Here is a 71,043-nt window from a genome sequence, read left to right as displayed (position 1 = left end):
ATCGGACGTTCCGGTTCTAATCGGGTATTTTTTTATATTCCTTTCGATTATTTAATAGAATAATTTTTTTCATCTCATTAATCGTTTTGTTTTATTCTTGATTCATGTACACAAAATTTGCAACGACATCCTACCGAGGTGATTATTGTCCTTTGTCGCAATTTGTTGAATAACCATGAAAAGAATTTACAAATATATTTCTTGGTTGTATTTGGTTTTGTCGCTACATATCAATTCTTAGGTATTGCATGCATGGAAAGTGGCATGACATCCAGATACAAATTAATATATTTTATTCATTTTATTTTTAATTATTATTTCGTTTTATTATATCGGATTGTTATACCTCTAATAATCTTAATACAGATTTAATTTTTAATCTTAGACGAACAGATCCAATTTACATCTACCGTATTGCTTCACCAATAACTCGTATACTTTGTGATGCTTATCGTAGGCTATAACTAATGTTTATGCGTTTCTATGTTTCATTATTATTATTATTATTATTATTATTATTATTATTATTATTATTATTATTATTATTATTATTATTACTATTATTATTATTATTATTATTATTATTATTATTATTATTATTATTATTATTATTATTATTACGATGATGTCGTTACCTTTGCAAAATAATTGTACCGTTAGTTGGAAATTTGTAATAAGGTAACATGTATATTCTTGCTATTTGTTCCTAATATATACATATCTGACTTTGACAATTTGCCAGATTTGGTGCATAAGTTGTGGGATTAAAAATTTGCTACTACCATTCAACGTTTTTTTTTTCTCTGTTTGATATAATAGTAATATCAATCTAATATCAGTGAAAATATCATTATGGTAAGATTTCGTCCATAAAAGTACACATGAGCATTAATCATGATATTATTATGATATTATTACCATATAACTTTTGGTCTTTTAACGTGAAATATTAAATATGGTATAAATAAAGAATATATTTATATTGATCGATTGTGTTTTCACTATAAATTTCATTATTGCACTAATAATTTCTTTTGAGATTTTTTGTAAATACAAATGAATTTGGAGTTTAATCCAAGATTTTTGAATATTAGGTTATCAAAAGTAAAATCAAATGATTAGTTTCGATTATTGGATTGCAAAAAATTAAAACCAAAAGATTAGTTCTTTGTGATTATTGGGTTTGTAAAATTAAAGGATTAATTCTTTTTTATTTCTATTTGTTAAACATTGTTGTGATATATTTGTTTCGGATATTAGTGTTACTAATCTCGGGGTTAACAAAATATAAATGAAATAAATTATTGGATTTATTTCATCGTTAGAATTTTGGGTTGATTCTAACTTCGTAAGAAAAAATAGTTGAATTTATTCCTTAAGAATCTTAAATGATTCTAACTGTGTAAGAAAAATAAATAGTTGAATTAAAAAAATCAACAACTATTCAAAAAGTTTTTTATCCTCTAGTTTTTTTCGGTGATAGACGAAGACAATGAATAGTTTGTGATCTCGGTAGTTGTGCTACTGTATGTTGATCATCTCGTTATTGTATCATGGGAGACAGACGATCAAAGATCTCAAGCACCAAGGAGTGACCGAAAATCTGTCTTAAGGGAACTGCGTAGTTGCAGACCTCAACTCGTTTCAAATTGGTTGTTCCGGTTCTAATCATGTATTTATTTGTATTTTATATTCCTTTCGATTATTTAATAGAATAATTTTTTCATCTCATTAATCGTTTTGTTTCATTATTGATTCATGTACACAAACTTTACGATGAGATCCTACCGAAATGTTGATTGTCCTTTGCCGCAATTTGTTAAATCACCATGGACTAATTGATACCCAGAAACATCCAAATGTCATTTTTTTATGATACCCATTTTGAACATTATTCAAATACCTATATACTTTGTTTCAAATCTTTCAGAAGCAGGCCCATGGCCATATATTTTGTTTCAAATCAAAAGCCCGTTATGAAGGAATAAACAAAGCCATTCAATTTTTACTTCTAGAAGGAACAAAAATACGTAGCCGCATATTTATTGAACTTAATAATTACATTGATGGTCGAGAAGTCAAATATTGGGTTGATTGTAGACTACCGCAAAAACACCTTCCACATGTGAATACATTGTTGTTGCAAAGTCAATCACAATAAATTGCAGTGTTAGCCTCTGGTTCACATTTGATATCACACGATGAGTCATTTTCACTATATTTTCTTATTTTTTGTATTATTTTACGATTTATAGTTAAAATTTGTGATTATCGTTCCTCATAATATCGAATGTTTGTATACCTTTTTGTTCATCACGTTCAGAATGATATAGGTCTTCACGTGCTTTCGTATCTTTTTGGACTTTGGGAAATGAAATTTTCCTGAAACCAATAAGCAACACAAATAGGCAGTTGAGATATGAGATGTATATATATTATAAATATCAAAGTCAATTTAATATTTAAGTTGAATTACAAGTTTTGTAGATCACTTAATAAATCTGAATCACGTGAAAACATGCATTATTAAACGTCGGAGATAAAAAAATAAATAAAGGAAAGTGGAATACTTGATACTTCTCCCAACACCAACTTGAGTGTAAATCTCACTTTCATTAATGGTAGACTCCTAAATATTCAATGGTTTGCTTATTTGTTTATTTACATTTGAGAGGCTCCTTTAGGACTTTTCTGGGCAAGTAATAACTATCACTTTTCCACTTTCCAAGCAATCCTTTAAGACGAAATCCATGGAATCATCAATCAATTAAAGGCTTTTTGACCTAAAAATCAAACCTAATATACCCTAAATATTTTCCTAACACCATTTCGTATGAGGTGGCATAAAGGTACACCCCGGATAACGCGCTTTAGCGGGGTTTCAACTGACTGGGTTGACACGTGGGTAAGGCTCATTTCAAGAAATGTGCTTTAGCAAGGTTTCTGCTGACGGGGATGCCACTCGGGAAATACGCGTTTCAAGGGGCGCTTTCAATGAGTTCGGTGACACGTGGGTAAGGCGCGTTTCCGGGAGCTCGCCTTTCATTAAAATACATTTAATTCCCACTCGTTTTCCCCACCTAACACCCTCTTCCTCCCCTATATAAACCCCTTTAACCCCCTCATTCTTCACACCAAAACATCTCTTCCTCTATAATATAACTCAAATTCTTCCTTTATTTGAGTTTAAAATTTCTTATTAGTGGTAAGAAATTTATTTTTAAATTACTATATTTTTTAAAATAGTTGTTATATTTTTTTATAAATAATTTTTAAAAATAATATTTTATTTTTTATTAAAATAATATTTACATAATTATTATTTATTTAAATTTATTAATTAATTATTATTTGTGCTAATTATATTTGTTTGTCTACAATTATAATGGAAAGCGTAATGCTGCTGCGATTAGATGCAAATCATATCTCCAGACATTTTAGTGATATTGCAATATTTTTTTTAAAATTTATGTTAATGTTTATTACTATTTTTAATTTAAATTTATCATGAATTTATATTAATTTTAAATTTTTGGAATGCTTATTAATTAGGAAAATGATCGTATTTTGGAGACATTTATTAAAAACACGAAGATACTGACACCAACACGTAATTTGTCTTCTACCGGGTTCGGGTATATTGCAAAAGTTATTGGCGGTTGCAAACTCGAACACATCCTAATTTCCGCATTAGTTGAGAGGTGGAGACCGGAGACACACACATTTCATCTTCCATGTGGAGAGTGTACAATTACATTGGAGGATGTCTCAATGTATTTGGGGCTTCTCGTTGACGGAAATAATATGTGTGGTATGACCGATGGTAATTGACATTCAATATGCATGGAGTCACTTGGAGCTGCTCCGCCAGCTTTCAATGGAGGTATAATAGCTTTATCATGACTAAAAGCCAATTTTGAAGTTTTGAATGAAAATGCTTCTGAGGATGAAGCAAAGGCATGTGCTCGTGCTTATATACAACGAATCATTGGAGGAATATTGATGCCTGACAAATCTCGTAATCAGGTTAATTATATGTGGTTGCGTCATCTTATTGATTTTAATGAAGCAGAAAGATATAGTTGGAGCGGTGCAGTTTTGACATTTCTCTTTAGAGAAATGTGTCGTGCAACGAATTATAAAAAACTGCTATTGGTGGATGTCTCATGCTTCTCCAATCATGGGAGTGGTTCCGCATGCTTTTCTTATGCCCGATCGTTAATGAGCCATATGTATTCCTCTTATTATTGAGATAATTTATGAACTAAATTTTGATTTAAATATTTTTAATTAAATAGGGTGATATTTAGTTTATATTATATTTCATAGGTGGTCGATGAAAAGAAAGAATCATAGAGATATTCCTACTGAACTAGAGGAAATCCATTTAATTATTGATAAAAAAAAAGTTGGGTCTGAGGTATGTTTTTAAATCTGTTTAAATATGAATAATTTAATTTAAAATGGTTGATATAATTAGAATATTATATTTATGTTTCAGTTTCAGTTGATACCTTATGCGAGCGATTAAGTAAATGCTTGCATTCCACCCCACCTGAGTGGGTCATTAGTTGTTTGGATGTCAGTTGTACCTCGTATATGTTATGCCATTGTTGATCGTGTGCTCTGTCAGTTTTCTTATACGCAATATATTGATTGAGCACCTATAAATTTAGACAACATGCATACCATAGACAGACGAGGAAAGAAAGAGGTCAACTAGGTGGTGAAACACAGAGATTGGATTACGATTTGGGATAACCGGTATGAACACTTGCCCCTCGACAGTTTTACGCTGAAACTGGTCATATGGTTACTGATAACTATATGGAGTGGTTTAATGAAAACGAAAAGTCATTTCTACTTTCGGCGGAAGCACGAAGGGTTAGCATTCATAGGCGCCGAGATAAACGTCCATCGTCACATTATCATCGTCTCCCGACTCGTGGACGGAGAGAAGCCGCTACCGGTTCAGCATCAGTTGCACCACCAGAACCATCACAACATACATATCCACCGATGATGCCACAGAGGTACATGCCCAGCCCACCAGTTCAGATGCCATCTCTGCAAGGGTATATTCCAAGCCCACCAGTTCATATGTCATCTCCGCAGGGTTACATTCCTAGCCTGCAGGGGTACATACCCATCTCGCAAGGTTACATGCCCAACCCGCAGAGTTTTATGACACCATATGGACGTGTATATACGGCTATGTTTAATGATCCAACATATGGTTCATATGCATCTTATTTGGCTGGTGGAACTTCTCCACAAACACCTCAAACTCCATCTGGATCACAGACATCGATGCCAATATTTTCACAGTTTTCTTAATTCTCTATGAGCGGTGGGATTGTTAGTAACACTCCTCCATGGTCATTATTTTATACAGGCCCTTCATCATCATCTATGCTAAATGAAAAAAATGTCGATGATGATGATGATAGTGAAGATGAGGAGAATGAAGAGCAAGTTATATGAAGAAATCCTCAGCGAAATAGACAACCACCGCCATGTGGAACTCATTCGAGAAGACGATATCGTTGATCCAGTTGTATTTAAATGTTATTTAAATAGTTGTATTTCACAATTTTATGTAATTTTGCAATGTTATTTAAATGTTTAATGGTTGTTACAACAATATTTTAAAATTTAAATCCAAATTCAACATTAAATGTTTGGTAAATTTTTTTTAAAATGCAAATCCAAATTCAACTTAATATTCCAATTAAAATTTAAAATTGTATTCGAAATTCAAAGTTATATTGTAATTATAGTTCACCAAGAAAGTGACATTATAATTGAAACTTAAATTACATTGTCTTGTAAAAATTATTTAAAAAATATTTCCACAATAATTAATGAGCATCATTATAAAACATATACATTACAAACCACGTATTATAATCCCATTAACATAGGCTCAAAATGGAAAATAATTCGTAAAAACATTTCGATGCTCATTCAATACAATTTAAATGTGACAACATAAATGTTGACTTTATCACTTCAACCTAACCATTCTAGCTCCTGTTTATCCAATTTATCCAAACTTCACATAACACTTTAATTTAAGTTAGGAACTTAAATTTATCCATATAGCATGATTTTATCCTTAACTTGCTCAACTTCAAAAAATAACTCAATTTCACATTCTAACATCAAATTCAACACTCTAACATAAATTTCAAGCATAATAGGGCAATTATAACCTATTCTCTGGAGAAAAAAAGGAAGGCGCCCCTCTGAAACGCGCTTTCACCACATTGATGCGTCTCCTCAAACATGATAGGTACTGACATGAATAGTGCTCCACCGGAGGACATCATACATAATAGGGCAATTATAACCTATTCTATGGAGAAAAAAGGAAGACACGTCCCCTGAAATGCGCTTTCACCACATTGTTACGTCCTCTCAATCATGATAGGTACTGATATGAATAGTACCCCGCCGGGGGACATCACACATAATAGGGCAATTATAACATATTCTCTGGAAAAAAAGGGAAGGTGCCCCCTGAAACGCGCTTTCATTACATTGTTGCATCCCTTTAAACATGATAGGTAATGACATGAATAGTTCCCTACCGGGAGACATCACACATAATAGGACAATTACAACCTATTCTCTTACAAAAAAGGGAAGACGCGCCCCCTGAAACGTGCTTTCACCACTTTATTGATTCCCCTTAAACATGATAGGTACTAACATGAATAGTGCCCCGCCGGGAGACATCACACATAATAGGGCAATTATAACATATTCTCTTGAAAAAGAGGGAAGGTGCTCCCCTTGAAACGCGCTTTCACCACATTGTTGCATCCCCTCAAACATGATAGGTACTGACATGAATAGTGCCCCGCCGGGGGACATCACATATAATAGGGCAATTATAATCTCTTCTCTGACACAAAAAGGGAAGGCGCCCCCCCTAAAACGCGCTTTCACCACTTTGATACGTCCCCTCAAACATGATAGGCACTGACATGAATAGTGCCCCGTCGGGGGACATCACACATAATAGGGCAATTATAACATGTTCTCTGACAAAAAAAAGGGAAGGCGTCCATGTGAAACGCGCTTTCACGTGAATAGTACCCGGTTATAGACATTATTATATGCAGTGTATTATAAACTTTCAAAACACACATCAGCTCCCAAGCTTTCAAAATCTCATACTCTAAATTTCTCAAAACTCTCAGACCTATATTCTCTGAAAATTAGTCGTCTTTCTACTGTTTCATCCCCTTTTTCATCCCCTTTTTCATTTATTTTGGATTAAAACCTTCATGTTTCATCCCCTTTTTCATTCTTAACTCTAGTACACATACTTAAACCAATCTATACTCATTTATTTCATCTTAAACCTCAAAGTCCTATCCTTCATATGTAATTCAATAATTACATCAATTTTGCAACATGTTTCAAATCCAATTATATTACTTCGTATGTCTTAATTGGATTGATAACAAGTCAAATTCCATATCAAAATTCATTTATCAACTCTTTTCTAGAAATTCATTTAGAAACACCTTCTCTTTAATCTTTCATAACTTCTTTATCTTTCAATCTTAAGATAACTTAAGCTTTCCCTAAGCTTAGTTATCATCTAATGATCAAAACTCAATCTTAAATTTAACCAGAAATTAACTAAGTAGAAGACTCACTTTTGAGCTTGGAGATACGGGAGAAGAGGAAGAAGATAATAAGAGAGTTTCTGGAGAAATATCTCCCTACATGCTTATCTCTTAATAAAGAGATAAGATAATTATCTTTTAGATAAAAAGACCATTTTACACTTTAATTCATTTAATAATTACTAACAACTTTTAGGATTTATTTCCAGATAAATCATTGAACTAATCTATTCTTCTACTTAAATCATCAAATTCTGAAACTTTACAATTAAGTCACTAACCCATAGTTTGGAATGTTACACAGATGGTGCTGAAACGAGATTATTCGTTGAACCTGACTCACCACAGTTTAACGTACACTCTGATGATGATGAGGATGTCGTTCCCATAAATACAACACCAGGCAAACTTCCTGCACATATGTATGGGCTTATTATGATGCAATGTACCTGAATTTTTGGATCTCCCTAATGTTTGCAACTATGGAGTTCAACCATCAGTCAATGACGGTGATTTTATATATTGGAATGGAGTTCGCATCGAAAGAGGAAGCAATGATGGCAATAAAGATTTACAATATTCGTAACTCAGTTCACTCCCGAGTTTATCGATCTACCACGGAGAAATATGCATGCTACTGTGTCCAACGTGACAACGGATGTAATTGGATGGTCCGTGTATCAAAGAGAAAGAGGAAGAACAACTTATGGGAACTAACCAGATACAACAGTCCTTATACGTGTTGTGCAAGAGGTATAAACTAGAACCATCCCAACTTGGACTCTAACATTATTTGCCAAGCAATCATGCCCATTGTGAAACAAAGCTCTCATATAGTTGTTGATGTGTTGATTTCTGCTATACATTCACAATATGAGTACACCGTCTCCTATAAAAAAGCTTGGAAGACAAAATAGAATGTCATTGTCAAACTTCATGGCGAATGGGATTCCTCTTACAACGAGCTGCCCAGTTGATTTCATATTATGCAAAGACTTAATTCCGGGACAATTGTTGAGTTCAAAACTCAATATCATTACGTGAATGATCGAGTAGTTCGCGATCGCTGTCAATTCTACCGTGTTTTTTGGACTTACCCTCAGTGTATTAATACAATGAAGTACTGCAAACTAGTTGTTCAAATTGATGGTACTTTTTTGTATGAGAAATACAAGCAAGTTTTATTATTGGTTATGGTCCAAGATAGTAACCACAATATTCTTCTTGTTGCGTTTGCCCTCGTTCAAGGAGAAGACACTGAGTCTTGGGCTTGTTTTCTTAAAAATTTACGTTTACATGTTGTCATAAGGAAACACGTATGCATTATTTCAGACCGACGAGCCGAGATAAAAGCAGTAATGGACTCTTTGGGTCCAACGTGGAAACCTCCATATGTTCAACATCGTTATTGTGTCCGTCATATTGCTGCAAACTATTATGGAAAATACAAGAAGAATGATGAACGTCAGTTAGTCGTGCGCATGGTTATGTTACTTTTTTCCATTTTTCAATCATTTTCGTATTACTTGTTTATATTTCATATTAACTTTTACATATTCCTAATGGATTAGGTTATGAACTCTTACCTCAAAGGTTTGAGTCTATGCTACAAGAATTGTTTGGCAAAAATAAGAAGGGGTGCGATTACATTATGGACATCAACAAAGAAATGTGGACAAATGCTTATGACGGGGGGTATCGCTATGGTCATATGACAACCAACTTGGCTGAACCAATCAATTCAACCTTAAAGGGGGCACATCATTTATCGGTCACGGCGTTGGTCAAAACGACTTATTTTCGTTTGGGTCAACTATTTGCAAAGCTCGGTGGACAAGCTCTTACTTGGATGCAGAATGGCCATATTTATCACCTAATACTAGTAGCTGATTTACAGAAAAAGTGGCTGCTTCAAATGGGATATTGGTTACAAATTTTTCTCACACCCGTGAATTATTTCGTGTAACTGAAATGCCACGTCCTCTTCAAGGGATTGAAGCTAACTCTTTCAGAGTTAATATGCAATAGAGGTGGTGTGATTGTGGTTTCTTTAAAGTACTTAAATATCCATGCTCTCATGTCATAACAGCTTGCTCACATTCGCATTTGGACTACAAAAATCATGTTGATCCCGTATACTAACTTTCACAAGTATTCAAGGTATATGAATTTGAGTTTCTGCTCATAAGTAACGAAAGAGACCCAGATGAGATTCAAACTTGGCTTACAATTGTACCAGATTCGTTACTATTGAGGGACTCAGGTCATCCAAAATCCACTAGAATAAATTGTGATATGGATATTCGGGAGAGGTCAACAGAACAAAAAAATGTGAGCATTGTAGAAACATCGGGCACAATATAAAAAAATGTCCAGCTCTGTTATCATTACTTAACCGTTAACCCTTATGTAATTGCATTTTCTATTTCAATGAATGTTTTTGTTTTTAATAATTAAATGTAATTGCATTTTCTATAATTTCTCAATGTATGTGTATTTTCTACCTAAATTTTCCACTTACCTCTTACTTCAAGTAATTAACATTTTCAATTTAATCAAACCTTACCCTAAAGCACTTTAACCTACATAACCTTAATGAATCTTTGACCTACAAAATCCTTCACCACTTTCACCTTAATGAAACATATAACACTTTAACCTAAATTCACTACACCTTTAATACACATTTAAAGAATTTAAGCATTTCACGATGTTCTTTAATGATGATCGGAGGGGTATGGGCCCCGTCAAGTGGTAGCCATCATCGATGGCTGTGTTTTCTTGAGAGTCTCGATCATAGAGAGATGGACTTTAGGCACAAGGAGAAAAAAAGAGAGACGGATGTATATTATGTTATTTAGGGTTAGGTTTTACCAAAATAAGAAAATATGGTATAAATAGCAAGAATTTATGGGTAAATTACACTTAAGCCATTGAATCTTTATATCTTATTTATGTTTTGGTCCCTATATATCTCCTTTTAGAAAAATGGTAAAATCATCCACATACCCTCATACCCTCAAAATCATCCTCATACACGTAATATGTTTCGTTAAGGTGAAAGTGGTGAAGGATTTTGTAGGACAAAGATTCGAATGTGTTACATTTAAAGAAAACACAGACATCGACGCTGGCTACCGCTTGACGGGGGCCACTCCCCTTCGACAATTCTTAAATCATAACCAGAACACTTTACATAATAAATTACTAATCTATAATAACTCTAAACCATAAACATTAAATATTTATTAAAAAAAACAAAGGCGTGTTTCCTGAAACTCTCTTTCAAAGACGTGTTCCCTGAAATGCTCTTTCAAATATATGTTCCCTGAAATGCTCTTTCCAGCGTGGCGCCACATCAGCTTGAAAGCGCTTCCCCGGAAACGCGCCTTATGTCCATATAAGCAAACCCTGCTAAAGCGTGTTACTGGGGGGGGTGCCTTTGTGCCACCTCAGACGAAAGGGTGTTAGTTAGGGAAATATTGGTCAAAGGGTGTTATTTAGGGTATATTAGGTTCATAGGGTGATTTTTAGGTGATTTTTAGGTCAAATCACCTCAATTAAAATGACCCTATGCAATTGTTTTGGGGATTTCGACAGATAACATTAAAGGATGGTTAAAAACATGAACAAATGCATGATTTTATATTACGGGGTACAATTGAATGTATAACATTTTAGGAGGTGAACTTAAACTTATAAAATTATATGAGACGAAAACATATTTTTTAATAAAATATATAAAATATATGGTAAATTTAAAATTTTAAGGGCGACCGCCCCCGTCTAGGTCCAACCTTGAATAAAAAAGTGTTAGTCATAATATTTAAAATTAATGGTGTTATCCATTATTTTTAATTTTATCAATTTAACTATTGAATTTTATATATTATATTAATGTTATGTTTTCTAGTAAGTTTGTGAGTTTAATGTTATATTAAGTGTCCTGAAATAAATTGATAACATTATGTGTAACAATTAAAAAATAACAAGATAAAAAATTGGATTGAGATCAAAATGAACAAAATATAAGAATATTAAAAATATTTTTTTAATTATGGATATAATCGATAAATATAATGTAAATTGAAAGTTAAATGTATTTTATTGAACATAAAAAATTAAAAAAAAACAAGTTGGATTTAAAAAAGAAGAGAAATCAGATTTGTTTGTCTTCAAGGCCGTGAGAGCTGTCTCCTTATGATCTGTTTTCTCATTGGCATTGCCCTTTTCTTGTAAGGCAAGGCCTTTATCAGTGTCAATTTGGCATCTATCAGCTTGTGCCAACGACTTCACCAAATTGCGTCTCCTTCCCTTTTTATTTTGACCTTCCATTTTCAATCAATTTGGTTAAATAATTTTTTCAGTCCTTTAAACTTTTAGAAAATATAAATTTAGCACTTCATTTTCTATCTTATTTATTTATTTTTTAAATTGAGATAACTGACAAAAGAGTAACAACCCTATTAATTTGACGTCGACTTTTTTATTATCAAATTTATAAGTTGAATATATATATTATAAAATTTAATATTTAATTTTTCTAAACATTTATTTTTTGAATTAAATAATAAACGAACGTAAAAAAAATAAAATAATTAATGTTAGCTTTATAATTATGTTATGTTTTCTTTCGGTCGGTTCAACTCGATAAATGAGATGAAAATTAAAGTATACAAAATAAAAATTAATTTTTTTACATTCAAGGGTAGAAAATACCATCAAACTAGTTAAGTTAATTCCATTTGTGAACTCAATATATGTTTAAAAAGAATAATCTGTTTTATAATTCAATTTTTTTTTTAAAATAATTATCTTGATTTAAATTAGTGAAATATTGTATGTTATAAATTTTGTACTATCACATACAAAATAAATTGGAAAAAATATATAAAAACTGAATAAAATGCCCACTTTAAGGAAACTTGAGGTGATATTGTGAGGTCAGATTTAGACATGTACAATCATTTTATTGTTGATTAAAATTATGATCGTGTCGAATAAGATTTATGATAATAATAATAAAATATATTAATCTAATAACAAAAAAATAAGAAAAGATTATACTATTTAAAAATATGACTATATATATCATGCTAAAATGATTACGTAAGAAATTATATCAGAATAATTTATTAATTTTTTTGATTTTACGTCGAATGTCCTTATGAGTTGATTAGATATGATGTAGCGACCATAAATGATAAGTCATAATTGAACGATAAAGAATATTATTTTTCTAATTAGACGATGAAGAATATCATATTTCGTGTATCAAAATAAATAAATTACCAATAAATTAAAAAATATTAATCCTATATCTAAGTAAACTGAAGAGGTTTCTTTGATAAATGCATGCTTGGGGTCCATAAACATATATAATTAAACTATTACTTGAATTTTTTTTAAATCAAAGTTGATCCGAATCTTATAAAATATTTAACAATTATTTTAAAAAATATGAAAGATATTTCACAAAATTAAAAATAAAAATAATATATTCATTATTAATCAGTGATTCGAGTTGAACCAACTTTTTATTTTTTTAAGATCGTTACAAAATAGGAGAAATAGATTACATTCACACGATTTGAATCCTAATCATTTGAGATGCTGACAATTTCCTTGTATTGTTGGCAGCTCAACCAACTTAAGTTCAAAAATATTTTATGTAATTAGACTTGGTAATTAATGACTGTCCCTTTTTCCATATGTATGTAGAGATGGCAACTCAACCCGAATCTGACGGGTTCCGACCCGACTCGACCTGATCGGGTCAGATTTTTTTAAAAAAATTTCGGGTTCAGGTCGGGTCGGGTCGGGTTTTTTTTAAATGCACTGTTCTGGTCGGGTCGGGTTTATGGTAAAAAAAATCCGACCCGACCCAAAAAATATATATAATTTTATCTTATATATTTAGGGATAATTACAATAATATCCCTCCATATATAATTTTTTTCAATTAAGTCACTGTTTTCATTGAATTAAATTTTTTTATTATTATTTCGGGTCGGGTCGGGTCGGGTTTCTAAGTCATGTATTCGGGTCGGGTCGGGTGAAACATTAATTTTGTCGGGTCGGGTCGGGTCACGGGTGGAGAACCCTTTCTTCTCGGGTCGGGTCGGGTGGCCCAAAAACCCGACCCGACCCGACCCATTGCCATCCCTATATGTATGGGGTAAGGAGAAATAAGATAGTAGGCTACCCCCAACACTAGGTTGAGAGCAGCTTCCGTAAAAGACCTCCGAATTATGAAATGTCCTCCGTGAGACTCGATCCCACGACCTCAAGATTAAAAACCTTGTGCTCTACCAACTGAGCTGGATGGTCATTTCTAGACTTGGTAATTAATATATTCAATATATACTCACGTATTTTCCTGTCATAATCATATTTAAATTATTTTATAATCATAAAAATGAATTATTTATGATTGAATCTAGATAATATTATTATTATAATTAATTTTTAATTAAGATTGAAAAATATATTTTGTTGCAAATTTAATTAATTAGCCAGCATATATATATTTATATACAATTTTTTTATCGTACCATGCTCGGATAATAATTTTAACTATTTTTTGTATTATATAAATTTTTTGTGGCATTTATGGCCCGGCATTTAGACCAAAACACAATATAAAACCAAAAAAAATACAAGAAGAAAAGGAAACGTGAGTTGGACGCAAATGGAAAGGCGAACGACAGCCCGAAGAAGTAGCCGAAGCTGTACACGCAAAAGCGCTCCCACACGTTTGCCAAATCATAAGCTGCCACGTCTCATCCATTTCTTTCATTTATTTGTGGGCCCCACCGTTGCACCAATATTATTGGCCCAATGTTGAATAATATGCCGTCGCTAGCGTGACGGAGACCCCGTCTCAGTTTCCGCGGATGAAAGTAAATAAATAATAGTATATGTTTAAAATAGTTGTCGTAGATATAAAAGTAAATATTTATTAATATTATTTCTATTTTTAAATTAATTTCTCAACTTTATAGTATTTTTTTCGTGGATTTAGTTAAACCGTAGATTATTGTTTGTGATTCGGAAAGCCGATATTATTAGTGGAGTCATATTTACTAAATTGAAATTATAATAATAAAATAAGGAGATGTCCGATGAAATCTAGTCAAATATAAGGTTAAGAAAAGACGCTATCGAAAATATTAATATTTTTTAACATTTTTGGTAGAGCGTTACCTAAAATGTTATTTTTTCTATCGAAAATATTAATATCGGACACTACCTAAAATGATATTTTTTTATCAGAAATGTTAATATAAAAAATATTCATTTTAAGTAACGAAATTAATATTTTTGATAGAAAAAATAACATTTTAGGTAGCGTTTTACCTGAAATGTTAAAATAATATTAACATTTCTAATAACACATTTCCTTAATCTTATATTAGACTACCGTATATCATAACTACCCAATAAAATAAAGATACTTTAATCTTTGAAAGTATAATTATTCAAAATGGGTTTGTTTTAAACACGGCAAGAATTTTTTCTAACTCCTTATTTAAACATACATCATTATCTAATTAACTTTTATTAAATTTAAAATCATAAATGACATAATTAATTTTTAAAAATTAGTTAATTATTTTAATAAAACAAAAAATATTAATTATTTTATTAATTTAAGACATATTACAAGTTAGTATTGATTTGAAAGACTCTCAATCTATTTAACAATAAATACACAAGTACACTTAACATACAATGTGCTCAAATATGAAAATTTTAAAAACAACCATCCATTTAATCATTAAATTAATTTGGTTTTTATAACAAAATACTAAAATTGTAATTTAATCCTTTATCAATACAATAATAAAATACTTTAACTCCTAATAGGAAAAAAAATCTGACTTTGCCCATTTTTCCAAAATATACTTTTTTTAATAAGATAAGTATAATTAATTACGATAAATGTTATGCACTTTAATTGATTATTAGTTTGGATACACTAACTATATATATTAATCTTCAGAAAAGTTCAACTGCATACAGGTTACCCAAACCCCATGAAGTCTTAAATGAAACTCTCCCACCAAAAAGTAAAAGCAATGGTACTTTTCTATTAAAAACAAAACACTGGTAATTTTTGTTTGCAGTTGTTAATGGTGTTGCTGTTCCTCTTTGTTTAATTTTCGTTTTTTTCTCTTTTCTATATTTTGTTGTCTTTTTGAAGATGATGATATCATAGGGAGTTGAATTTGATCCAAGGAAGAGAAATATAGAAAGGGAGAGAGATGGGTTCTTGTTTGTCAAGACCTGAAGGAAAGTTAAGGTCGTCTAAGAAGAACAGCAAGAAGAAGAAGAATCGTAAAAGGAAGAAAAGCTTCGAGAAAAGGGTGCCTAATGGGCTACCCGACCCGTCTTTCGATGACTTTTGTAGCTCAGATGCTCTTCCTGATCATCACTCTTCCTTCTCAAACCCGACTTTTCAAGGTCTTTTTATTCGTTCTCTTCCTATTATCGAAACTGGGTTTTTATGTTTTTGTGATTTTTTAAGCCTTTTGTTTGTAATGCGTTCATGGATTTTCATTTTCTGGTTGATTTGCTTGGTGGGTTTAGGAGGTTGAGACGCTTTTGGTTGTTGCATGGAAGGTCTTGGGTGTTTTAAGAGCCATTTTGTAGACTTAAGTGACAAGGATTGTTGTGAAATGTTGATGGTAGATGCCTGCTCCTTAGATCATCAATTGGCATTGTATATCTCCAAAACATATAATCTGAGCATATTCCAACACTGATTTTTGATTTTAATATAGATTCTTGTACTTCGTGTTCCTTAATTATCAGAGGGAAGGTAGATTAATGAGGGGGAATTCCAAGTAGAATATATCAATAAAGTTGCAGAATTCACTTAATTTTTCTTGACAATAGATGTAGTTTGATCCATTAAAGATCTCAATTTGTTGCTCTAGTCTCTATTAAGCTTTAGCAAATCGGGGTTTAAACAAGTAGCGGATGTGTGTGAGCTGGTTGGAGTTTGATTGAGTTGGACTTAGTTGCTGCAGTTCTCTCATTGGTTGTTTCAAGACTACAATTGATGTTGCTAAGATTTTTATTTCAATTTGATCGTATAAACAGTAAGATGGTTTTGAACAATTTTTTTCATATGGTCAAAGTTTGTGTGGGAGATTTGGCAAAGTTATTCTGTCAGAGGCTTGATGCATAATCTTCTATAAATCTACTTGATCTCTTTAAAACTTTTCTCCTAGTTCTTGTTTCTATGCATTAAATTTTGAAATTAGCGTTTGTTAAGCCGTTGATTTGTGATGCTACCTTGGCAGGGAGTGAGGAGCTGTGGTTTGATCCAGTTGCAGTATTTGAATCCGACTGTGACGAGGACTTTCAAAGTGTTCAGGAGGGTATGATGTTTTGAAATGTTATTTGGACCTCTCATTTAGACTAAATTTTGTTTTATTTGAAGATTATCAGAAACCATTGACTACCTAATACCTATGCATCTACATGTGCAGATGTGTTATCTTTAAATGGTCTTGAAGGTGCATCTGTATCCAGTATTTCATCTTTAATGGATTCTAATTGCAGAGACCATTCTTCTTTAGTTCATATGAATAAACCGGGGGACGGATCAGATGGAAATTCTGCATGCAATGCTGTGTGTGAGGCCACAATAAATACCAATGCTCAGGTCTTCAAATCGGAGGATGGTGATCCCCTAATGAAATCCGATGGGCATTCAAATGAAGCAAAGGAACCCGTATTCGTTGACGATATTGCCTCTGTGGATGAAGGTCCTGGGAAGGGGGAAGGATTGTTGGATAATTGTGGCATTCTTCCAAGCAATTGTTTACCTTGTCTTGCATCCACTGTTCCACCAGTTGAAAAGAGAAGATCACTCATCTCTAGCCCGCCTAGTGCGAGAAAAAAGCCCGCCTTAAAACTTCCATTTAAGTGGAAAGATGAGCATCCCAGCACCACATTATGTGAGTATCTATGTTATCCGTTGAACTTTCTCACCTTTAGTTAGTGTTCATCATGAATGCCTTGTTACGAGACTGCAGAATGCATGTGAAGTTGTTTTCATTGCAGTGATATTAGAATAATTTTCTTTTGAATCATCTACAACTCAAATATGTACAGGAACACAATCGGTGGTTTCTTTTATGGCTGTTTAGTTATTGATCCATGTTAAAATTTCAAATATCTTAGAAAGCAGTAATGTAGCACAGATCGACGTTTTTCTGTTAGCATTTTTCTGAATTTATCGAATTTCTGTTTCAATTCAGTTTCTTCAAAGATGCTTCTTCAGAGACCGAAAGCAGGTTCTCAGGTACCTTTTTGCCCCATAGAAAAGAAAATGTTTGATTGTTGGTCACATATCGATCCTGGTACTTTCAAGGTTCGAGGAGAAAATTATTTTAGGTATGACTAAAAAACTTGGTCCCTAGTTCATTCCTTCAAGGCATACTTGGAATTTATTTATTTTTTATACAAAATCATTGAAGAAAAAACATGATGAAACATTTAGAATTTTTTAATCTGTTACTACCATGACAGTTTCTCACATTATTTTTTTATTTCAGGGATAAGAAGAAGGATTTTGCACCTAACCATGCTGCATATTATCCTTTCGGAGTTGATGTATTCCTATCCCCACGAAAAATAGATCACATAGCTAGATTTGTTGAACTCCCAATTATTATCCATTCCGAGAAACTACCTTCTATCCTTGTCGTAAATGTTCAGGTATACAGTTGCTCATTTTGAATGAATGTATTTTTGTTATATTGTCCTTGGGATGGAATCATGGATGTAACGGTCCTCTTGGTTATGTTACTCAGACGTAGGTGTGAGTGGCGGACATGAGTATGTGTTTGACTTGGTTATCTTCAATTTTTTCAAAATCTCTGTAGTTCTTAATGCTTACATTTTGTGGCAATGCAGATTCCCTTGTATCCTGCTGCACTTTTTCAGAGTGAAACCGATGGTGAAGGGATGAGTTTTGTTCTTTATTTTAAGCTTTCTGACAGTTATTCGAAGGAGCTTCCACTTCACTTTCAAGAAAACTTAAGGGTACTACCTATACTTGCAAAAAAGAATTTTAAATATTCTTGGATTGAGAAACTTGTACCTAAAATATTGAAAATTACAAATTAAGTCACTCAACTAGGAAACTTCACGGGAAGGCTTCTGAAACTATGTTATGATTCAGAAGCCGTCAAAAATGGCATTTGCATGACTGAAATATGATGTGTCTATAACCTACCTAGTTCGTGGCCATGTCTTGTGTCTAGGGCCAACACTACCTGCACATGGTGTGCACTCTAGGCATCGGCTGAGGCTATGCTATGCACCTCAGGCATCAAGTCTAAATTTAAATGTCTATATCTTCCTTTCTAGCAGGCAAGAGAAAACATTAGGTACATTTGCTACTAGAACACTTATTCATAATCCAATTTCAGTTCAGTTTTTATTGGATTTGGTTCAGTTTGGTTTCCGGTTATTTGATTTGGTTCAGTTTTTTGGTCTCCACTCAACATTTTGTTTTATTGTCTACACTCCTTTATGTTTTTACATTTAGGCAAGTTCTTCATAGATTCCTTCCCTGCTTCATAATTTGATCTACACTCAAGTTTACAGTATTGAGTCTGCATTTCTTTTTTGAAAACAGAGGTTGATTGATGACGAAGTTGAAAAGGTTAAAGGATTCCCTGTAGATACAATTGTGCCATTTCGAGAAAGGTTGAAAATACTAGGCCGTGTTGCAAATGTCGAAGATCTTCACATGGGTGCTGCAGAGAGGAAACTTATGCAGGCATACAATGAAAAGCCTTTTCTTTCACGTCCTCAGCATGAGTTCTACTTGGTATGCATGCTTGTATGTTAAGGGTTGACATAGATAGTGTAGATTTTTAGATAACTAATATTTGAATGATGTGCTCCTTCTGGAGCATGTTTGGGTAGCCTTAGAATCGTATGGAGACATTGTCTCGTTATGGTTCTTTCTTAGGCTCACTAGTTACTCGATTGAATTTCCGCAGGGAGAAAACTATCTCGAGATCGATATAGATATGCACAGATTCAGTTACATCTCTAGGAAAGGCTTTGATGCATTCCTAGATAGGCTAAAGCTTTGCATCTTAGACGTTGGCCTAACGATTCAGGCAAGTTCCAATATCTCGCTTGCAACTTCAAGATCTCCCTCCCCACTTTCCCTGAACAAGTTTTTTTTTTTAAAAAAAACTTTTTTTTCATTTTATAATGACGTTTACCCAATGTTTGCCTTTGAAAACAGGGAAACCGAACTGAAGAGTTGCCTGAACAGATCTTATGTTGTTTACGCTTGAGTGGAATCGACTATATGAACTACCACCAACTGGGTTTGATGCAAGAGCCTTGTCCTGTAAGTTCTGAAATGCTCTAATGCTCTTATATAGTCAGGATTTAATAAAACGCTAATCCTGCATAAATTTCTGCTCTTTCTTTATCGGTACTAGAATTTCTGAGCTTGAAGACGGCAATTGGACTTCTTCATCCGCTCATCTTCCTATTCGGACATTAAGAGCTTTGGTTGAAACTCGTCCGCTCCGATGGCATTTTTTGTCATGATATTTACAAATATAATCATGAATTTATTTTTGGAAAAGAAAATAGACCTTCGAGATCGGTATACTTCTATACTGCTGTCATTTTTAATGCTTAGGATCTATTCATGGGGTCTTATACACTGATAGAATCCTTTTTTTTTTGAAATGAATATTGAAAATATTAGAGCTACTTCTATTCAACTATTGCTTTACAATTCTCTTATCTTGTTAAGTAAGCATCAAACTTTGAAATTCTGTATTTTCTCGGGTTCGAGTAGATACGTCTGTAGGGTTTGTGTATGTCGTTAATGATTAAGAAAGACTCTGAATAAATATTAATCCTATAATCATCTCGAATTATTAAAAAAAATACATATTGAACCTAAATTCGTATTTAATAATAAACACCAATATATATATACAAATTTTGATTTGGTTCGACTGTATACATGGAGTTTTAATTTTTTTTTTTAATTTTCACCGATTATTAAAATTGTTACGCATGTAGCATCATACTACATTTAAAGATCATATACACAAATAATTCTCTATCTAAAATAAAAAAAATTAAGACGTGTATAATTAAAATAAAATAAAAGTTGTATATGTACATTAAAATTAAAATTTATATATCACATTATATATTAAATCAAGATTAATTTATAGTTTTAATATTTATCCCGTGCATCAATAATAAACTTTGGCAAGATGTAATTGCTATATGATAATAAAAAGTTCGAATTGTTGATCAACCCTCTTTGATACAAAGCAAGTGAAATCACCCATGAATGGGTGTCTAATTACCAAACATAACCTCACAGCAATGCCTATTCATCAGCCTTTATTTATTTATTTATACTCTCATAATTCCCCCAATTGAAAAATAATGGCTACTTAATTAAGAAGCCTGTGTTTCTCGATGAGCTTGTGGAGTTCAGTCTTTTTCGCTCCCACCGACCTGCATGTCTCCTTGCCTTTCCTAACAAGAACGAATGTTGGCACTGCGTCTACTTTGAATTTCCGAGCCACATCTTGTATTTAAAACGCATGATTTTATGTCATGAATAAATTTACAAAATTTTAGGAGGAAAAATAGATTATCAATAGAACAATACAAAAAAATCTAAAATATATGATAATTTTAAAATTTCAAAATAGATAACATATCAACCCGCCTCGCTCCGTCCGTCCATGATCATATGTGTACACATAAAACAAAATAAAAGGAAGAGAGAGAGAGAAAGGAAGAGAAAGTGTTACGGGTAAAGTGTCGATATCAGTTTTGAGGAACTCAACATCATCATACATATTGGCATATTCTTCAATCGCCGGTTCCATCAAATTTGCGGGGTCCGCACCAGGTCGCCGAGTCTCTTTTTACTGTTTTTTAGTTTTTCTGGTTCTGATAGTTTCTTTTCTTGTCCTGTTCTATTATTTTGTCAAGGGATTACGGGGATCTTGAATGCGAGTTGGAAGATTTGAATCTGTGAGAGGAGGAGGTTTTAGTTTTGGCGCGGTCAGAACATCCCTCACAGATTTCTTTTGATAACTGTTTTGTTTGACGTTTTCTTATGAACAAAACCATGAAGGTAGAAAGAGGTAATACCGACAACAGCTGTTTGGTAACAAAGTGCATGTTAAAAAGCAAGAAGAATATTGGTAGAAGTCTATGGCTTTCAATGATTTCCAATGTGAAGGTCATTGATTCACTAAACTACAAATTGAGAAAATAGGGTTGTCCTGGATGGCACCATATAAACATGAGCCCACTTTCAAAACATGCTTTCCATGCAAACCCAAAAGACAAACCAAAAGGTACGTTTTCACCACCCACTTCGAGAAACTGACCTCATAAACACGGCCTAAAGCACTCATGAGGCAACACCAACATCGTCCGAGGCATGACCACCCTGAACTGCTGAGCTCTGATTGTTGTAAGGGTGGCCACCGCCTCTGCCACCTCTTCCCCGGTTGTTAAAATAGTTCCTAGAATGGTAGTTGTTTTCAGGCTGATCATAATATTGGCTTCGACCATTTTGGTAGGCTCCACCACCCCTTCCACCGCCTCGACCTCCACGACCATTGGAGTAACCCCTACGACCACCACCAGTACCACGACTCCCTCTTTGGTTGTGATAGGATCTTCGAGGAACATACTGCTGCTCCCTGGGTTCTACATCTCTCTGATTGGGGTCCATATCCGACAGAAATTGGCCACCTTCTTGTTGAAGAGCAGAGTCCTCGGGATGATTTTCCAACTCCGGTTCATCCTGAAGAGCACATGCCTCCTATATTAAATCAAATAAATGGAATCCTAAAGGAACATATATGTTACAGCTAACTGAAAGCACCTTTTGAAGTTCCTCTGCAGAACTAAATTGACTGTCGCCAGTCTCAGTTTCTTGATAATTAGATGTATCTGCTTCCTACATCAAATACAAAAATAATTTGAAACATTTTATCCCCATTTGGAATCATTAAACTAATAAGTGAAGGGCAGCTCTAACTGAAATTTAAACATGTATGTTAATGCTAAACAATTAACCTGTATCAATCAGAAATGGAAGGCCTTAAAAAAGAAGCCATCCCAAACAATTAACATCAAGTCCTATGTCCGGCTGAGGGAAATGAAAACTACGAAACATCAAATCCAGGACACGCAAATCCCACCTATAGAGTCATTCCTACTTCAACATGTAAAAAAAACTGTAACAACCGCCATGTCATGCAAAGGCAGAGGAATCCGGCTACCATAAGAGATTTATTCTAGAGACCAATATGCTATTTATAGGTCTGAATCATAAGAATCATTTAAAACCCCATACTGATTAATCCAGAATAGCAGAATACTCAATTACATCAAATTTGTAGTATCTCACAGCTTTCCTTGACAAACCGAAGGTAAAAACTCAAGGCAACCCTCTGTTTCTTTTTGAATTTCCTCTAACAACTTGACTTCTTTAGGCGGATCTAGTTTCAGCTGTGTTCCATTAGTCTATCTTTAATCCAATCCATGAACCTATCCTAAACAAACCAACCTCATAATCGAGATTTTTAAGTTTCACCTTGTGATATCAAATAATCAAAATGAATAAATGCCATTCTTTCTGCAAAAACAACCTAACAAAATAAATAGCCATGTGCTGTTTCAGAGTCGACTTCTGCATTTACAACTCATGTATGAGTATTCTTTTCTAAACAAATCTAAAACATTGCCCTTCCGCAAATCTTTGTATCAAACGTGTAGAATCAAATGTCACCGAGACCCACAAAAGGTACAACATGCTGCTTGAAACTGTTCTAAGGGTGAACACCAAGCAAGCGAACCAACAGAAGTTTTATGTATTAGAAGAGAGTAATATATGAATGAATTCAACAAATATATTGGCAATTCCAATAATCAACAGCAAGGAATGAAATGTTATGAATGAGTAAAGACAACTAAATGTTATGAATGAACAAGGATTCTTAATGTGACAAATGATCACATCATTCAGATTGAACAAATTTTTTAGAACCCAACTTTTAGATGACTTGATCGAAGTCGCAGCTACCAATAACTTAACTTAGTAATGCAAAACCCTAATGCTTGCACTGATCTGTTTTGAAGGGATATTTTTAAAAGGATAGATATGTAAAGATGAGTAGGGCAATTTTGGTAAATGCGTGCTCCAGTGCATCCCCACTTTTAAAATTACTTTTTCTTGATAATATTCATCATTCTACAAATCCCTAAATATAACCAAAAAAGTAGCCCAGAAGGTCCAAAAGCCCTAAATGTTCAGAATGCAAAACATATAGGATGCAAAATAACAAAATGAAGGAATTCAGGGCAACCTTCATCGGCCCCCAAATAGGACATATACACACACATGAAAAAGTCAAAGGAAAACTAGAAAGACAAAATTGATTCTCAAGGGTGTTTGCATGCACCCAAGTCCCAAAAAACAATCTTAAAATCCTCATGAGTAGATAATTCTTCTTAATTCTTCTTAATTCTTATCATCTTATTTGTTGATTTTAAGCTTTTATCTGTACTTTTGGATTGGCTCAAACTCTACATTGGAACTAAGAAGTATAATATTAGAACTCAATACATATTTAGGCACTTTTTCCTACTAATAAGAAATTATTTCCAGAGATTGTCAGCATAGTTATTAAGTTGCTCGAGCTTAGGCATCATGTCCAATAGTGTGTGTGTACACATGACATGAGTTTAAGACTTAATAGAGTTTGACAATGTTGACATCCACAAGATCTCGCAACCAAGGATTAATGTTTCTCTTTACTTGCCAAGTGCAAATGATATAGTTTCAGACAATAGAAAAATACCAATGATAGTCGTCAATTCATAATGATAGATAGCTAACAAAATAACATACTGATCATGTCTGGTAAAATATATAGAGTATTTCAGCTTTTTGTGCATACATAAATAACAATTAGCAATGTCAACAGCCAAGTGGTCCGTTGGTAGAGTGCCTGGACTCGTAGTTCCAGAGGCAGGGTCAGATTCTGTGGTTCTTTAGTCATTTATATAAAGAATAATACCTTTTGCTGATACTGCTCAATTGAATCTTCCACCTCAACAGGCACAGAGGTGGGGACACTCTGCAGTGGAACCTGAAAAGTGGTATAAGTCCCGGCAGCTGCAGCCACTTCAACCGGTGCCTTCATCTCGGGGGTGGTTGTAAAATACTCCAAAGCCATAATCTTCTTAAGTCTCTCTCTCAACCCAGCATCTGCAACGCATAGAAATACCAAGTTAGAAAAACCCAGAAATTTAACAAAAATAAACCACACAATTAGAGTGACTTATTACAGGAAATTTCGGCATTGGGGTCGATGGGCTGGTCAGAGTTCGTCAGCCAAAGCTTAGCATGTTGGACGCAACGGTGCAAAGCGTTTTTGTGAGACAAACTGGAATCAGCAGGACGCGAAATCAATAGTTCACTCAGAGACGAAATCGAATCCAAATCTTTCTCACTAAGCAGGTCGATGGCGTCGTCGGTGACGTAATCGTAGGTCAGGCAACAACCCCTCTCGTGAGTCCGAGTCAACATCGTCGAAGTGAAATCATTCCGAGTCTTAACATCGAACAACGAACCAAAATAGAGCAGATTGAGGAGATCCTCAATGGCATGATCGGGCTCATCGGGCGGCTGCTCTTGGGTTTGTGAGGTAGTTTCTTGAGGCGAAATGGTTTGACGCTGTAACGCGAGTGAGATTTCTTCGGAGACAGCGGAGGAGAGAGGATGTCGAAGCTTCTCGAGTTCGTCGATGAGGGCTGAGACGGCGGGTTTTGAACGGATGACTTCTTCTTGCTCTTTGTTTAAGGTTTTTCCCTGGGAGACGGATTCTTCCATTTGGAGGATGCGGTTGTATTTCTTACGTAAGGCACGGATGCGTTTGTTGATGAGGTTAAGGACGGGACCGTCGGAAGGACTGGTGATCGTCGTGTCAGAGGAAATAGTTGTCGGTGCGGCCGTCGCCATTTAAGGGTTGTTTACGGTTGTGGTAATGGCTGGTCGAGTTTGGAAGAGCACCACTGGGAAGTGGTGGCGGCAGCGGTGGTGGTAGTGGGCGGCGGGAAGAGAAGATTTTTTGGGAAAGTGAATGGTCTTGGAGTGGGCTTTTTTGGGGATAAAACACTGCTTCAAGTTGTAGTTACAAATTAATGATAATATATATAATATAAGATAAATGATTTTTTAATAAAAAGGGTCCTTTTTAAGGGATATAAGAAAAATATATATAATATAAGATAATTGATTTTTTATATAAAAAATGTGTTTTTTAAGGGATATAAGAAAAAATAAACATGAGAAAAAGGTGAAATTTTATAAAATTTAAATAAAAATGAGAAAGCAATAAAAAAGTTTTAAAAATAATTATAATTTCCTAAGTAACTATCGATGATCATTTGACATTATATATTTATACCTATAAAATTTTAAAATATAATAATATTTTTTATTATAGAGATTATTTGATCACTTTTAATATAATTTTTGAAAAATTAAAAATTTAAATATAAAAACAAACACAAATTTATAATTTAGGTACTTAAAAAAATATAATCTACCCTTTAACTTTTAGTGGGGCGGTAAAGAAGATAAATATTTATCAAACATATGTTTGACTTTAAATACCTGAATTATAATTATTTTATATAATGATAATAAATTATCATTTAAAAATAATAATAATAATAATAATAATAATAAATAATATTTTCATAACGAAGATGATATAAAATCACACCGACTCGATTATTTACTTTTATATATAGTATAGATTTATACATTTTCACTTCATATGAAGAAAACCCAAAACAGTAGAAGGTATTCCAGGCAAATTTCACCACTTATTAGTAGGGATGGGCATAGGATCGAATCTGACGGTTCCAATCCGACCTGATCAGGTCGGATTTTTTTTAATTCATATTCGGTCGGGTCGAATTTTTTTAAGGTGGTGTTCGGGTCGGGTCAGATTCAGGTTTAAGGTGAAAATACTCGATCCGATCCGACCTTAAAAAAAAATATAATTTTACCTTATATATTTAGGAATAATTACAATAATATTTTTATATATATATATATATATTTTTTAATTAAATTATTTTTTTATTGAATAAAAGTAATATTTTATTATTATTTTGGGTTAAGTTCAGATTTTATTCTAAAAAGTTGGGTCGGGTCAAGTGGAGGGTATATATCATACGAGTCGAGTCGAATTTCAGGTGGATAAATCACTATTTTTAGGTCGAATTAGGTGAACCAAAAATGCGTCCCAACCCGACATATGTACATCGTAGTTATTAGTTATTACTACACGATTCTAACACTGCCCTTGTAATGATACCTTTGAGCTCCAAACATGAAGAAGACAAAGTCGAGCAAAGAAATCCCAGCTATCAAAAAGTAAAATTTATCCAATTTACTCGTGTTTATATCATCCGTCAACCAGCTGGTTCCATCTCTTCCCGTAACATCCTCAACAATGGCGATCGCCCAATTGCTCGCGTAACTCGTCAATGAAAACGTCAAGTAAATCAGTGAGTTCCCGATGCTTCTCATATTCTCAGGGAACTGTCTGTTGTAAAACTCGATGAGTCCCACGATACTGAAGATCTCCGAGAAGCCGATAAGGATAAGCTGCGGTGTTAACCAGATGACCGACACCGGAGAAACTCCTTCGGCGCCACCGTGGGAAAGGGCCGAGCTTCTTCGTTTCGTTTCGTTTCATTTCGATGAGTCCCGAAACCAGCATCGTTAGGACCAAGAAAAGGTTTCCAATTCCCATCCGTTGAAGGACCGTGATCCCGCCTTCGAGTTTATTGATTTTCTCGATGGGAACCAGGACTCGGTCGTAGAACGGCAACCATATGGCGATGGCGATGAGTGTAACGATGCCGATCGAACCGGCGGGGATTTTAAAGAGGGAACCGAATCGGAGGTCCATTTTTAGGGCTTGGGCGACTGTGAATGTGCCTTGTTGATTCATGGCGAGGAAGCCAAGGATGCTGGTTAGCTATATTGGGATGATGTTCAAAAGGCATTTAACATCTTCGACTTGTTGGATAGTGCAGAGCCGCCATGGATTCACACAAGAACCATCTGGGTTCAGTTCATCATCATCCATCACTAGAGCCGATTTGTTTAAGAAACTGATGAATATCCACAATAAATAGCTTCATTTTAGTTTCATTTCCTAAACAATCTATATATAAATATACACAAAGTAAGAAATAAATGCATTACCTGTACTGTGTAGTGAGATGAAGTTCTTTAACCCTAAGCAAGCTTCTCGTCAATGGAGAATCATAGAATCGGCCGCTACCGTCGACCGGAAGATAAAGCTGACGTTTTCTATAAGCAGCGACGAAAACTTGTGCGACACCGGTGAAAATACTTCCTTCCGGCCTTATGTACACGTAAAATTTTGTTCCGATGAAGAACAAAACGATTGAGAAGATCATGCAAAGCGTTGGAATCCCAAACCCTAACGCCCAGCTAACATCATCTTGGATATAGACGACAATAGTTTGAGTGATCATCAAGACGATTGTTTGAGTGGTGTAGTATAAATTGTAGAAACTGTTGTTTCCTTTCCGGCCTTCTTCCGTCGTTAAATCGAATTGATCGAAGCTGAAGGGGATACAGCAGGGTTTGATTCCACCAGTGCCGATGGACAACCAGCATAAGCTGGCGATCAAAATGCCGAGTTGCGCGTTATTGTAGGGCATGCATTGGCCGTGTTTTAGTTCTTCGTCTGTACACGGCGGAGGCCGCAGCCACGGTAACAAAGCTGTTAACGTCATGATCATCATTCCCTGCCAATTGGTGGTTGAAAATTGAAATCACTGTTAAGAACGGTGTTAAAATTACGGTGAATATATAAAATATTAAGAGATATATGTACCAATAGAGATGCAAAGGATCCAAGAACGATGGTCCAAAATTTGCCGATGAATGCATCGGAGACGTACTTGCCGATAACCGGCGCAAAGTTGAAAGAAAAATTAACATATCACACGCGCCGATAACCGGCGCCGATAACATGATTAAAATCTTAGATGTTGTTTAAGGGATCAACATCTAGCATCTCACTCTAACAAAAAATTGAAAGAAAATTATAAAAAATTACTCTAGTAAGATAAGGTTAGATCTCTTATATAATAATGAAAGTTGAAAATTTATTATTGTTGAATGGAGCATGGAGCCACATGTAATTAACATATCATATATTCTTTAAGATATTTAAAAAAATTAATTTTTTAATTTAAAAAATATTGGCAAAATACACAAATGATTTTGACTATAGAATATTGTTTTATTGATTTTATTATATTATAATCACTAGATTAACATCTAACTCAGACGATCATTAATTTTTAATAAAAATGACGAGATTGAAATATATAAATAATCATTTAATTATTTTATAAATTTTAGTAATCAAGGGATTCAACGAAATAATACCTTATAGTTGAAGACAATTTTATAACTTTTAATAGTTGAAATACTCGACAAAGCAGCGTAATCATTAACCATTTTATAATTTACCCAAAAATAATTTGATATATTCCTCTATATTATTTAAGGCATGTTAAGGTATTTAACATGAATAATAACATATCGAATCATTTATTAGTCTTACACCTGGGCTTGTTTATACTGCATAACGAACACATCAGTTATACCAAATCATAAGACAGTTACATGATAACGAGATTCTTTTGGAGAAATGTTTATTTACTAGTTTCTGAAAAATAAAACCAAGATTTTCAGGCAAATTTCATCAATTATGCCGTTATTCGAACACTGCCCTTGTATTGATATCTTCGAGCACAAAACACGAAGACGACGAAGTTAAACAAAGAAATCCCAGCTATCAAGAAATAAAATTTATCTACTCTGCTTGTGTTTAGATCGTCTGTCAATCAGCTGCTTCCATCCCTTCCCGTAACATCTTCAACGACGGTGATAATCCAGCTGCTCGCGTACTCGACAATGAAAACGTCAAATAAATCAGTACGTTCCCTACGCTTCTCATATTCTCAGGGAACTCTTTGTTGTAAAATTCGATGAGTCCAACTATACTGAATGTCTCCAAGAAGCCAATAAGTATAAGCTGCGGAATCAGCCACATGACCGACATCGGAGAGACTCCGTCAGCCCCGCCATGGGAGATGACCGAGTTTCTTCTCTCAGTTTCGATGAATCCCGAAACCAACATCGTTAGGATCGCGAAAAGGTTTCCTATTACGATTCGTTGGAGAACCGTGATCCCGCCTTCGAGTTTGGTGAGTTTCTCGAGGGCGGGAACCACGACTCGGTCGTAAAGCGGCAGCCATGCGGAGATGACGATGCGTGTGATGACGCAAATTGAACTGGCGGGGATTTTGAAGAAGGAACCGAACCGGAGGTCTATTTTAAGGGCTTGGGATATTGTGAATGTTCCTTGTTGATTCATGGAGAGGAAGCTGAGGATGCTGGTTGTTGCGGAAAATGGCTATCAGATAGAGCAAAATCGCAACTGATAATTTGAGAAAATAAAAATGAAGATAAAAGAGACACAAAATTTACGTGGAAAACCCCTAAATAATATAGGGTAAAAAATCACGGGCAACAATAGAAGAATTTCACTATGAGAAAATAGGAATTACAACTTCTCTCGATCTACCAAGGAGAAAACAATGATAATTCTATCTTGATAAAAAGGAGAAAACAGCTCTCAAGAAACTCTCTAAATTCTCTAGTATTGGAAGAAAGCTAAAATGCTTTGGGATGATTTTGAAGCTAAATGAGCTAGGGTATTTATAGTTAAAGCTTAAGAACTAATTTGTAAATACCCTAAATTATAATGACTAAAGTTTATAATTTTACCCTTTCATTTTTTCAACAATCACACCTACTTTTGACCATTTAATTCGGTGGAATTAATGCTAACTTTCGGTGATTTGTTTTCACTTATTTTCAACAATCTCCCACTTGAAGATTTGATTAGAACAATCATATCTTCACACCATTCTTTCTACCTTGTACCATCATGTTGCTTACGTCTCTGACAGGCCACAGGAGGATCGACACCATGTAAATTTATCAGCATTGATTGCCTTCGTCATGAAATCTGCTATGTTGTCTTTGGTATGGATCTTCTGTATATCTACCGTCCCTTTTTCCACTTTTTTCACGAATGAAATGATACTGAACTCGTATGTGCTTTGTCCTTGAATGAAATACTAGATTCCTTGCTAGATGCAAGGCGCTTTGACTGTCACAAAACAGAGAGACATACTATTGATTGTGCCCAAGCTCTTCCAATAGCATCTTCAACCAAATTGCTTATTTACTTGATTGTGTAGCTGCTACATATTCTGCTTCTGTTGTTGACGTAGCCACAACTGACTGTAATTTTGAAACCCAGCTTACAGCTCCACCAACAATTTTGAACACATATCATGTAGTAGATTTGCTTTTATCCAAATCCCCTGCATAGTCAGAATCTATATACCCATTGATTAATAAGTTTGATCCTCCGTAACATAATGCAATATTTGAGGTCCCTTTGATGTATCTCAGGATCCTCTTTACTGTATTCCAATGCTCTTTGCCTGGATTCACCATGTACCGACTAACCACTCCCACTGCTTGTGCAATGTTTGGTCTTGTGCATATCATAGCGAACATTAAACTTCCCACTACTGATGCATACGGTACTCGAGACATCTCCATCATTTCTTCTTCACTGCTAGGACTCATACTGGAGGATAATTTGAAGTTAATAGGAAGAGGGGTAGAAATTGGCTTACAATCTTGCATGTTGAATCTTGACAAGATCTTCTTCAAGTAATTCTTTTGTGAAAGCCAAATCTTCCTATTACTTCTGTCTCGGTGAATTTGCATCCCTAGAATCTTGTTTGCTGATCCCAAGTCCTTCATTTCAAATTCCCTAGCCAGTTGTACTTTCAATTCTTCAATATGATCTTTGTTGGGTCCTGCAACCAACATGTCATCCACATACAACAGCAATATAACAAAATCGTTATCATCAGACCTCTTGAAATAAGCACAATGGTCTGTATTAAGTTTGTTGTATTCAAGACACATAATGAAGGAATCAAATCTAATCAAGTTTCACCCGCGCTTTGAAGTTTTTGAAAGTTGAAAACACATCTGACTTCTTCTTAATAGGGTACACCAGCATCTCCTAGAGTAGTCATCAATAAATGAGACAAAGTATTTTGCTCCGCCTAGGGATGTAACCGGTGCTTGCCATACGTCAGAGTGAACCAATTCTAGAACACTTTTCCCTCTAGAATTTGACGTGTTGAATTTCAACCGGTGCTGCTTACTTGTTATGCAATGCTCACACAAGGTAAGTGATACCTTTGTTAAGCCTGGAAGTAGCTTTTGCTCCACAAGGACTTTCATTCCTTGTTCTGACATGTGTCCAAGTTTCTGATGCCATAACATTGTCGAATCTGAACTACATGAGGCAACAGAGGCTTCTGCTTCTAGCAAAGTCTCTCCCTTCAGCATGTACAAGTTTGCTGCTATCTTTTCGCCTTTCAGCACCACAAGCGCTCCATGGAACACCTTCATGATTCCTTTCTGTGTTTCAATCTTGCTTGCATTATTATCCAATAATCCGTAGGATAATAAATTTTTCTTCAGGCCTTTCACGTGCCGCACATCTCGAACAACTTTAATTGTTCCATCATACATCTTCAATTTGATGGTTCCCATGCCAACGATCTCTAATGCATGATCATTGCAACTATACACAGATCCTCCTGAGACAGGTTCATAATGATGGAACCATTCTCTTCTTGAGGTCATGTGATATGTTGCTCCCGAATCAATGAGCCATATATCTGTATATCTCTTTCTACCTTCCACGGTGGTTGACGCTTCACAGCATAGAGCATCTCCATCATCTGAAGTGTTTGCGGTATTGCCTTGTGGATTGGAGTTTTTATTTAGAATCCAACAATCATTCTTCAAGTGACCCTTCTTTCCACAGTTGTAGCACTTTAAATTCTTATTTCTCCTCGACTTCGATCTACCATGTTTGTGACTGCTGCTTTGGCCACGTTCTGTTGATCTCCCTCTCATCGTTGTCAATGATTCTGCTTGTTGCAGATTTACTTGTTTGTCTTCCTTGTTCTTGCACCGATTTTCTTCTTGGAGAACAGCAGCTGCAACGTCATCGAAGACTAGACTGGTGACATTACTGTTTGTCAAGTTGATGATGAGTTGATCATACGAATCAGGTAGACTTTGAAGTAGAAGTTCAGCACGTTCTTGTTCTCCTATTGTACATCTTAAGGATGTAAGTTGAGAAAATAACGTGTTCAGTGTGTTTAAGTGCTCCGTCACTGAAGTAGATTCTGGCATCCGGAGAGTGTACAATTTCCTCTTAAGGAAAATTTTATTGTGCAGCGATGTGGCCTCGTACAGTTTGGTGAGATGATCTCATATATCCTTAGCTGTCTTCTTCTCCTTGATGCTTGACAATACTTCATCTGCTAATGCTAGATGAAAGTTTGCCATATCATTCCTGTCCATTTCGATCCATTTGTTGTCATCTGTGAAATCCACCGGCCTTTCACTGATAACTGCTAGACAACCGTCTTTTCTCAGGATGACATTCATCTTCAATTTCTACAATGAGAAATTTCTCCCATTGAATTTTTCAATATCAAATTTCGTTGGCATAGCTTCTTTTACGGATAGCTCCCACTATTTCACTATCGTGAATAGTTCTCTGGAACCTTCAAAGAATGGGTAATAACTTCTTACTTTCTTATGTTGGAGGATCCACCTTTTGGTGGCAACCACAAAGACAATAAGCAGATATTACACACTCTAATCTGGCTCTAATACCAACTGTTGCGGAAGACGGCTATCGGATAGAGCAAAATCGCAATTGATAATTTGAGAAAATAAAAATGAAGATAAAAGATACACAAAATTTACGTGGAAAACCCCTAAATAATATAGGGTAAAAAAACCATGGGCAACGGTAGAAGAATTTCACTATGAGAAAATAGGAATTACAACTTCTCTCGATCTACCAAGGAGAAAATAATGATAATTCTCTCTTGATAAAAATGAGAAAACAACTCTCAAGAAACTCTCTAAATTCTCTAGTATTGGAAGAAAGCTAGAATGCTTTGGGATGATTTTGAAGCTAAATGAGCTAGGGTATTTATAGTTGAAGTTTAAGGACTAATTTATAAATACCCTAAATTACAATGACTAAAGTTTGTAATTTTACCCTTTCATTTTTTCAACAATCACACCTACTTTTGACCATTTAATTCGGTGGAATTAATGCTAACTTTCGGTGATTTGTTTTCACCTATTTTCAATAATCTCCCACTTGAAGATTTGATTAGAACAATCATATCTTCACACCATTCTTTCTACCTTGTACCGTCATGTTGATTACGTCTATGACAGGCCACAGGAGGATCGACACCATGTAAATTTATCAGCATTGATTGCCTTCGTCATGAAATCTGCTATGTTATCTTTGGTATGGATCTTCTGCACTGGTTATGAATATTGGCAAGATGTTTATAAGGCATTTGACATCTTCGACTTGTTGGATTGTGCAGAGCCGCCATGGATTCACACATGAATCATATGAGTTTACTTCATCACCAATCACTAGAGCCGCTTTGTTTAAGCAACTGAGATTAACGCATTTTAGTAGAGTTATATGACTAAAAATAGATGATGGAGATTAATGGTAGAAAACACATTACCTGTACTGTGTAGTGAGATGGGGTTCTCTAGCTCTAAGCAAGCTTCTCCTCAACGGAGGGCCGTCGTAAAATTGACAATCGTCTCCTTCAATCGGAAGATGAAGTCTGCGTTTTCTGTTCGCAGCGACGAGCACTTGCACGATGCCAGTGAAAACACTTCCTTGGGATTTATATATACAAAATGTCTCGCTCTGATGAAGAACAAAACAATGGCGATGTTCGAGCAAAGTGTTGGGATTCCAAGCCCTAATGCCCAGCTAATATCATTTTGGATATAAACCACAGTAGTTTGAACAATCATCAAGACAACTGTTTGAGTGGTGTAGCATAAATTGTAGAAACTCTTGTTTTATTTTTTCCCTTCTTCAGTTGTCAAATCAAATTGATCGACGGCAAAGGGAACACAACAAGGTTTGATTCTGCCGTTTCCGATGGATAACCAAAATATTTCGATAATCAAAATGCCGAGTTGGGCGTTTTGTAGGGTATGCATTGGTCGTGTAGTAGTTCTTCATTAGCGCCCGACAGAGGGTGCAGTAGTGGAAGTAAAGCCGTTAACGTCATGATTACCATTCCCTATCGATTAGTGGTTGAAATCACATGTTATTGATTATGTTCATATAGTATTTTTGAAATTTTGTTAAACATGCATGACGTTACGAGGACATGTACCAGGATAATTGACAAGGATCAAAGAACAATGGTCCAAAATTTGCCGATGAATGCATTGGAAACATATGCACCGATGACCGTGGCCAAATTCGATGCACCGGACCAGCCATTAAGAACGGTAGCTGCCCAAACCTGGTCCATGTGATACTCCATTTGCATGTACACCATAAAATTTGCCATCAATCTGTATGATGCCAGTCTCGCACATGTTTTATTTGCTATATAAGTAATAAAATAACATAAAATTTTACGTTCGTGTCTCTACATATATACATGAACCGAAACATTAAAATAACAATTATAACGTCACCTAATACGAAAGAAACAACTCTCCATCCTGCAGGCCTTCTTTGATTTGAGGGAGTACCCATTAAACCTGATGAAGAGCCATTTTCGTCATAACATAGAGGAAAAGAGTTGCAAGTCTCTGAACTTTTTCTGCCATTTCTACTCGCCATTTTTGTTCAATGAGAAACTTAGACTGTAGTAACCAAATGAACTCAGTGCGAGTATGTGTATATATATATATGTTTGTATGTATGAGGTTTGAAAAGATAGAAGTATAATGAGGTATTGAATAAGATACTGATTCAGGAGGGACAAGATCTTTAATTTGATTTGATTTTGAGTTTGTATTTTTTGGTATTCATGACCCTATATTTAGTGAATTGTAAAAGAAATCAATTTAAATTGTAGATTGGTCAATGTATCATTTTTTATCCATATCAGTGTTTTTAGATTGTGATTTTGGATTTAACAATAATGTTTTTATTATGTATTTTTTATAATCATTGGTATCAGATTTATTGATCGACTAATCCGGATCGAATATTACAAAGATAAAAGTAAAATCTAATATTAACATAGTATCCTATAGTCGGATGACTATTTGTGTTCTTTACCCTAAAATTTAACTTGTCATTTTTGTAGCATGTAATATATTTGGATGATACAACTCTAATTTGTTGGTTTTTTTTGCTAGAATGAAACGTTAATATTTTTTTTATTAATCTAGGTTAAAAATAAGACAATATATGTTCAAAGATTACTCTCAATCTTTCTCAATCTTTCGACAATGAACGTTCACACCCCTAACATCTATGGTTCTCGAACTTGAGTCCTCAAGGAATAACAACAATTCCTTTACCACGGAGGCCATTCGATTAGTGCATTGTATAAAATTTATATATTGATAATCAAAAGGGTAAAGTACATAAATGGTCCCTTGGTTATAAATATTGTTTTATTAAGTATCTCAACTGTTAAAGAGTTACAAAATGGTCATCCAACTATAGAGTGTTGCTTCGTTGAGTCTCGACTATTGAAAGTTACTAAATGGTCATTGACTATTTATTATGTTCAAAACTTGTCATTTTCCATTAAAAAATGGACGGTATTTTGAACGAAATGTTAACCTGTTGACTGTGATATACTAAAATCTGATCTTAGAAGCTCAATGGCTATCATATCTCAGTCATCATGTTGTCGTACAACTTAAACAACCACCAATTTTTAACGGAAAAAGACGAGTTTAGAATATAATGAATAGTCGGGTAATCATTTTGTAACTTTCAACAGTCAGAGACTTAACAAAACAACATTCTAGAGGATCATTTTGTAACTTTGAATAATCAAATAACTTAATAAAGCAATGCCTTATAGTCAGGAACCATTTGTATACTTTACCCTAAACTTTATTATTTGATATCTTTCGATAAGGATATAAGGATATAATCATTCAGAAATCTTTTAAATATATATATAACTTTAAACAAATATATATTTTTGTTAATGTTAAACACATAATATTCATGTCGGAAACTGATACAATCAGACAACACGTCTGGAGGTACCTAAGAATTAAAGCATATTGAAAATAGGATACAGTTTTATGGTTGAAGTTCCAGATACTCCCAGCACTTAATTGTGGTGTGCGTAAGCCCTCGGCCAGATTGAAACATGCTGAAACCTGGAATTCCAAAATTTGGATTCAGTTTTACAACTAACAAAATCATTCATGTGATCATTTGATCAATGTTTTCCGTCAATGATCAACGGTTCTGTTAATTCCAACTGTTATAAATTAGATAGATTATATCATTCATCGTTCAACTATTTTTTTCTCTTCTATTTTGTTCATTAAACTCTAAAAGTTTTCGATTTCAGAAATCCTAAAGACTTCAAGGACTAAGGTTGTAATTAACTCATTTTACCCCTCATTTTTCTAACTTCTTTCCTCTCCTTCTCACCGCCGCAGAGCAAAGTCTTATGATCTAGGAAAAAAGAGTTGTCTTTTGAACACCAACTGTTTTGTGTTCCCCAACAATGGCGTCACAGGATTGGCTTCAACAGGGGAAATGGTGGAGGATGCAATAGCCGTTGATACTGTTGACTTTTTAAACGTAGGAAAAACGACGACCGTCGATCACTTTTTCTTTTCTTGTGCACCAGCCTTTTACTTACACGACTTGGCCAGTGGCGCTAACGGGATGGTAGGGTTAGGGAAGGCTTCGGTTTCTCTTCCCTCACAGTTAAGTTCCCCGATCGAACACCCACAAAGGTTCAGTCTTTGCTTATCATCCTCGAACGACGTCGTGTTAACTGGCAACGGAGACGCCGTTTTGGGGACCAAAACGACGTCACTCATTTACACGCCCCTAGTCATCAAACAGAACGACTACTTTATCCATGTTAAATCCATCAAGATCGGAGGAAGGAGATTGAATTTCCATGGAAAAGGGAAATATTTAGAGGCAAAGCAAAGCACAACCGTGGAGAAGAGCATGAAGAGAGAATTATATTGTATTATATATACTAAATGATTTTTTTTTCTGTTTATTAACACATCATTGTGTATTGATCATAAATTTTACTTCGAAAGCATGGGAAATTGAAAATAGAAAATTTCTACATCAACTTAGACATTAATCTTTTAATTTTTCCCAGATCATGAGACTTTGCTCTGTTGAACTTCTTGCTCGGCGGTGAGATTCGAGAAGGAGAGGAAAGAAGTTAGAGAAATGGGGGTACAATGAGTTAACTACAGCCTTAATCCCTGAAGTATCCAAGATTTCCGAAATTAAAAACTTTTAGAGTTTAGTGACCAAAATAGAAGAGAAGAAAATAGTTGAGTGATGAATGGTGTAATTTACCCAATTTATAACAGTTGGAATTAATGAATTGTTGGTCAAAGGCCTACATTGGGTTCTTTTTTCGAGTTGGAAGGCTACGTTGATCCAAAAAATAGGATGAGGGCCACATTAATTTTTTTTGAAAAGTTTAAAGACCTCGAGTGTCTTTTTCCAAAAAAATAATAATTTAGAAATGGTAAATCCATATACAGGTCAATACCTCTAGGGAGAACGATACTCTTTTTATCTATTGAGGCCACTTGAACGTAAGACAATAAAAATTAATCTTGCATCAATATTTAAGAAATTAAAAAAATCCTAAAATTACTTACTCATAGAAAAAGTTGAGTGATTAAAATGTAAATAAAAAGGTAATTTCAATGTGAAATTTAATTGCATGGTGATTTGATTGTTATAATTGATTATCTAAGTGACTTAATTATGAATATTAAAAATATGATGACCTAAAAATTAAATTTATAATAATAGAGTGGCATATCAGGCAATTTAAACTCAAAAAAAGTTGCAACGTTTTTGTTGATGACAAAAAACGAAGTTCCAACAGCAGTTTCTTGTTGCTTAATGGATGCAACTGAAGCCTACATTCTTGGGTTAGGTTTATTTTATTTGGTCCGATTCTTGATAAGGATCTGCTTATCGGCTTCTGTGGCCCAATATCGGTTTTTTATTTAGCCCATTAGGGCATCTCGATTTATATTTTGAAATTTACGATATTTTCTACAGTGTTCATTGAACTCTTTACGTTGATGTGATGAGTTCCAATAAAAAATATTTTTTATTCAAACTCATCACCTCGAGGTGCAAGTTCCAATAGAATAGAATTTTTTATTAAAATATATCACATCGGAGTAAGAAGTTAGAATAAAATTTTTTTTTTTACTGAAACTCATCACCTCAACGTGACGAGTTCCATGTCACTGTAGAAAATATCATATATCCCAAAGTAAATTTTTACTTGCCCTATTAGGCTAAATAAAAAACTCATATACTAGGCCAATTTTATCATGCTTATATATTATGGCTGAACAAAATGTTCAAGTTTAGATAACCCTTCCGAGTCACTACTAGGGATGATATTTGACCCATATTTAATAGATTCTAATTTTATAAGATTAAATTTTCTTTGAAAAATAGGTTGAGGTAGATCTATTAGATTTTTTTGAAAAATTATGTCGGATTAGATCGTATTCAGGTTTAGCATGAAAAATATACAACTTGACTTATGATAATAATATGATTATCTCTTTAACATATATAGATAATTATAATAATACATCATATTTATATATTTTTATTTGAATGTTTATTTTTTCCAATAAATAATATTTTTTATTGAATCGAATAAAATGAGTGTGAATATTTTACATCAAAAATTATATTAAAAATTAAATCACGTAATCTTTTTTAAATTTCAATCAAATCAAATGACAAATAAAAAGAAAATATTTAAATGAGCTCGGGTACACAAAAACTTAAACTTATGACCATCTAACCCATTATAATGTTTAATAATAATATTACACCAATTTTCAATCTTATTTATGACATCACTATTTGAAAATACTCTATAATAATAATAATATATAGGCTGTTTATTTTTATAGCAGTTAAATAAAACAACCATGCATGCTTCTGTTAAATAATAATTTTAATCATAAAAGCGGCAACTCATTTGGATAATAATTTAATGCGTGGGTTTCGTAATACAGACAACCTAATAATACTGTTTCAACATCGTAAGCATGTATTAAAATTTTAATATATTTGTCGTCATGCTGTTCTGTCTCTTATATCTGGAAACTCCAAAATTATTATATTTAATTAAGCAGCCTAATCTCAACACCCACCTTGAAGCTAACACGACATGCTTTAGTCTAAAATTTATGTTCACTTGTTTTAATATAATAGTTTGCAGCTTATATTATAGTTAAATTAATTATATAATATTACATATCTATAAAAGGACAAAAACTATAGGGTTAGCGATAACTTCATGCTGATGATATTGAAATCGAAATATTTATTTGCAATTATGCCAAGTGTAGTGTTGTGTAAGCTTTGCTTATAGATATAAAATATCATTCTTATTTTTATTTAGGGTAAAGTACATAAATGGTCCCTTGACTATAGGGAGATGTATTGTTGAGTCTTTGACTATTAAAATAGCCATCTTACTATTCATTATGTTTCAAATTCGTCATTTTTTGTTAAAAATTTGACGGCAGTCTGAGATGTACGTTAACATGCTGACCGATATATAATAAAATATGATCTCATAACCTCAAATGAATATCATATCTCAGTCATTATGTTAACGTTAAAAATCAGATGACCTTAATTTTTTAACAAAAAATGACGAGTTTGGAATATAATGAATAGTCGAACGATCATTTTGTAACTTTAAATAGTTGAGATACTCAACAAAGTAACTCCTTATAGTTCATGAACTATTTTGTAACTTTTAATAATCAAATGACTCAATAAAGTAGTATCCTATAGTAGGGGACCATTTGTGTACTTTACCCTTTTTTATTTATTGTCTACTTAATTAATTATTATGTTCAGAGGTCGTTTTCATATGGATTAATTTTCTTAATATGTTTAATCTCAACTACATGACTAGATAATGTAATCGAGCATTAAATTAATTAGCAAATAATTAATAATCATTTGGACAAATTTGGATTTTTTTAATATAGAAAAACAAGTTTCAGATTTTTTTGAACACCTGAATATGACCATCGCTAAAATGATATTAAGGTTTAAAATATAATATTTAATTGATACTTACAATGTAGTAATTATTATTATTTAAATAAATAAAAATATTACGTTATAGAAAAATAACATGGCACAAATATAAAAAAAAGTGTCAAAATTTATAGGAAATAAATTATCAATATCTAAAAGTTTATATAATCTAATAATTTGAACGTATAAAATGTTAAGAAAATCACAACAAGAATATGTAAACTTTTATATTCATTTAATAAATGAATGAATGAATGAACATAAATAAATATGTGTTCGATTCGTTTATATTTATGGACAAACTTGTTTATCGGTATGTTTATAGGCATGTTTACATAGTTCTCTTTTTATTTTTTATGTTTTAAATATTGGTGAAGATATGGACTAAATTGAGCATAAGGTAATATTTGGAGTTCAAATTGTGAAGCCTAAGATACTTAAGGACTAGTGTCATAATTATACCATTTTTTGGCAAGTAAATGAAAAGATAAAAGTAGAGGGTTGGTTGCCTAACGTTAAACGAATGTTAAACAAATATGTTAATAAATATTAAATGAACTTGTTCACGGATGTTAAATGAATATGTATGTGAATGCTAAACAAATAAACATAAACACTTTCAAAAATAAATAAACGGATATGAAATAGGGATGGCAACGGGTTGGGTTTTTGGTCAACCCGCCCAGAAAATATGTATCTTCCACCGGAACTCAACCCAAAAAATATATATCTAACTCGACTCCGACCCGACTTAATTAAAAATAATACATGTTAAAGGAAATTACATTATTATCCTTGGATCGAGTTGGGTTGGAGTTTTTTCACCTTCCACTAAAATCCGACCCGGCCTCACCACTTAAAAAACCCGATCTGACCCGAATCCAAATTTTTTTAAAAGTCCAACCCTATAAGATCAGATCGGGTCAAAACCAAGGGGAGGACAAGGGGAACCTTGGCCCCCGCCAATTATATTTTTAATTATTAATTAATATAGAAAAATATGTACTTTTAAAAAATAAATAAAGAAAAATTTATCAGCCCTAAATTAAAAAAATTGTATTTATAGAAAATAAAAATTATTTTAGCCCCGCTATAATAAATTCATAGTTTTGCCCCTGGTCAAAACACATCAAATCCGCTATAAAATATTGAAAATTGATTGAAAATATTAATAAAAATAAAAAAAAATATTATTTTATACATCGATCTTTTTACCATTCATTTTACATAATTTATCTATTTTAATTTCAAATCAAAAAAATTAAAATTATAAACCTAAGTTCTAAAATCACAAACTTAAAATCTTAGATCTTACAACTACATATAACACATAATATAAAATAGATATAGTTGTGTAAATTAAATTTATATGATTTAAAATATTCTATTACATACCAATTTATAATGTCAATAGTCGATATGCATTGGTACAAATCCGGTATTACATAAAAAGGCCAAACACAAAAGATTCATCCACTTGAAAGTTAAACTAGTATAGTTTGAAAGAAAAACTAGTCATTTTGACACTCGTTTTTTTTATATTCCAAACTTGTTATTTTTTGTTAAGAGATTAACCGTCATTTGAGTTAGATGCAGAGTTATATCTAGGCCTGGATAGGAAGGGCACCTGCCGGAGGTCCATAATTTTTATAATGTATTATACTTGGAAAAAAATTTATATAAGTTGTAGGGGCCAATTGTTTTTAATACTTATTATTATGGTTTCAATCTTTTCTTAATATTTATTATTATGGTCTTATTTTTTTAATATTTATTATTAAGGGTTTACTTTTATAATTAATTTTTTTCTATTATTTGTATAAATGTCCAATTCTTGCGAATATTTTTTCTAACATTTGCTCTTAAAGGCCCAAATTTTCCATACTTATTATCAGGGGTCCAATTTTTTCAATATTTGTTATTAGGGACATGCTTTTAAATTTCATTATAATATTTATTTGTTGTTATGAATCCAATTCTTTCAGGGGTCCAATTTTTTCAATATTTGTTATTAGGGACATGCTTTTAAATTTCATTATAATATTTATTTGTTGTTATGAATCCAATTCTTTCAATACTTTTTATTAGAGGATTTTTTTCTAATATTTGTTATCATAAGTTTACTCTTAAAATTTACTTTTTGTCAATATTTATTATTAGGTCTCATTTTTTTCAATACGTGTTATTATGAAGCTATCCTTAAAAAAATTCAACACTTGTTATTATGAACAATTACTTAAATAGCGATTTGTAACCGCAACACTGACTGTTATGCAATGGTAACAACATCGTCCAAAATTACGACATCCACAATTGTTATGTCCACAATAATATATGTTATTGAAAACCCACAACCACAATACTTTCAATGACTGCAATATCATCCGTTATGTCCGCAATAGCGATAAACGTAATACGACCGAAGACACAAATGCAAGATGTAATTTAAATCTCTGATTAAGGGCCTAAATTTTTGGTTCGTTTAAGGCTACCAAAATTTGAGAAACGGGCCTAGTTAGACATTAGCTTGTTAACTGAGACATAATAAAATTTGATTTGTATTTTTTGGATCGACTCTTCGTTTACATTATCTCGTCGAGCTAATGCTTGAAATATTGTGTTGTCGAGCTAGTGCTTGAAAGCAATGACGATGCTACTAAATATCACTAAACTAATGACGATGCTATTAAATATCACTAAACTAATGACGATGCTACTAAATATCACTAAACTAATGACGATGCTACTAAATATCACTAAACTATGTTTTTATCATTTCTCAATTAACATGTTAATGTCCAATTCATATGACCGACCGTTAATTTTTTGACCAAAAATATGAGTTTTAAACATGAATAGTCTCGTAAACATTTATGTTGATCGACTCAATAAAATAACATCCTATTATCTAAGGATCATTTATATATTTTTATATTTATCAGAATTTCACCACCCATCCCAGAATATCCTTAGCCACCGCCCTCGCCACTGCCACAAATGACTAAGAAAGAGTAAAAAAACTCCTTTATCTCACTGTAACGCACTGATCTGAGGTTCGGTGCATTCCATTGTCGCTTTCAAGGGAAAATAATTCCACGAAAGAAATGAAGGTTAAGTTTGTGGACGTTTGAGTCGTGCCAATGTGCTGCTTACCTCACCGGCACCACCGGACCTCTAGATTTCAAACTCGGTGTGAGTCCAAGCTATTATGGATCACTTGAAAATATTAACCCAAAAAAGATGCAACTTCATTTTCAAAGCTTTTAGAATGCCATATTGTAAATATATAAATGAACGAGTCGGTGTGTTAACTTTAACCAAGTAGTGGCGACTGGCGAGTTAAAATGGAGCATTGGCCGGCTGGAAAATGAGGGTTTTGGTTCACGTTTTTCATCGACAGATGATGATAATGGTCGGCAGGAAGGGTAAGTGGATTTGCCTAAGACTAACAAAAAGAAGAAAATGAGATTAAGAGGGTGATACATAATGCATATTGTGCATTGACTAATAGTTGGTATTCCTTAATTTAGTCAAATCTCATACAAATCTAGATTTCACCATTTTCATATTGCCTTTTTATTTTCATTGTTTTATCTTCAAGTAATTCTCTCATGAGATGATGCTTGATATTGATATGTGTCATGTTCATTTGCGAGTATTAGTTTTTCCCCCGAAATAATTCATAATGATTGTAAGTTATTATATGTTTATAAATTTCTTTAGTTTTTGACAACATACACATTTTGAAAACACAGCTGGTCGAACACATGATCTATAGGAAAACAACACTCTTCTTAATTACTAAGATCGTTTGATGAGTTTGATACGAAATTTTCTTTATAGTTATATCAAGAAGTGCTTTAACAACGAATGTCACACGTCAATATGTATTGTTAATGCTATTGATATCTATTAATGATATTAATTACGTTAAAACTAAAAAATGAACATTAAATTATTTTAAACAATTTTTTTTTTTAGTTTTTGGACTTTCAAAAGATGCAAAATGCACAATAAAATTTAGATTTTATGTAAGACCCTAATCTAATTCGATATGAAGATTGATGGATTATGGTGTCATACGAGATCATCGAAGTGGTTAACCTAGAATTTTTATATAAAAAAAACAACCGTAAACATTATAAAATATCCATTCAAAGTGATATAAAATTAAACATAGTAAATTTGAGTTTTACAATACTGGGGAGCTCCCAAATCATAAAAAAATACAATGAGTTTAAATCAAAATAAAGTTAAAATTGAATATAAAAAGGGTTTATAATAATACATGCTTTCTAATACAAATTAAGACATACTCTATAGCCTCTGTTGAGCTAGAATATATGATGATGATATTCAGAACGTTAATCTTACGAGCTCAATGCTTCACAAATAATTGTACTATACTACACACATTCACTAAATGAGCGTGCTAGTGGCATGTAACACCCCAAATTATGTGTTAGTAGTTTTGGGTTTACTTGAGAGGGAAATGGACCATGTGAAATTATAAATTAAGTTATTGGGCTTAATAGGGTTGGCTTTAGGGCCCAATTAGCTATAAAAAGGGGGGATTTTTTAATATGAGATAAAATAGAAAGACCAAAAGTGTAATTATACCATTAAGGAATTTAGAAGCTTCTTTTAGGGTTTTATATCAAGCTTTCATGTATGGTTCTCTCATTTTCTCTTATCTCCCTTATTTCTTATCTCTTTCTCCGTTTTCTTACTCGATAGCAAGTGCTTAGCTCAAGGTGGGTGATTGAGGTTTCTTCCTTACAATCTTAAGCTTTAAATATGTTCCTAATCTTCATCATTTCCATTTTATGCTAAGAATGTTTGTCTTCATTTTGGTTTGAGGAAAAATGGTGGAAAAATAAACAAAAGTAAAAAAAGAGTGTGCTTGATAAAAAAAATGAGCATCATTTTGGGTTTCTTAATTCAAGGTAGTGTATTTCTAATCCTTTGGAGTATTAAAGTTTCATAAATTCTTGGTGTTTGCTAAGATTGGGATGATTGAGTATTTTAGGGTTCATCTTTGATTTCTCAACCAAATCACGTTTTAGGTGTTAATAGCATGTTTTAATGATGCCTAATAACCCTAAATAACTTACTAAAGCTTTTAAATAAGTTTAGAAACCAACCCATATCGTTTAGGGTGATTTTTGAGTGATTCTCGAGCTTAAGCAAGTCATTCCCAGAAAAAAGATCGATCCATCGACCAAAGGGATCGATCCCAAAGTTTATGTCCATCAAAAGACCGATATCTTTTCAAAAGGATCGATCCCTCGGGAGAAAGAATCGATCTCTCGAAAGAAAGGATCGATCCCTTCTTCATTTTGCTCGATGAACAAGGATGGATTTGCATTCATTAAAGGTTCTAAGTGTTGCCGAATGTTCTTTTGACCCGTTTAAGGTTCGTAAGATCTAAGAACAATCTGTAATAGTAAAACTTAGTCCGTGAGCGACATAAATGACCCAACATACCTAAAAAAAAACTCGTAGGAGTAGGTTACATCGGGTGTAACCATATTAAGTGTAATACACCAAAGTATATTCAATCAAGGACGCATACAGATAGTTGGGATTGAGGATCAATACATAAGATACTCAATGAGCGATGTGATAAATATGTCAGATTCAATATCGACGAAGAGCGTGGTGCTTTGAGAACGTCAGTGAACCAAAAATGGATAAGTCGTTCCACTACTTCAAAGGGTATTGGGAGAACTACGATAAGAACATTAGGAGTGTTGTTACTCAGTAACGAGCCTGGGACAAGTATCGAGCTAAATAATGAATCAGTCAGTGTACTGCAAGCACCATAATCACCGGGAAATTTTGAAGCGCTTAAAGACCTCTCCAGAGGTAGAAATGAGTAAAATATCCTATAAGTATTAATACCCCTACCAAAACATCCTATGCGAGAGGACGAGCAAGATAGTCTCGGGTGAAGGGGATATGACCTCACCTAACTTCAATGAGTTTAGTAGCGAGTGATCGAGCTATTTCGTATGCTGCAATGTGACATCAATTGACGTGTATTAAGGTATAGCTCTAGATGAGAGCCTTATAATAATAATAAGATAATAATATTAATTGTGTTATAGCCATAAAGACTTATGAGGTAAGATTCCATAAGACTTATACATTTATGTGTCGCAAGGGAAAAGGTGAGGACACACGAGTTAATTTAGCAGTAGGATTGTCGTCTTATGTGCATAGAATATCCGGATATATCAAAGTCAGTGTATGATACACTTTGGTTGCTAGTCAAATGTGGTATTGTTACTATGTAACCCAGACACGTTTCGAGTACTTAAGAGGAGTGGTCTAGCCAGGCAAGGTCTCGATGCTATGTGACCCGAACCTAGCCTAAAGTATTGGGAGATATCGATGCTATGTGATTTAGATCTCGCCTAAGATACTTTGGATATACTGATATTTTATGACCCAAGTCTACCTAAGGTACCTCTATTAAGCAAAAAGAGGTGTGAGTTCCGTGATGCTATGTGACCCTGAGCTACACCATGATACTTATTTATTGTTGAGTGATAGTACTAGCGTCTCTGTGATATCGGGTACCGTACTTGTGTTTGGCATGGTGATACATTATAGGATGATAATGAGGTTAAAGACTTAGTACTTGTATACTCATGGCGGGGCCCTTAACAAAGACTAAGGGAAGCATGAGACGTAGATTCGAGAGATAGAATTGGAGGACCTTATGTAGGTAGCTCTGATTGGTATCATGCTTGTACCAACTGCTTAGTACTATGTCTCTAGCATGCTTCAGTTTATGGAATTCTTATGTTGCTCTAGATTAGCGATTATACTGCTGAGCTTTGTAAGCTCAGCCTTCGGATGTTTTCCATTGGCAGGTCCGTAGCTTGAGTAGTTCGTGGAGCACCGTCGTCGTAGGACTTCCAGCATCTCCGAAAGAATACTATATTGTAGCTTTAGTGGACATATGTATTCATAGAACCTTACTTATGTATTTGAGTTGTAAGCTTCAATATATATTATTTTGATTTAAATCATGCATCTCGGAGCTCCGATTTTGTAAAATATTTTATACAATTGTTTATGTTTTATTATGATAGCATTCAGTACATATGAAAAGAAAATGAACATGTTTTAAAGATCAAGGATTGCCTCGGCAGCCCAACGTGACACTTTAGGCCCAATCGGGTTTAGAGTGTTACATGGCATATGTACAAAGACATAGATGTTGATATGATATGCTGAGGTAGGCATCATGGTGTGGCTGAGCGTTCTATATCTCAAAGATCACACATCCATCTAGCCTTCCTATATACTCTTAGGTATCTGAGGTGAGATTTGAAACTGCACCTGAAACGTACAACCGACCAACTTACTCTTTTGAGTCTTGGGGTATTTACGCTCAGTTGGTAACTAAAGTGCCTTGGCACTGACTGAGATATCTGAATTGTACAATTGTATCCTGCTAAAGTAACTTGGGTGTCCTGATTGTGTCCAGAGCATCAAACAATGCTAGCTTTTTTTTAATCCTAACTGATATTGTTTCTAGTTGTTCTGAGTTTATTACTCTTCTTGCTTTTAGCTTTATTTCATGGCATTCTTGTATAATTGGGTCCCTCAAAACTATCCCTTAAAACCTTTAGGTTTGTTACCCAAAACTTTTTATGGGTACCGATACTAATTCCCTCGGTATTTACCTTTAGGTATCGATATTATTGACTTATTAAAGGCTGATAACAAAGGGCTAATACTGATACTTTAGTTTAAGTATTGATACTCTCGGTCTGTCGTATTGATACTAATATGAGTATCGATACCAAATTTGGCTTTGATATTTTGAAAAATACCATAGTATCGATACTCCTATTGGAAGTATCGATATTCTACCCCCAAGTATCAATATTCTCATGAGTATCGATGCCAAAAAGGCTTACTGGCATCTACTAAGTGTGCTTGGTATTGATACTACCCTGGGTATCGAAACCGAGTCAGTAGTACCGATACTCTATAGGTTAGTATCGATATTTCCCTCTCAAAACTCTCTTATTTTCAAGTTGATTAATGAACAATATATGTATTGTTCTTCCAATAACAATACTCAAACCCAAAAATGCCATGTTTGGGTATGAAAATAACTTCTCAATTCACCAAAAAACCCTACAGAGGTTCCCAAACGTTATTAAAGTGTTATGACTGGTAATAGGGGTCATAAAAGATCCATAAGCATGTTGGAAAACACCAAATATTGAAATCTACCATGAACATGCTTCATAACTCATGCAAGCTAACAGACACACCTAGTGTCCTATATGTGATATAGTTGAGTTAGAAGTGAGTTACCTTGAGTTTCTAAGTTATTGGAAACACTCAAAGTTCAACCAAGCACTAGCTTATTTTCCCCCTTAGCCTTGGAGCCCTCTCAAACTTCTCTCACTAGACAAAAATCAGTCACAAGTGTTACTACCGTTTTGGGGAGTTTAGAGCATTTCTTGAGGCTTGAATCTCTAAAAAACGGAATGATTTCACTTAGATTTCTAGAACCCCTACCAAACTCATATTTGATATCCATAACCAAAACTTGCAATAGAGGGTTTAAAATGAAGCTTGGAGATAGTAAATTAAATTTCTTACCTTAAGTTTGGTGGTTAAGGCCTAAAATCCTATAAAGTTTGCATATTTTCTTTGGAAAGTTAGGGAGATAATAGAGTTTGAAATGGGGAAGAAGAAGATAAAAGTGTGGGAAAAAATGAGATCTGAGGAGGGTGTAAGACATGAGATAATTTCCGTAAAATAGCTCTCTTAGTCCTCCAAGTTTCAGTCACCAATTAAAAACATCCTTTTTTAATTCATGTTGGGCTTAAACTAAGCCCAAGTCCACTCAAACTTAGGTCATGGTTTCTTACAAGCTAATGGGTTTCTTTACACTCTTTATCAGGTTAATCCGAAATTACTAACCCGAGATTAGGGGCGTTACATTTTATTAAAAAGAGAGGATGACGTGACATGCTAAATTAATAAAAAAAAAATATTATATTTGACCTGAAATTTTATTTTAATATTTGTCAATAATTATAAGCGGTAAATTCTAAAAATTTAAAAAAATCAATTTTTTTAATATATGAAAAATTGCAATTTATTTTTATAATTACAAAAATATTTATATTTTTGTAAACATTTTTAAATTTATTTTTTGTGGACAAATTTTTAAATTTATTAATTATTTTATAATTATTATTTTATTTAATTATGGCTATATTTCTGAAATAAAAATGTATAATTTATAATTTTGAAGGCTCAACAATTCTAATTATCAAACAACGAAAGCGTTTTTTTAAGTGATGTGTAACTATTTATATTTTTGAGTCAACATTCGAAATTTGACTCAAACCTTATAAATCATTTAAATTTGCATGTTTGGAATCGTTGGGCCAAATGTGAGCTCGATTTAAGTACGCCCTATATCTAGAAATGGGATTTTGATTTGAGAAAGGACCTATAAAGTGTAGATTTCTCATTAGAGAAAACTAAGCAATCTTCTTCCACTGAAAATCCATAAGAAATGTCATCTAAAGAAAAATATTTCATGAGATTGGTACAGATAAACATACAAGTCATATATGAACATGTAGGCATTTAGAATCCTTAGTTAATCATTGAGGCTCAATATACTTGCACAATTTAAGGGTATATGTCATATCATCACACAAAATTTTATTCATGTAGTGGTAAGATACTTAAAATCCCTACGCATCAAGTAATATATTCCACTCAACTATGATAAAGTAATCATACATTGTCCATAAAATTATAACTCTTTGGATAGATTTTATCCTATTTTTTAGCTCAAAATTAGGCGTTTTTACCAAAAAAATCATCCTAAAAATAAAACATTCTCTATGAGTCATCATTTCTCAAATATTTTCTGATCTAACACCCTTTTGGAGGAGAGATAAGGAGACGCGTTTGGTGAAAAGCGCCTTAGGAGGAGAGAGAATATAATTGTCAGATTTCCCCTTGAAAACACATCTCCTGGGGAGAGCTTCACCCGGTTTTGGATTCCCTAGAAGGCACATCCACTGGGGCATGCCTTCCCAATTTGTTTTATTTTATTAATTAATATTTTATTCAATAAATTTTATTATTTTTGTTTAATTATATAAAGAAAATTAAATAAAAAATTAAAATTCAAAAAACGTACGTACCTCTACATCAACTCTCTGGTAAATGAGTAATCTAATATCTTGTAATTCTAATAAATAAATTCTAACAATTTAAATAATATATGATCGATTTCCTAATATTTAAAAATTTAAAAGAATATAGTTTCATATTTTTACCGAATTGGCAAAATGATTCGAAATATGATCAGCATCCAATCATAACATCACACATGTCATTTTTTAACTGCAAATAATAAATATAAACTAAATAAATGTACAATTAAATAATAAAAAATATTGAATAAAAAATTAATTAAACAAAAATATTAAAAAATATTGAATAAAAAATTAATTAATAAAATAAAAATGCGTCCCAAGGTAATCCAAAAACCCGGATAAAACTCTTCCCAGGTGATGCACCTTCAAGGGGAAATATTCTCTCTTTTCTATAAGGGTATTAGAGCGAAAAATATTTGAAAAAAAGATTACTCATCGAAAATATTTTATTTTTAGGGAGATTATTTTGGTCAAAACACCCAAAAATTAAGTTTTTTTATTTTCCTATAAAAGTGGGGGGAAACCTATATCAACTATCTAGAACGTATATTTAAATAATTACTAGATATGATTAACATCAATCAAAAGTCGGATAGGTATTATTGTGATTGATAGCTCTTTAAAGTTGAAGCCTCCTTTACTTTAATAAACATTTCGCCTTCGTTACAGTTATTAAACCATATCCTATCAACTTTTTTCCATAAACAAGGCTTGGTTTACACTTGTTCGCATTTGTTTTATAATATCATCGTCTTTAGCTACTACATGTAAAGCGTGGTTATCCTTAGTTTGAATAGTTTAAACATCTAACCCATGTCATCATTGTAACGACCATCAAACTAAGGACAAATGAACTCTATGTAATCATTTGCTTTCACAACGAATTACGTTGTTTGGCCTCTTGCTAAGAGAAAGATCACACGAATCGAGTACCTAAGCTTGGCTCAACTTGTAATATAGGTAAGATTTTATGCCCAAACTCAACTAACCATGCACCAATGGAATTGTTCAAGTATATAATTGTTGATGGTAAAATAGATTGCGATGTTTATAAGTGCATGGTTCGTCTCTTTTGAATTGAGTAGAGAGTTGTAGTTGATGGCTGATGGGATGAAGAAGACGATAAATAGTATGGTGAGCTCAAAGTGAATAAGTGACTGAGTGAGAAAGATCCTTCTTTTTTCCTAACGTCTTATATATTAATCCTTAATGTTGATGTCAAGCCTAAGGCCATTATGATTGTTTGTAGGTTGACAAGGTGAATAGATCTGACTGTCATATATTAGGTTTTGCTCCAATAGATTATATGTGCATGTCGGCTTTCATGTCAATGGACTGTAACTGACCGAAGGCTATGAGACTCTAGAGACTTCGAGTAACTCTATATTAATAACAACAAAGGAGATCTTTTGTGGAGGAGATATGAATGAAATATAATAATATTAAAATTTTAATCAAGATAAGATTTAGATACCATCGATATTAAATTTATTCAAGGTGGGAGTTAAATATGAATATTCAATGATTGGAAACTTCAATCTTTATCAACTCTTTCAAGATTCAAGATTTCATTGAAATAAATAATTTTAACTCTTAAATAGGTTAAAATAATATTATTATCAAATAAAAAATAATAAACTAAATGAAAGTAATCAATCATCAAGTATCTTATCCACGTGCTTTTACATAGGAAGAAGAATAACATGCATGTTTTTACATGATATTCAAAGCAAAGGCCTCACTTTGTAAAAAATAAATGTGTGTATCGTGAAGCATGCGCGAGGAATGCTCCCATATTTGACAAACTTGGTCTCAATATTTTTCGTACACAAATGACTTGACAAAATGCTTATAATAAACTCTGAATCGGACCCAACAAGATATCAAAATCTTGAATATTGGTTTGGACACACATCCAAATGATCTAATTTCAACACAAAATTTGGTCATTAAGAAGCAATCATTTCATTCAAAGATATGACTCCACGATTGAAAAAGAAAGAAGAAGAAGAAGAAGTCTATATGAATCTCTTAGATTGAACTTTACGAATTTCAACACATGGGTCTTTATAGTTATCGATTGTTGTCACTATCATACATAAATAGCTATTATGCTTTCACATAAGAGCTTGAATAAACTTAAACTTATAATCTATTTCTTAGATAAAAAATTGATTAGGAGTTTGGGAATTGAAAAATGATATCAAAATTGCATAAAAAGAAATAGTTATGACATTTTTTATGTTAATAATGTGTGTTATGTCGGCCTAGGAAGTTCAACTCTTCTAGTTTGGGCAAAGAACTTAAGTCGATTGTTGGTCTTTTGTAAATAATCGACAGTCGGTTAGAGGAAAAGTGTAACAAAAAAGACTTGTCAATCAAAAGCTTTGATCTTTTTTATTCGTGTGTTGACGGAGAATCTTAAATAAAGAGTTAGGGGTGTAAGCCCTGAATGATCATTTCCATTGTCGTTCAACTACGTGAATTCAACAATGATGATCTAAGGGATTCCCCTCTATTGCCCGAAGACGAAGAGCCTCTGCCATTATGATTTACTCTCAATAGATCGAGGAAGTCGATATCTAACTAACGATAGCCACAGACCCCATTTTCTCTACCTTAACGTATCAGTTGGCTACCTCGTACAACTAATTGATCTTTGTTTGTCTGTTGTTTATCAGGGCATACTTACGGGCTCGTGTTAGAGCTTGAATACTATAATACTTACAGAATCTGTAAGTTTTGGAGACTAAAATGTTATTATCCCAATATATCAGCATCTCCATTTAGTTTTTAACGTATAGAGATCAAAATAAAATGAAAATGTAATGTTAAAGATAAAATCATAAAAAATAAAAGTTGGATGGCAAATAGACAATTTACCCTAGAATTGAATAGAGAAACAATAATTTTTATTTAAAAATGTTGTTTTCTGTTTATGTGTGAGCTTGTCTTTTTCATGTAGGACAATCGAAAGGGCCTAATCAAAACATGAAATAGGGGTGCGGCTGAAATGATTGAAAGGTAAAGATAAAAACATAGTACAGACTGTGTACTAATTACGGATAAACAATTTTTTTAATTTAATTTCTATATTTTTCGATTCACACATTGATTTTAAATTTGACCCAATGTAAATATTACTCTTAGTATTTATTAAAATGTTATATTTTTTATTTTTAGGGTATTTTAATTCTTAAAATTTAATTTGTTTAAAAAAATAACATTTGATTAAATAATCACTTTAGTCACTTTTTAAAGTATTTTGATTATCAATGTTTTATTTTAGAATAAAAGATTTTTATTTTGTAGCATTAACTATTTATTAGCTAACGGTTATTATTCATAAAGAGATATTTACCAAAATACTTCAAAAAAAAATAAAGATTAAAGTAATTATTTAGTTTTAAAGATATTTTTTTTTGAACTTTATGCCTCTAAATTTTGATAATATTTTTTAAATGTTTAGTTATTGAATATATAATTGTCAAATTAATATGACAAAATATAGTCAGATAAGAAAGATATATGTATCTCTTCTTTCAACCTAATTTTAATATTGATTGTCAACCGCTAGTGACTATTAGTTCTTTTTTTTATATATATTATGTTTTTTTATTTTTTTTTCTTTTGAGTCTTTTTAATTTTGAATAAGAATATATGTCATTGTGATACGTTTTTTTCTGCTATTGTGGCATAATCCTTATGGTTTTTGGTATGTTTTTCACATACCTCTAAGGTTGTTTTGGTTCTCGCACAAAAACAATCATGACATTATTTTCTGATTAATTTTTCGGTATTCACATATAGTCAGATCCACTCTTTTGATAAAATGTTGTTGGCTAATCAGAATTGTGTAGCGAAGCAGCATGTTAGATTGTTTGGTTGACTCACCACTCCTTTATCACTTCATAAAACGTTTCATTTGATAGAGACAATGAGTTTTTATGAAAGCTATTGAGTTTTGATGTTTGTCGTCATTCTCGATGGAATGTTTTATTTTTCTTTGTATCTTTACGCTTAATATTTTAATCTTGTATGGGTATTTTGGTGACTATTATCTCTATATTTCTCTTTATATTTTGATGCATCGTAATTTTGATTCATTCCAATATTAATGAAATTCAGTTGTCATTGTTAAAAAAATATAATCAGATATCTTGTTGAGAGAATGTATTGAATAATTTTAATTAAATTTAAAATTGAATAATGCAAATAAGGAAAACACGTGGTAATGGGGAAAATGGTAAAACCATACGAAGTGGGATCTCAAGCTAATGATGAGGGCGGTCGTTATTTTCAACTTTGAAACGTCCCTTTTGGTAGCCATTTTTGAACGGAATCATGCTTTTATCGATCATTTCCTTCCATATTATTTCCATAGTTTTTTTCCTTCTCTTCTTTCTGTGAGATATACAAACCAATAATACAAACACAGACAAATGATTATCATATCGATTATGAATGATAGGATAAGAAAATATGAACACAAAAAAATATTAAAATATATCATTTTTTATAAAATTTATATAAATATAAAATAATACAAACAATAATATATACGTTAGAGTTTTTAAATTTCAATATAATTTTAAAATAGAAAAAAAGTATTTCTCTTTGGTTTAACAATACTTCTGATACATATTATTTTAAAGAATATATATATATATATAGAGAAGTTGCTAATTATATTGAAAAAATATTTAAAATTGCAACGAATGTTTACAACCATAATCGTAAACTAAACAAATAATCAATACATTTTTTTATAATCGTTGACACAAAAAATTAGTCACTTAAGATTATACAAAGATCATATAATAAAAATGTTAAAAACATAATAATGCATCCTTTATAAATGTATGTAAAGATAAATATAAGATGATATCAATTATTAAATAGATTTAATAATTTTATTTTATTATTGTATTTTATATTTTTGAAAAATGGTAAGTGGATTTCATTAATAAAAATAATAGAATGAATCAAAATTGCAATACATCTAAAGAGAAAAAATAGAGACAATAGTCACTAAAAATCCCATACATATATAAAACAAAAATATTAAACTCAAAGATACGAAAAAGTTGAAACCTTCCATTGAGAATGACGTCCAACATCAAAAGAAACTAGTAACCTTCATACAACTCTTTGTCTCTTTCGAACAAGACACTTTACGAAGTGATAAAGTAGTGACGAGCTAACCAAAGAATTTGGCAAACTACTTCACTGCATAATACTAATTATATCGACAAATAACCTTTTACCAAATAGGGGATCTGACAATACATGGTCAGCGACAAACCAATCAGAAAATAAATATCGTGAGGATCTTTGTGCAAGCACCAACATGATAGTAGTCCACATAGGTATGCGAAAAACTTACCAAAATTCATAATTAACATGGCGCAAGAGCAATGAAAAACGTATCACAAGCAGAGAAAAACGTGTCACAATGATCGATATTCTTATTTAAAATAAAAAATTCAAGAAAATCAAAAGATGAATGAAAAAAAACCAAAAATAATAATAGTCACTGACGGTCGACAACTAATATTAATATTGATTTCACTGTTGGTTAAACAAAAATCAAAAGAAAAGAAGGTAATACAAAAATATTAAAAGAAAACTTAGATTAAAAAAATACGATTGTATTTCATTTTAAGAAAATAAGAAATAATTTAGCCAAACGGATAGACCAACACATAAAAGAGTTCATTCAACATCAAAATCATTTATGGTATAAAATCAATGAATATGCGATATTTCATCCTGGTTTACTTGGGGACTGATGGGTTAATAATGAAGAGATAACAAGACCAAATACAGTTCTAATTTTGGCCTAACTCCTAAGCTCGTCTACCTGGCCTGTTGTGTAACATTCATGGACCGTGGCATTGCCCCTACTTTTTGACTTGAACCACAATGCGGCTGGGTTTAATTATGATTATGAATGTACGTAAAATTTGATGTTTAAGATGAATTAATACAATTTTAAAAATATAAATTTATATATATAACATCATGTTGTTTTATTAGGATAAGACATTAAATTCCTTAAGCCATTCACGGCTTAAAAGATATTACCTATGTTAATTTTGAAAAAAAAATATTTTATTTGATTAAACTAATATATTAAATAGTAAAAAAATAATTTAAACAGAAAGATTTAATAATAAATGAAGTTCCATTCCTATAGTAGGGGGATCTAACGGGGCTTCTGTTGTGCGGTGTCTAAAAGCCGGTTAAAAAACGGCGCGATCTGTTAAAGAAGTGACCGGTTAAAATTTAGACCGGTTATGTTATATCATTTAACCGGAAATATTATCAAGCACAATAACATATTAGGTAGTGCTTATATAATGTAATAGGTAGCACTTATATTGACCTATTTTCTCATAAAACCGGTAAATTTCAACCAGTTACATTATAAATTGACATATTACATTATAATTATCAGTTTCGATGTTTTTGGGATCGATACAATTTTAAATGTATCGACACTTTATACATGCACCTATTTGTGCTTTCATTTTGAAAAAAAAGTATCGACACATATTTAAAGAGCGCCGATACATAATGTAGACATATTTGCTAATTAACCGGTATATTTTTATCGGTTACATTGTAACCTGTTAATAATTATCGATTTCATTGTATTTGGATCGATACTTTTTATAAATGTATCGACAGTTTATGCGTACACTTCGTCTGGACAAGTGTATCGAAACAAATTTAACAAGTGTCGATACTTTATGTGTACCTATTTTCTCATATTTTTAGCTGTTATATTGTTATCGATCGATACATTTTCATAAAGTGTCGACACTTTTTAACGCTATAACTTCTTCTCTTTTAAATTCAGAAAGTGTCGATACTTATATTAAATTATCGACACTTTCAACATATCTGGTATCCTTTTACCGGTATTGTCATTTTGAGATCGGTTTTGTCATATTTTTACCTGTTATATTGTTATGGATCGATACATTTTTTAAAAGTATCGACACTTTTTAGGCGCTATAACTTCTTCTCTTTTAAATTCAGAAAGTGTCGATACTTATATTAAATTATCGACACATGCAACATATCCGGTAGCGTTTTACCGATTTTGTCATTTTGAGACCGGTTTTGTCATATTTTTACCTGTTATATTGTTATAGATCGATACATTTTCATAAAGTGTCGACACTTTTTAGGCGCTATAACTTCTTCTCTTTTAAATTCAGAAAGTGTCGATACTTATATTAAATTATCAACACTTGCAAAAAATTCGGTATCGTTTTACCGGTTTTGTCATTTTGAGACTGGTTTTGTCATATTTTTACCTGTAATATTGTTATGGATCGATACATTTTTTTAAAGTATCGACACTTTTTAGGCGCTATAACTTCTTCTCTTTTTATTTCCAAAAGTGTCGATACTTATATTAAAGTATCGACACTGTTAATTTACCTATTACATTATAATTATTTATTTTGATGTTTTTGGGGTCGATACTTTTGGAAAATGTATTGACACATATGTTTATATATGTATCGAAACAAATCTTTGTGTTTACTAATTTTGTCATTAAAAAGTATATTTTAACCACCTACATTGTAATTTTACATATTACTTTAAAGTTATTGAATGTTGTAGTTATTGTACATACCTGAATATGTCCTGCAAATTTAATGTTGTACCCACCCTTCAACTACCACTACCAATACCACATCCTATTGAAAGCACCACTGAAAACATGTTGTTCAATGAACCTTTACTTACATCTCCATCAACTCCTGTTGGGACCACTGAAATTGCACAACAAAATTTTTGCCATGGATCATATTGATGCAGACAATGTTAAGCCAACCGATGAATGCCATGAAGTACATAATGTTGATGAATCTGACATATTGGTTGGTAAGCTCTTCTCTTCACGCGATCAAGCTTGGTACTTTTACAAGGGATTCGTACGGGAACATGGGTTTAGTGCACGTAAGGGAACAACACATGCTTGACGTGGAAGGGAACGTGAAGACACAAGAATTTTGTTGTTCCAAAGAAGGGTTTCGAGTATCAAAAGTCAATATTATTGATCGTCAACGTGCTCATATGCCAGTCACAAGAATAGGATGCAAGACTAGAGTCATAGTTACAACAACAAATACAAACGATCAGTGGGTTATAAGTAAGTCTTATCAGAAACATAATCATGCATTGTGCACACCTGCTATGACACCATTTATGCGTTCTAATAGAGCTGTAAGTAAGGCCGATATCGATAAGGCAACATCATTGAAAGAGGTCGGTGTTGGCACGTCACAAGTAATGAACTATTTAACGCAGTAGGCATGGAGATATCATAATGTTGAATTTACACATAAAGACCTCTACAATGCACTTCAAAGAGGTAAAGCAAAGGAAATCGTCGATGGGGACGTGAATGTGCTTATTGCTTACTTTGATTATAAGAAACATGATGATCCCTGGTTTTTTGTGATATACTCAGTAGACGAATCAGGGGCGTTGCATAATCTTATTTGGTCGGATTCTACATCGAGATCAGATTACATATGCTTCGGTGATGTAATTGCGTTCGACACAACATACAAAGATAATTTGTATGGTCGACCAATTATGCATATTTTCGGTGTCAATCATCATCATAACACAATTGTGTTTGCTACTGCCATAATCGCTGACGAGACGTCCCAATCTTTCGAGTGGGTGCTACATAATTTTTTAGAAGCCATGATGAACAAATCGCCTATTTCAGTTGTCACCGATGGGGATAGGGCAATACAGAGGGCTATCAAATCTGTTATCCCTAATGTTAAGCACATATTATGTTCTTGGCATCTTTCTCGCAATGCACAAGCTAACATTGGTGACCCAAAATTTACAGCAGCATTCTCAAAATGCATGGCTTCCTGGTGGACAACCGACGAATTTGATATTCAATGGCGTTCAGTTGTTTCAGAATTCAACGTCGAAAATCATCCATGGGTGATTGAGATGGAAAATACTCGACACTTATGGGCACAAGCATATCTAACCGATTATTTCTTTGCTAATATTCGCTCAACACAAATGTGCAAGTCTATGAATGCTTCACTCGCAATTGCATTGAAACATAAGAAGACTTATTTAGATGTTGTTCGTGCAATTGAAGATGGAATTAGTAGAATGCGTCTGAACGAGTTGAAAGCGGATTACTTAAGTTCCCAGACGAAGCCCTTCCAGATCACAAAACTGGTTGAATTTAAAAGTAATGCTTTTGAGATTTTTACGCGCGAATCTTTTCATGTGTTCCAAGAAGAACTTCAACGGGAGATATTGTACCAGATTCAAGAAGAGATTCAGTCCTTATCAGATGAATGTCAATATTTTTATTTGAAAAAGTACAAAGAAAAAAAACAGGACATTTGAAATTAGTTTTGATTCTTGTATAGAAACCCTAAATTGCTCATACAAAAAAATTGAGACAGTTGGACTTATATGTCGCCATCAACTTCACGTTTTGAAGCACTTGGATTACACATATTTGCCCGAGTCTTTGATTCAAAGTAGGTGGACTAAGGATGCGAAGGCTTATGCACCCAGTTTTGTTGATTTGAATGTGCCTCCAGAAATAATACAAATGGCAGGGTTTGCTTCTCTACGTGCAACAGCAAGTATGTTATGCTACGCTGCATCAAAGACAAACGCGTATTTCAAAACCGCAAGAGATGAGATAAAAAGACTAACAGAAGAATTTGAGAACTCGTTTGGTTTGAATGATTCAGTCTATCGGAGCAGTGTATTAAACAACGTTTGTGACCCTCAACGAAAACAACACAAGCGAAAAGAAGTAACAAAGAACAAGGTTGAGAAGAAAATTAGGTGATGTGGGTTCTGCAACGGTGAGGGACATAACAAACTAACATGTCCTTAAGTCAAGCTGGGTTTGAATACAAGCACGCAGTCATCTTCAACTGCTTTTTTTAAAGATGGAATGGAATGGTTATTCAGTCCAGCACATGATGTTAGAGACATTTGGAATAATGCAGAGAACGATCTCCATATATCATAAGTATCAACATGACTCCTATTGTGTATAAGAAACATGTACAACAACCTATTGTTATTTCTAACTTTTCTCATCTCATACATAATTACATTCACATTCAAATCAGTACGTTAAGTATTGTAAACCACAACATTCAATCTACGACTTTTAACAATTTAACCGCAAACTTATTTTTAATTCCACTTACAAAATCACCAGTTGCCCCTCTAAAACCGATCGTTTCCATCCACCATCAACTTCAGATTATCCAGGTTAATCGTATTGACTGCATAGCCAATAAAACCTGGGGGTTCAAATGGTCAGCTAGGAATTGGTAAGGCAAGCTTCCTTTGGGGGTTTAGGGACTAAATCCCTCCAACGTAAGGAGTTCATATTTGAAGATTACAACTATATTCGTATAAAATTAAAAATAATTCTTCAAAAACTAAATACAAGTATTTAATGTAATTTTCAATCATATACTCCTTACTTTGTAGGGATTCAGTCCCTAAACACTCAAAGAAAGCTTATCTTACCAATTCCTATCTTACCATTTGGACCCTGAAAGGGTGTTTTATTGGCTATGCAATCAACATGATTATGAGCTTCCTTCATCATTTTGCATTCAGTCAGAATGTAAAGATTTGAAATTTGTAATTAATTAAAAGTTCTTAAAAACTTGAATCCAATTACCATTTCAAGAATAATTACATGAATACATTAATACTTACTGGTCGCTTTCGATTTTCTTCAATGTTGATACACTGGGGATCCCTCCATTTGAAGGTCATCACCGTCAGAGTGGAAGAGTTCTCTACCTTTAGGGTTTTTCGATTTGAGTTTTGTATAAAAATAACGAAGGGAAAAAACACGCGTAATTTTAAAAGGTGTCGACGCGAATTTAAGAAGTGTTGACACATTATGTTGACATATTTTCTATTTACACAGGTAAATTTAAACTGGTTACATTGTAAATTGACCTATTACATCATAATTTTTGGTCTCGATGTATTTGGGGTCGATACTTTTTATAAATGTATCGAAACTTTATGCATGGACATCGGTTGGCATTAATTATGAACATACGTATCAACACAAATGTAAAAAGTATAGATACATTATGTAGACCTATTTGCTCATAAAACCGGTATATTTAGATCGGTTGCATTGTTAATTTACCTATTACATTATATCTATGAATTTCAATATTTTTAGTATCGACACTTATTATAAATGTATCGACACGTTTTAGTGCAATTGGTTTTGAAATACATTCTAGACCAAAAGTATCGACACTTGTTTTATTTGTGTTGATGCTTTTTGTACACATGTTTTCTTATAAACCGGTATATTTAGACCGGTTACATTGTTAATTTACCTATTACTCATAATTATGGGTTTCAATATTTTTAGGATCGACATTTATTATAAATGTATCGACACGTTTAGTGCATTTGGTTTTGAAATACATTCTGGACCAAAGGTATCGACACTTGTTTTATTTGTGTCGATACTTTTTGTACTCCTGTTTTCTCAAAAATCGGTATACTTAGACCGGTTACATTGTTAATTTACCTAGTACATTATAATTATGAGTTTCGATGTTTTTGGGATCAACACTTATTATAAATGTATCGACACTTTTTAGTGCACTTGGTTTTGAAATACATTCTGGACCAAAAGTATCAACACTTGTTTTATTTGTGTCGATACTTTTTGTACACCTGTTTTCTCAAAAACCGGTATACTTAGACCGGTTACATTTTTAATTTACCTAGTACATTATAATTATGGGTTTCGATGTTTTTGAGATCGAAACTTATTATAAATGTATCGACACTTTTTAGTGCACTTGGTTTTGAAATACATTCTGGACCAAAAGTATCGAAACTTGTTTTATTTGTGTCGATACTTTTTGTACACCTATTTTCTCAAAAACTGGTATACTTAGACCGGTTAAATTGTTAATTTACCTATTACATCATAATTATGGGTTTCGATGTTTTTGGGATCGACATTTATTATAAATGTATCGACACTTTTTAGTGCACTTAGTTTTGAAATTCATTCTGGACAACAAGTATCAACACGAATGAATAAAACAAATTCATTATGCACATTATCACTAGTATTGTTATTTGAAAAAGGTAAGTTGTTACCTTAGAAATGGAATTTGATGTTTTCTCTCGATGTATCCATTGAGTAAGTTGTTTTTTGGATGGATGTAATTTCGGTTTAGGGCTAATATTTATAGTGGAGCCGAAATTTACATTTAAATTCAAACTCAAACTCAAATTGAAATTTAAATTCAAACTATAATTATAAATGAAATGAAAATGAAATGCCATGTTATAATGTAATATTTACTGTATAAGTCACATGTTATAATGCAATATTCATATTAAAAGACACAGTTACTGTGTTATATGATTTAGTTTTTTTGAATGGAATGAAAATATACACACAATATAATCAAACCAAAACACACATACACAATAAATTTATAGATAACAATGTTCAAATAATGTACCTACAACGAAATTAATCCGATGGAAAATGGTTATCGCTAACGAAGTCCGGAACATTAGGCGCCTTCAACAAATTTTCCAAATACTCGCGTATTTTACCACCTTTTGCTGAGGACATAAATAAATAATTTCAACTATCAAACTAATCAGATGCAATTTTACTAACAAGAAACTAATTTTTTTTATAAGGAACAAGAAAGTAAATGAGCATAATCAAGAATAAATTTGTGTCATAATTAGAGCATTGTCGTCCGAATGGGAAGCAGCGTCGAAAGGATGTGGACATATGTAATTGTTTATCTAATAAAAAACATAAATTGTTAATCAATCAATCTATGAACAACTGTTTAACTATGAAAATATGGCATGAATGTAACTTACCGGATTATGAATCATTTTTCGCAGTGAATTATCGACCAACAGTGTATTTAGGGCGTTAAAATCAGTAAACTCGTTCCAAACATCATTGAGATCTTTACAGTAGGTAAACTTATCTTCTGTTTTGCACTTACTTTGATCCTGTTTACAAACAGTCGAACATAAATATGTAGGAATCTTAGACAAATTGTAATGACAATCATCTTACCCAAACGAATAGAAAGTGGTCAGAGAACAAATGTAGTTTATCAAGTACACGGTCCATGTTATGCCTGAGATTGTAATCAAGTTTGAATGTTAACATTTAATTGTATATTAATGATTTTGGCTATAGTAATTTGAATTGCTTAATAGTTCTAACCTCATATTGGATGACCAAATGGCAACAACAAAATTCTGTAAACAAAATTGCATAAATTCATATAATCCATTTTTGAGGATAACAGCTGCAACATGAAGAAAATGAGATTAAAGTTGTACGCTTATATATTAAAATAATGGATATAAATTAACAGAATTGAAACCTTCTGGATGTCTTGGGATGTAGGTAAGGAAACCATTGACATAAAAAATTACTAGTTTTCTTGCAGGCGGCGTCGCAGACACGATATACTTGTTTGGATCATCATCGTCATCTTCATCTTCATCGTCATCTTCATTGACCGCTTGGTTGTCCACATCTGTTAAAAGAAAATAAAATACATTTCAGAACGTGTAAATGTTTATAAACTTAAATAATTAATTACCTAACTCGTTTGATGTCGTTGCCGTAATTCGTCACGCAACATGGAGACTTCACTGCGCAATGATGAAATATCGGCTCGCATTCCACTCACAAGAGAATCAATATGCTCCAAAAAATTGACCATGTATTTCATCACTGTCGTAATTGTGACATCCTGTCCAACTTGAGCTTCTGGAGCTGCTGCAGATTCTTCTATCATTGCGTCTCCCATTGGCTGGTCGTCTTCATTTTCCTCCTTCTCTAGATCTAATTCGACATCTTTTACACGCTTCTAACCGACTTTTTCAACAAAATCATATCCCGCTTTTTTAACAAATAACATGTCAATCTTGCGGGTTAATCGAACAGGGGAGTCAAACAAAAAATCAACTTCTTTCTTATTCAACAGATGGGTGATGACACATCCATATGGTAGTGAAGTTGAAATTGATGTTCCCTTTGTGACTATATATACAATTGTATTAAAAATCAGTTTAGCAATGTTTGGAGCCGTTTTGGGATTGGATTTATACTTTGCTATCCACCAATAATCATTGTCTCGAATCATTGAATGTTTTCCCCCACTAGGCCGAATAAACCAAGTCAGCATTTTGTGAAACACTCTCGACTCTAGATCTGGGTGAATTGGGCTATTTCTAGCAACCCGTTTAATTGTAAACCAATCTACATCATTTTCATCTGAATCCCCTTTATTCGCTACACCTAAACCCTTCGCAATAGTTTACGGAGATATATATATATATCATTCCCCATGACATGGGTATTAATTCCTATTATATTACTCTTATTAGGGTCATACTCGAAGGAAACATTGTTGTAGAAGACTCTAACTAGGTTGGGGTAATATTTTGGTTATACACCAAGGAATTCAAACCAACCCCAAGATGTAAATGTGGATTTAAAACTAAAAGCATATTTATCATCGAACAAGAAACCCAAGTCAATGAGACGTTCGGGACGAATCTTCCTTACTTTAAAACTTTTTTACCATCTTTCTTTCTCTGTGTCAGATCTGAAGTTGTCAGTTTCGAACGACCTGATTTCCTCAGAAGGGGTAATTATTTGAGAAGGAGGTTATGGTTGAGAAGAGGTGGGTTAAGAAGAGCTTTGAGAAAGACCCCGCTTCTGACGCTGATGTTTTGGAGCCATTTTGGGTGTGGATGATGTTATATTGGAACAAAAACACATTAAGGAAAAAAAAGACCAATCTTAAAATCAAACAAACCCTAATTTATAGAAAAATATCAACAAATCTACCTGAATATCTGATCGTAACAATTATGAACGCTGGTATTTGTCAGAGTCGATGAATTCTCTTCTACCTTTAGGTTTAAGGTTTTTCGATTTGGAGTTTGTATCATATTTATAATCAATGAAAAAAATGAGTAATTTAAAAAGGTATCGACACAAGTTAATAAAGTGTCAATACATTATGGTGATCTGTTTTCAAATTAAACCAGTATTTTTATATATGTTACATTGTTAATTTACCTATTACATTATAATTATGAGTTTCGATATTTTTAGGATCGACACTTATTATAAATGTATCGACACGTTTAGTGCACTTGGTTTTGAAATACATTCTGGACCAAAAGAATTGACACTTGTTTTATTTGTGTCGATACTTTTTGTACACCTGTTTTCTCAAAAACCGGTATACTTAGACTGGTTACATTGTTAATTTACCTAGTACATTATAATTATAGGTTACGATGTTTTTGGGATCGACACTTGTTATAAATGTATCGACACTTTTTAGTGAACTTGGTTTTGAAATACATTCTGGACCAAAAGTATCGACACTTGTTTTATTTGTGTCGATACTTTTTGTACACATGTTTTCTCAAAAATCGGTATACTTAGACCGGTTAAATTGTTAATTTACCTATTACATCATAATTATGGGTTTCGATATTTTTGGGATCGACACTTATTATAAATGTATCGACACTTTTTAGTGCACTTGGTTTTGAAATACATTCTGGACCAAAAGTATCGACACTTGTTTTATTTGTGTCGATACTTTATGTGCACATGTTTTCTCAAAAACCGATATACTTAGACAGGTTACATTGTTAATTTACCTAGTATATTATAATTTTGGGTTTCGATGTTTTTGGGATCGACACTTCTTATAAATGTATCGACACGTTTTAGTGCACTTGGTTTTGAAATACATTCTGGACCAAAAGTATCGACTCTTGTTTTATTTGTGTCGATACTTTTTGTACACCTGTTTTCTCAAAAACCGGTATACTTAGACCAGTTAAATTGTTAATTTACCTATTCTATCATAATTATGAGTTTCGATGTTTTTGGGATCGACACTTATTATAAATGTATCGACACTTTTTAGTGCACTTGGTTTTGAAATACATTCTGGACCAAAAGTATCGACACTTGTTTTATTTGTGTCGATACTTTTTGTACATCTGTTTTCTCAAAAACTGGTATACTTAGACCAGTTACATTGTTAATTTACCTAGTACATTATAATTATGAGTTTCGATGTTTTTGGGATCGACACTTATTATAAATGTATCGACACGTTTAGTGCACTTGGTTTTGAAATACATTCTGGACCAAAAGTATCGACACTTGTTTTATTTGTGTCGATACTTTTTGTACACCTGTTTTCTCAAAAACCGGTATACTTTGACCGGTTAAATTGTTAATTTACCTATTACATCATAATTATTGGTTTTGATGTTTTTGGGATCGACACTTATTATAAATGTATCGACACATAAGTTTACCTATTCTCTCATTAAAACGATATATTTTACCTATTAAGTTTGGGAACCATACTTGGACAAAATGTTGGAATCAAATCTTTGTGTTTATTAATTTTTTCATTATTATATTCTATTTTTGCCACCTACATTGTAAATTTACCTATTACTTTAAAGTTATTGCATTTTGTAGTTATTGAACATACATAATATGGAATGGCCTTTCAGTCCTGCACATGATGACAATTATGTTAGTGACATTTGGAATAATGCATACAACGATCTCCATATATTGTAACTATCAACAAGACTCCTACTGTGTATAAGAAACATGTACAAAAAACATTTGGATAACTTTTCCCATCTCATACATAATTACATTCATATACAAAATTATAAATCGTATACAAAATTAAAAATCTTATACAAAATTAACCCTACATTTACATCATCCATTCCTTTTGTTATTCTTGTGTAGCATGGCAGCTTTCGTCATCTTCGCTCTTAGTTGATTTTGATTGTGGCTTACGAGATCGTTTAATATTCGCATACGATCCCATTCTCCAACAACCTATATTCAAATTGTCAGTACGTTAAGTATTGTAGACCATAACATTCAATCTACGACTTTTAACAATTTAACCGCAAATTAATTTTTAATTCTACTTACAAAATCACCAGTAGCCCCTCTAGAACCGATTGATTTCATCATCATCATCACATAAATGCCGTAATCATGTCCATTCGCTTGCTTGTTCATCTTATGCTCCGCGAATTTGAATCTTTGCAAGGGGAAATTTTCTAGAGATCCACATGCTTCTACCCAAATTTTTTTCTTATTATAACTATCTAATATTTTCATCTGTATTAAAAAATATGAAGTTATGATCCAAACAAATTATGCATTATAATTTACATAATTTCCTTTCATACATACCGATCTCTTAGCATCATTCACTCTCTGTTTAGCTGCTTCAGATGTAAACAGACTATTATATACAGTTGTAACACGGTCTACCATATCCAACACCAACAGATACCAATGTGAATTATTGTGGTTTATTGTGATCATGATCTACAACAAATTTCACACCCAATTTGACAAAATTCAACATTATATATCCAAAAACATCATTTATGCCTATTCGTATGGTGTCTTACCTTCTCACAGTTGGTGAATTTCACATAGTTATGTAACCTGGCACCTCAAAAACTCGTAATACCCTCAACATTATAGATGTTGTCCAACGCCTTTTTCTGCAATTACGTGACAATAATTATTAATTTACTGTCTATAACATTACTTTTCAATATTTATTAATTTAACTCACCGCTAAGTGGTATGGAATGTAGCCAATCATCCAGCCTGATTTTTTAGAATCGTAGCATACTGTCCAGGCGAGCAAATCAATAACCTAACAAAATTAATTACACAATCAGAATATATTCAATAGGTTTTAACTTTTAATCGATTTCTACTTACCACACCGCCAACCCATTCACTAGGCTTCAACGTTGCAACGTCGGATACACTAGCGTATTGATTTCCCATTGAGATTACAGAATATCTGTATGAATCATTAGGATTAATATATTGTCATGAAATATTTAAATATCTCTCACAAAGCAATATATTTAACTTACCCCGATTCTAACCCACTATACCATAAATAATCACAAATTGTAGCTTCAACCGGTTCAATTCCGCTTGGAATAACCGCTTTTTCAACCTACAGTTTTGCATACAAATTTTTGTCATAACAACATGATAAAAATCAAATTAAGTTTTCTTTTATTCAACTTACCTTCTGCTTCTTCTGGGGTGCAGGACATTCCGAATCCAAATCTGCAACTCTAACACTCTCCGGTGTATAGATGTTAGTGACATCCTTTCTCCCCATTTCCTCCATCTTTTCTTCTTCCTCCATCTTCTCTTCTTCAAATTTTTTCAGTTCATCATATTTTTGCTCTACATAGCTCTTCATCTCTTTTATTTCACCCTTCATTTTCCCCCCTTTATCCAAGTTTTTCTCAACCACCTCCTTCACCCCCGTAAGTTCACTCCTCAATTCCACAACCTTCTTGACAACTACATCAATTTTTCCACCCATCAACAGATTAAGTTCCCTCAACACCTCAACTTCATTCACCACTACATTTACCTTTCCTTCCACTTCCCCCTTATGTCTCTCAAATGTCTCTTCGAGTCTTGATTGTGTTTGATGAATATCAAAAAGGATTTTTTTTAATATCAGCCAATTCAGACATCAAAATGTCGAATTTACTCTTTTTTAATATCTCTTCTTCATTCTCCAATGCCTCCTCTGCTTCCTCTGCCTCCTCTACCTCATTGACAATAACCTTCAAAATTAAATTTGTATTAAGACATTGATTATATTCTTAATATTATTTAATTACATTTATTACCATTTCTAGCTTCCTCGGTCTATCCAACTTCAACTTCGCCATCACTCTAACCACCTCTTCCTTCCCCATGCACGGATACGTGCCACTCCGTTTCTTTCATAAGCCGGCACACTATCACAGCCCGACAAAAAATCAAACAGTGCAACCTGCATTTATAATAAAAGCTCATTTTATATAATAACTATACTATCATTTTATATAAAAAAACAAAAACATTCTTCAACTCAGTTACCTCTAAGATTACTATGCACCCTTTGAGGTATCTCTGGCTGCCCTTTTGAAAGGTGATTTTTGATTCAATCAATCTCGAATGGACATATTCAGCCTAATTGAATTCACCCTTCAAGCCTTCATCGCAAATGAGCTTCATATTGTCCTTATTCGTTGACGTATCACCTGTTGGATAAAGAAATATCCCGATAAGGTACAATAGAACTCAGGCCTTCAGCTCATCCCCCCAGTATGATCCACTTTTGATATCCTCTTCAACTTCAGCATATGTCACCTTCTGATTCAAACCATATTTGGAGGCAAGTGCTTTCCAGTTCTTACTCCTACAGACTTCTACAACACTTTTGCCTCTGTTTTGTACCACCAAGATGGCTGCAGCAGTCGATACCCCCAGAGGGAATGAATAATCACCATATTTAGCAATACATTGTTTGAAATCAAATTGCTTCATCAAGGATGGACACAATTCCCTCCGAATTAGTCGATCCCCTACTCCTATCAATGAACCAAACCCTATTTCCCTCAGCACATTCAACTGATCCTTCTCTTTAAGGTGTTCAATTAATGAATTCACCCTTTTTATGATGCACCTTGTCGACACCTCCTACATTTTTTAACAATATATAATGTTATTGTTCTTATATATCTTGTATCAACATATTTACAAGTTTA

At 33.0% G+C, this 71,043-nt stretch overlaps 2 protein-coding genes and 2 pseudogenes across 2 annotated transcripts; 1 reads left to right on the top strand and 3 right to left on the bottom strand.

The window, feature by feature from the left end:
- Positions 1-15,777: 15,777 nt before the first annotated feature.
- LOC120130397 lies at positions 15,778-20,382 on the top strand. Its single transcript, XM_039147639.1, has 10 exons — positions 15,778-16,109; positions 16,955-17,032; positions 17,144-17,614; positions 17,918-18,053; positions 18,215-18,377; positions 18,576-18,704; positions 19,303-19,497; positions 19,673-19,795; positions 19,927-20,034; positions 20,129-20,382. The coding sequence occupies exons 1-10, from the start codon at positions 15,911-15,913 to the stop codon at positions 20,135-20,137; spliced, it is 1,611 nt and encodes a 536-aa protein (XP_039003570.1). The 5' UTR covers positions 15,778-15,910; the 3' UTR covers positions 20,138-20,382.
- Positions 20,383-21,874: 1,492 nt separating this feature from the next.
- Positions 21,875-25,862, bottom strand: LOC120130399. Its single transcript, XM_039147641.1, has 4 exons — positions 25,041-25,862; positions 24,770-24,960; positions 22,570-22,644; positions 21,875-22,488 (listed from the first exon to the last, which is right to left on the bottom strand). Exons 1-4 carry the CDS (start codon positions 25,711-25,713, stop codon positions 22,090-22,092), a joined length of 1,338 nt encoding a protein of 445 aa, XP_039003572.1. The 5' UTR covers positions 25,714-25,862; the 3' UTR covers positions 21,875-22,089.
- A 1,186-nt stretch (positions 25,863-27,048) lies between these two features.
- On the bottom strand, positions 27,049-28,729 carry LOC120130419 (annotated as a pseudogene).
- A 794-nt stretch (positions 28,730-29,523) lies between these two features.
- On the bottom strand, positions 29,524-35,629 carry LOC120130418 (annotated as a pseudogene).
- Positions 35,630-71,043: the final 35,414 nt, after the last annotated feature.

Source organism: Hibiscus syriacus, unplaced genomic scaffold, assembly GCF_006381635.1.
Source record: "Hibiscus syriacus cultivar Baekdansim isolate YM2019G1 unplaced genomic scaffold, ASM638163v2 tig00110547_pilon, whole genome shotgun sequence".
Classification (NCBI taxonomy): Eukaryota; Viridiplantae; Streptophyta; class Magnoliopsida; order Malvales; family Malvaceae; genus Hibiscus; species Hibiscus syriacus.
Note: the sequence above shows the minus strand (reverse complement) of the source record. Positions and strands in the feature narration are given on the sequence as shown.

Coding starts and splice junctions, on each gene's coding strand:
- LOC120130399 (XM_039147641.1), bottom strand. CDS start 25,713: ATGGCGACGGCCGCACCGACAACTATTTCCTCTGACACGACGATCACC. Junction 24,961..25,040: donor CCCCAATGCCGAAATTTCCT/GTAATAAGTCAC, acceptor TATGCGTTGCAG/ATGCTGGGTTGAGAGAGAGA. Junction 22,489..22,569: donor CTGCAGAGGAACTTCAAAAG/GTGCTTTCAGTT, acceptor TGTGCTCTTCAG/GATGAACCGGAGTTGGAAAA.
- LOC120130397 (XM_039147639.1), top strand. CDS start 15,911: ATGGGTTCTTGTTTGTCAAGACCTGAAGGAAAGTTAAGGTCGTCTAAG. Junction 18,378..18,575: donor TCCTTGTCGTAAATGTTCAG/GTATACAGTTGC, acceptor GTGGCAATGCAG/ATTCCCTTGTATCCTGCTGC. Junction 18,705..19,302: donor ACTTTCAAGAAAACTTAAGG/GTACTACCTATA, acceptor TTTTGAAAACAG/AGGTTGATTGATGACGAAGT.